General features: G+C 39.6%; 2 protein-coding genes across 3 annotated transcripts; both read right to left on the minus strand.

The window, feature by feature from the left end:
- Positions 1 to 24,571: 24,571 nt before the first annotated feature.
- On the minus strand, positions 24,572 to 56,188 carry IGSF5 (immunoglobulin superfamily member 5). 2 transcript variants are annotated; one of them, XM_089508101.1, is made up of 9 exons: positions 56,108 to 56,188; positions 53,663 to 53,742; positions 47,379 to 47,696; positions 42,968 to 43,276; positions 39,435 to 39,560; positions 37,859 to 37,886; positions 33,661 to 33,776; positions 31,572 to 31,639; positions 24,572 to 24,944 (listed from the first exon to the last, which is right to left on the minus strand). In XM_089508101.1, exons 2-9 carry the CDS (start codon positions 53,718 to 53,720, stop codon positions 24,849 to 24,851), a joined length of 1,119 nt encoding a protein of 372 aa, XP_089364227.1. In that variant the 5' UTR covers positions 53,721 to 53,742; positions 56,108 to 56,188; the 3' UTR covers positions 24,572 to 24,848. The 2 variants fall into 2 exon arrangements, with proteins under 2 accessions (XP_089364227.1, XP_089364228.1); XM_089508102.1 differs by lacking the exon at positions 42,968 to 43,276.
- Positions 56,189 to 69,646: 13,458 nt separating this feature from the next.
- On the minus strand, positions 69,647 to 70,907 carry LOC149319573 (beta-1,3-galactosyltransferase 5-like). The gene is made up of 2 exons (XM_089508103.1): positions 70,861 to 70,907; positions 69,647 to 70,723 (listed from the first exon to the last, which is right to left on the minus strand). Exon 2 carries the CDS (start codon positions 70,721 to 70,723, stop codon positions 69,776 to 69,778), a length of 948 nt encoding a protein of 315 aa, XP_089364229.1. The 5' UTR covers positions 70,861 to 70,907; the 3' UTR covers positions 69,647 to 69,775.
- Positions 70,908 to 72,089: the final 1,182 nt, after the last annotated feature.

Here is a 72,089-nt window from a genome sequence, read left to right on the forward strand (position 1 = left end):
TAATTGAAAAACTATGGAGTTGACAAGAGTATAAATTAAATTATTAGTGGAACTGGAGAAGCTTTCTAACTGAATTGATAATAAATTAATAAAAACTAAGTTGCATCTGAGTTAGGGAAAGTTATTTATTTCTACTACAACTTCCAGAATCTCTAGGCAGCATTGTCATTAATCATGGTGGCTGGGGGATTCTGGGAAATTCAGTGCACAAAAGGTATAAATTCCAAAACTCTGAGCAGAATATCATCTTGTTTGGTGAAAACATTTTTCTTGACCATTTCAGAATGAGAGCCCATCTGCTGAGTTCTTTATATGTATGGAATGGTTGATAGCCCTAATCATATTTACCACAACAGCAGTTAAAATATTTTTATCAGATTGCTAAATGTAGACTCTGTTATGTTTTTGGTGAAGCAATCATAATCACATAGCCTTGAGCAAATATAATGTCATTTTTCCTAATACACATTTTCATTAACAGAAAACATTTGTATTAGAGAATACGAGAACCTAAAAGAAAACCCATGAAGGTTTCAACCAGAGACTTGTCTAGTTTGTTGATCTGTTCCCACAATGGCTGACAAGATGTCTATGGCACATTCTGCTCATGTTCTCCAACAACTGGCATTGAGAAACATATGGTTTGGACAGTGACTGCATCTATACCACAGAATAAAGTTTGACACCATTTTAACTGCCATAGCTCAATACTATGGAATTCTGGAATTTTTAGTTTTGGTTTTTTAAAAATTTTATTGGTTAATAAAACACATTTCATATCAACATACATTACATTGCATCATTTTAACATCACATTAACATCATGCTAACAACATCTAAACATCACATTACAACAGATTATGACACATAATCACAGAGAACGCTGATGTGACAACAAACTACAAATCCCAGAATTTCATACGATGGAGCCATTATAGTTACAACACTGTCAAACTGCATTAATTCTGCAGTGTGGCAGCAGCCACTTTAACACTTTATCTTTGTGATTAGTAGCTATTGATAGTCTTAACAAAATTGACTAATGTCCTTGGAAAGGTGTAAAGACTGGTGGCCATCATGTTGCACGAAATCACATGTTCATAATTTTAAAAGATGAAAAAGAATTTCATAGCAAGTGATGAGGTTTTGTTCGAGAAAATCAATCTCTAAGGAAAGGAAGTAGGTAGGATAGAGAACAGAAAGGACATTTTTAAAACTCTGACTTAATTATACTGTGTATCTTGTAATTACAAGCTTTAATTTGTTCTTTGGTAGGGAAGGATTTCACAAACATTGTGTGGTAAGTAATTACACAGACACATTTATGTGTTAATTTGCTTGAGCAAAATGTGAATAATACAGAAATAAAAACCAAGTTTTGAGAATAAATGGGTGCTACAAACTGCACATTATAACCCCAATATAAATCTCATTTCTCCAGGCACTAAGAAGTTCTAGGGATGCAGAAATTACCTGAGAAATTTCTATTTTGGTGAAGGCAAGGAGGGAAGCACCCAGTTTCTTTTAGAAATAGGTAATAAAGGCTTATTGTATATTCAAATATTTGACCTAAATTCACTGATTCATTCCAGCCAGAAATATAAAATTTCCAGAAATTACTTGTAAATTTCCAATTTGAAGCATTGGAGGGGGAACTTTTTCCAATTTTTTTCCCCAAGAAAATCCTCAATCCAATAAAATGCAGCATTAGAACTGAGTGTTTAGTAAGATAAAATGCATGATATATAATTTGGATGCATCTGCACTGTAGAAATAATTCAGTTTGACGCCACTTGAACTGCCATGACTCCACCTTACAGAATTGTGGGATTTGTAGTTTTGTGAGACACCAGCACTCTTTGGCAGAGAAGGCTAAATACTTTATGAAACTATAAATCCCAGGATTCCATAGGACAATAATGTTTATTTCTAATAATATAAATAAACATTGTTAGAAATGTTATTATCCTATTGAATCCTGAGATTTCTAGTTTTACAAAGTCTTTAGCCTTCTCTGCTAGAGTGCTGCTATAAAAATAAATATCCTTTTCACCAAAGGGTGGAACATCAGATGTATATATTCAAGGATGAGATGATAAAAAATAATACTAAACAATAAAACATAACACATGTAGTAAAATAAAGCCCAACCATCCCACCAGTCACTACTCATCTCGTCATCCTTAGGCACACTCAGCAACATAATCCGGTGAATCAAAGAGGAAGATCTTCAACCCTTTACGAAAATAGGTGAAATTTTCCTCCAGCCAGAGGTAAAATAGAAGACAGTTCCACCAATGTCCCCGTGCTTCAAAATAGAAAGAGCATTCCACAACAAGCAGCCGCCCGCCTCACCAGGCAGGCTGCTTTGCCGCCGGGAGCTGCACAGCAAGGTTCCCAGGCTCACCCCAGCATGCCTTGCTGGGACGAGCTGCGCTGCTATTGGACGGCTGGTATGGGGAGGAGAAGTCCTCCACCTTAGTGGGCTGCTCTGGGAGGCAGGAGGACCTCTGTATGGTGTGCCCTGGTCCTCCAGGGCAGCCCATTCGCTGGGCTGCCTTGGGGGAGGGGCCACCACACCTGCTATGCATGCTGGGGCCTGGCCTATATAGGGCTATGTGCTCTGGCCCCAGTGCCATTTGCTGCTTGGCTCTCCCACCCTCCCTCCCTAGGGTTGGTAGTTTTAGTCACAACTTCAGGGGTGGCAGCATAGGTCATGGATCTGGTTGGTGTGGTTACCAGGGCTACGGAGCACTGGTATGGGAGTCATTAGGTACCCGGGGGCGATGAGGGCATACGTTGTGGCTGGTGACTAGGGGCTTAGAGAACATGTGAGCAGCTGGTGGCATGGCTGCGAGATGGCGTTCCTTAGCCCCTAGGTCATCCCATTGCCTGGCGGTTACCAGGCATGCGGCTTATCGAACAACCGGGGGGTTGTTCGATAGTACAGATCCTAACCTCATCCTTTGGGCCAACCCTACCAATTTCGTTGCTTGCTGAATAAAGTTGTGGCCTTTCCTCCAGCTTTGGCTCATGTGTTTACTTGCGGTGGCCTCCTAGGCATCAACCTACAGCAATGCATCTACAGTGCTGATGTGCTCTCAGTTTGACATGAATTTATGAAATTCAATGAATTAAAAGTACAGCTTATTCAGAATGGAATTACAAATTCAACTTACTTTTTTAACAAAAAAAAATTCTTACAAGGGAAGCTACAGAATTCTGAGCTGTAAGGAATGCCTGAACTATTTGGCTTCTCTTTAGATTTGCCACTTTGAGGAGCAGGTAGTAATATCCTGAAAAAACTAGAAGAGACCATGTTTTGTTTCCATTTGTTCTCTATAGTGTCAAGGAGACATAAGACACTCATTCCCATAAAAGGTACTGAGAAAAAGAGACCAAGATTTAGGAGATTATCAGACGGACACGGGACAAGGTCCAGATCACTCTCCCAACCTTATCCCATCCATGACAGTGATCATGCAAAAGCCTTTCATAAAGTAGTGCTGATCCATTATTCTGAAGTGGAATTGTATTGCCCGATCTCCCTTAATACAAAATGCCAAGACAATTCTGCTTCAATGAGGGAACAATGACAGGATCGGCATGATGTCATATGAAAAGTTTTCATTTGTGCTTCCCATACAGGACAATGTCTAGATAAACATGATGTCATGTGAAAGCCTTTCCCATGATCACATGGGAAGGACAGGAAAAGGACAGGACAGGGGCATCCTTTTCCAGTCTGATAATCTCCTTAAAATTTTCATATTCTGATACTGTATATAATCTTATATAAAAGCCTTTCTCTGATGTAGTTTTTAGAAATAATTGAGAGGAAGTAAATATTTGAACACCTAGGCTGAACATTTTCTGTGTCATTTTAAAAGAAAATATTTCATAAATCATTTTTCTTCATTTTTCCAGGGTAGACAAAGACTCCAAAAATAGGGGTGAAGCGTTTCCCCTAGATTTTGGGTTTATTTTTCTGGACCTTCATATCTCTAGTCTCAATGAGAATAGATTCCTGAATCAGTAGAAACTGCTTACATATATCTACCAGTTCCCATTGATTCAAATGTCTAAATATGGATGCTACAGCCATAGCTTAATAATTTAGGAATCAGTATTCATCACCCCACACTAAATTTCTAAGAGGAAAGGTCTTGGAAGACTGTTTACAGCATTTTTAATACCTAAGGGTAGGTCTCTACCTCTGTCTCCTCTTCTAAATGAGGCAAATGTACTGGAAGATTGATAGAAGTTGTGGTATTTGTTGCTGTCAGTCATATGGGTGTTTATTTTTCCTAATATTCAAATGACTTTTTTTCCTGTTCCAGTCTGTTTCCTGATCATTTCCAATGTGAGATGCAACTAACATGTAATGAAATGTATAGTGATGAGGGCTGCAATGTTTGTGTGCCAGCTGAGCTTCTGTTTCTATTAACTGCTATTATTGTTTCAAGATGAAAGTGAGGAAATAAAGGTAAAAGAATACTTCTTTAATTCTCGTCTCCTTCTCTTTTCCTCCTTTCTCTCTTTATTTATTTATTTGAAGAGTTAAAGAGTCATAGTGCATCAGTGCATTAGTGAAAATGGCACTTTTGCACTATAACACTATTACAGTACAATTCTCAGAAAAACAAATTAAAAATAGAAGAGGAGAAAATTTGTCATTCAAACCTTAGAAGCATATCTCAACTTTAGCAAACCATAACCCTCTTTAAAAAAAAACAACATTTGAAAGTGTCCCAGCAAAGATCCAATAATTTCAGCAACAAAACAATCGCAGAGAGAATGGAAAAGGATGCACTGAGACAAAATTATTCATTTATTTATATAGTGCTGTGACAATCTTGTCAAAGGGGAAACATTTACTTTTACTTTTATCTGTGTACATGGCATGTTACGTGAGCAATTTACAGTTATTAATTTGAAAATTCAGATAGGTAATCCAGTTCATCTGTTCTTTCTTAGAAGGCCCTTTCCCATTTCAACCATTGTTATCATGTGCAGCACTTAAATGAAACTAGTTACAAATTATGTGCTACTTGAAGTCAGTTCCTTTTCCAACAATGAAGGTAACATCACAATTGTAGGGCATTACAATTATACATAGCTAGGAATAAGGTTTCTCCTTTTCTGGTGTAACTATAATCTTTTAAGCTATTTCAATAGTTCTGAGGTAAGGCCTCACTAAATTAGGACAGAGAAATATAAGATTATATTCAAATGCTGGCCTTATCGTGATGCTTCTTGCTGTGTTATGAGTGCTGAAACAACAAGAAGAAAAGTATGTTTTGTACTGCTCAGCTTGTTGCAATCAGATGGTTTTTCTAAAAGTAACTAAAAACTTGCTGTCATGCTGTTTAGTAATTATGATGTCGTAAGTCTGGCTTATGGTATTGCAATTCACTTTTACAGCCTTTGCACATACAAAAATCAAAGGTATCTCCAATATCTGTGTTGCCAGTATGCGGGGAGATAGGCAGAGACACAAACAGCTCTCTTTCTGTAGCTGATGGATGCATTCTTTTTCATCCCTCCTCTCTCCAGCAATACAGAAATTGCCATGTTTGGGGGGCTGTAGTGCCAAAAGGGTAGGTTTTGGAGGGATAGTTTCAGGAGACATAGACATATTACAGAGCGCCCAAAAATGGCGCTCTGCTGGCGCCAATGGTTGCTGCGTCTGGGAACCGCAGTGGACAAACCGCGCAATTCCCAGACACAACAAAAAGAAGCCGCAAAAAGTGGTTTCTTTTTGGGCCCCGAAAGTGGCGCCGCAAGTGGCAATGGTGCACTCACGGTGTCACTTCCGCTGCACGACGTGCAGACACTAGGCGTACACGACGTCAAGATGGCAGCACCCGTGTAGAATGGCCGCCGCCATTTTGTACACGCTCCGCGCGTACTATGATTAGGGGCGTCCGGAAGGACGCCCCTTTCTAACCCTAGTACCCGCAGAGCACATACTTTCTGCCTGTGCGGAACGGGCCTCGGTTAGTCTCTCACCACAGGAGTTCGGCTAATTATTTTATATACTTTGAGAAACAGGGAATCACTATTTTTGTTAAAAAAAAACATCCAGTTGTAAAAATAATAAACTACATACTTTTTAAGGCATTTGAACCACATTATTAACTAATTCCCTATTAAAAATAACATTCCAAGCTCTTTCACATGTTTTTGGGAGTTGCTGTTTGAGGGGAGAGAAAACTGATCAAGCAAATTTAATGGTTCTTGGGATTCTTCCCACAGCTTTCCTAACCCTTTTTGGTTCTGTGCGCCTTGCAGAAAACTCACTTTCAAAAAGTTATTTCTCAGCACTCACAAACCCATGGCAGTTAACTTTTTAATTAAAAGGCAATGAGACATACTAATTATCAGTTAACTATTTTCAATCTCTGTGCCGACAGGGGAATTAACATGTTCAGGAAAATTCTCTGCCATTATTTCTTTAAATTTTGAAAGGCTGAAGTTAAAAGTACACCCTTTACCCAGCTATCTACAGCTGACATTGGGAAAAGTCACGACACAGAAAAGTGTCTTTTCATTCAGCATATTTCTCCCTTCCTCATCACTCTGGATTTATAAAGAAAACTTTCTATAAACAGATATAGAGATATCTTATCCACATTACCAGTGGCATACACAATTTGTTGTGGCCCTGAGGAAAATAGGAATCTTCTTTTGATAGTTAGGGTAGAAACTTTGGGTTGCTCCAGAAAGAATACAAGGCTAACATATAATGTGGATTGCTCATATAAAGTTTCTGCATCCCCACAACACTAGTTGGATTTATGTCTCTAAATAGTCCCTCCATCATTCTCTATGGATCAGAGAAAGGAACAATTGTATTTAACATAAAATATAACAAGAACCACTTCTAACTTGACTGAATCAAATACCCTCTTAACATTTCACAGATGAAAACACAGATAAAGTAGGAGAGGCTGCAACAATTTGCTTTCTCTTGAGCCAACTGGGGAGGGCAAGGTTTTCTGGTGTCTGAAGTATACAAATATGTTGAGAGGAGGTCATAGCCAAATTAATGCTTGGGGTGATGTTCAAACCAGAGGACTTGAATTCACCCGAATATCAGAACTGTAAAAGTTTGAGTGCTCGGAGACTCATGTCAGGATTTGGGTACAACAAGTTTACAGTTCCAAATCCCTTTCTAACATCAGATCAATTTGTGTAGAACTCTTTTGTATCTGATTGGTGGCATGTATGGAGAAAAACACAGAGATCTAACAACTCACCTGTGGCCCAGAATATTTCATAAGTGAGGAGAGATGCAGCCTTGGCAACCACTGGAAAGACAGAGTAAGTGAAGGAAAGAATGGGCATTCATATCAACCTCAGGTTCTCATTTTAAATTCTCCCCTCATGCCACAGTACTCTGACCACTCCAGCTGAGTATGAGAACCAAATGACAATACTGTCTTTGTCAGAGTCAGGGGCCACCTTTAGCCCAAATATGCATCTGGTCCTCCTATACCATATTTTTGTGTGGTTATGATAGTGCTGCTGATTTGTATGGAAAGAATACAAGGAAGCATACAGGAAGCTGTGAAGTTCTATTTATTTCAGGAAATATTTGCACAGATGTACGCATAGTTTTCTGCGCAGAAAAGTGATGTATATAATTGATTTAATCAGGATGCAATATTTTAACAAACTAACATATGTTTCCCCATATCCAAAGCTCAGTAGAAATTAATTTCAAAGGTTTTTCTTTGTCCCTTCATATTTAAAGTTTCAGAAGTTAAATATTTAATGATGTTATGTAACTGCAGGCAAGAGTCATCACCTTATAACTGAGAAGAGTATTGAGTAACATATAGTCAACCACAGAAGGCTAGGAGATTGCTTACTTCTCTGGCAGCAGGGAAGGCTTTAGAAGTAAGCAAGCTGGAAAGTGTTCAGGGGGAGGCATTTCTCTTTACAGGAGAAACATCAAAGAGATAGTGCTACCGCTGCCACCTGCTCCTCATATGCAGTGGTGCACTAGGGTTGGTGCCACCCAGTGTGGTAATACATAATGTCACACGCACCCATTGACCTCCTCCCATTTCACACCATAGAGAATCTTTAGTAGTGCTTTCTTGCACTAATGTTGCTCATGAATCTTAATTCCTGTATGTCACTGAATGTAATGCCAAAAGTTGTGACAGAAACAACTAGCAAAATTAAAATTATACCTTCCAATTACAATATCATTCACACAACCAAATGTATCTACACATACATAGCGAAGATGGGTTAAAATGTGATGTTCTTAAAGAAAATTTAAAAACAATTTTTAAAAATTAAATTAAAAAATCAAAACATTTAAAATTTTGAAATTTAAAATTTTAATTAAAAAAAATTCTAGGGCCTGCCTTTCTCCTCCCACCCCACTCCCACTTTCTCTTGAAGCAATTTAAAGGGAATCAGGTGAATGCCACAGTCCATTTCTGCCAGAAGGTAGTGTTTAAGAAGCAGTGGTGTTACCCTACCTTAAGGTGTCCCCTGGTGTAGTCCACACACCTTGCATTCTCCTAGTGATGCCAATGTTCATATGATACCTGGCATTCCAGCAAAGACTTCATTTTATTGCCTAAATCAGCTGCAACTTCAGTATTGTTTTTCTCCATCTTTGGTTTACCATTCCACTTAATAACAGTGATGTTGCCACATAGCCAATCATATTTAATGATATAATGATGTCATTGAGTGTGAATGAAGCTAATTTAGGCTGCATCCACTCTGCAGATATAATCCAGTTTGACACCACTTTAACTGTCATGACTGAATGCTACGTAATCCTGGAAACTGTAATTTGTTGTGGCAGCAGAGGTCTCTCACAGAGAAGGCTAAATGATCATCACACTCTATTTAAACCGACTTATCCCTGATGGGATAAAGTCAATTTAAAAGTGGGTGTTATCGCACTCAGTCACAGCTGGCTGAGTGCAACCTGTCTGCAGCCCGGACCTCAGCCACGCTTATCCAGCAGCTTTTCAAACACGGCAAGGTCTCATTTTTGAAAAGCTGCTCAATAAGCACAGCTGGGATCTGGGCTGCAGATGGGTTGCACTAACCCAGCTGCAGCTGGGTGCGATAACACCAATTTTTAATGTTAAATTTGACTTTATCTCTTTGGGGATAAGTTGGTTTAAACAGAGTGCAATAATCTCCAATATCTCATAAAAATACAATTCCCAGAATTCCATAGCATTGAGCCATGGCAACTAAAGTGGTGTCAAGCTGGATTTTTTTTTCAGTGTGGATGCAGCCCAAGAATTCAAGTGATGCTTCCATATGAATCGGAAAATTTTAGGACTTGTAGTCCAAAAAATACTTTTTATGTGTTCTGTTTATTAGTCCTCAATGATATTGACTATAGTCCACGGGAAGGCTCCTATTACTAGCAGTTAGAAGGTACAGTGCAACTCCATTGCAAAGCCTCTATAAACTTCAGTGAATGAGGACGGACAAAGACATGATATAAGTAAGGCCTCATCTGAAATGGTTCATCAGCACACTTCCAAATCAGATTATCTGTGATTATATCACCAGTAGCAGGTAAAAAGAAGGTGGTTTTGAAACAAAAAAAAGTCTCTGAAATGGGCTAGTCAGGGCTGAACATATCAAGCAGCAGGCATAAAAACAGTAAGACTTCAGCTGTCTCTGGAGAAAATTTTTCATCGGCTGCTAAAATGTTCCTTTTGTGTACCAGAAGAAGTCCAGTGGAAAATATTGGGCCTACCAGGCATGTGCATATGCAGAAATGTATCTCATTAATTGAGTTTTGTTATATGTAACTCAATACTCTTTAATTCCTGCTACATGATTTGTGCTTTTCCATTTCATGATGTATCTGACTGATAGATGGAGTGACCTAATTAAAATATAATCTGTGGTATTTATTATTTCACAGCTAGTTGGATTTTTTTTTAATTGTTGATATTTGAATAGAATTGTTTTATTAGTGCCTATGTTTTCCACTTTTATACTTGTAAAATTGCTCTGTACTTTGTTATAAAGAATATGCATTAAATAAATAAAGCACGCAGATAACGATTCTGCCTCTAGACATATTACTTTTTAAATTATCATTGTTAAAATAAGCATGATACTGAAAAGGGAACTTGTCCTTGTGTAACTTCACCAAAATGCCAATTGTAACCCTAGGGGAAAGGCCTTGATGTCGTGAAACTGGAAGAATGATAACCAATTTATGACTCCAAATGTTGATTATACCAATTGACCTTTCTGTCAGCTCTTTGAACCAGGGTAAAATTGCCTTCTCCTTGGTAGCTGGGGGTGGAGGGGGAGAGAAAACAAATGTACCAGCGCCTGCAAGTGGGAAATGTGCTATGGCAGTGGTCAAGGCAATAGAAACCAAATGAATTCAAGGAACATTGACCTTTGTGGGAAAGTTACCACTTTGTTGCAGAAATGTTAAAACCCCCCCTCCCCAATTGCTTCTGGGGGATTCATGGAGTTGTAGTCCAGCAAAAGTAATTTTCCCAGGATCTAGCCTTTATATAATATATCAAATAAAATTGTGATGTAGACTTCCAGAAGAACCAACATGACCAATGGTAGAGGAGTTGTAGTTCAAAAAGATTTTGACTGCTAAAGGTTCCCCACCCAAGTTCTAGTTCCTTTCATACAGTGGGCCCTTGTTATCCTGAGGTTTGGTTCCATGACACACATACACACACACACCCTGTGCATAACAAAAACTGTGGATGCTCAAGTTCCATTAAAAACACTGGCATAGTAAAATGCTGTCCCTTACATAAAATGGGAAATCAAGGTTTTCTATTTGGAATTTATACTTTTTTGCAATAGTTTCAAGCTGTGGATGCTTGAATCGGTGGATAAAAAAATCCGTGGATAAGGAGGGCCAACTGTAGAAATGAGAAGTGGGCAAAAGGTAACCTTCCATATTTCCCATGAGCCCTGTCCAACATAACCAGTTGTGAGAAATGCTTAGGATTACAGTCCAGTAACATTTAGAGGGCCACATTTGCTAATCTCTCATAAAAACAGTTGTACTATTAGTTTCTTTTTCTGCCAGAACTTTTAAGGCACATCCAAAGATTAAAGAAAAGCTACTGGAGGAGAGAATGTTACTAAAGATGGTAGGTGATCTGATACGCCCATCTTCTAGTTGTAGATGTTCTTAATTACACTGTAATAAAAAACTGTGCTATAAAACAAGAAATAAAAGTCTACTAGGATTATAAGTAATCTCATCATTTGTCAAACTACCCAACTCAAACAGATGGACACCATTTTAATGTAACATTTATAGGCATAGTTCACTGGAGTTTCTCATTGTTTCTTTTGTAGAATCCAATAACATCAGAAACAAAATGGGATTTTTTACTATCAACCATTCTTTCCTCTTTCAGTAAAGATATGTACTCTGGGTACATTCTTATGCTATATGAAATTTTATGAACTATACATTTGTTGACCCCATAATATTGCCAGCTTCATGTATGCCCTGTAAGGGTTCTTTGAAAAGTCTTAATTAATTATTTCTGATTCACTTAACTGCGGTGAGTAATTGAAGAGCATCTGCTACACAAGGCAAAAATCATGAGCAAGCTAATGAAGAGGTTGAGTGGCACAGATTTCATTACTTACATTTATGTTTCTATAATTGTCAAGCAATTGTGCATAGAAATTTTTTGAAACTAATGTACTTTCCATGGTCCACTACTCTTCAAAAGTTTTCTACAAAGAATACTTAATAGCACAGTTCTATGCAGGCCTGGTCGGAAGTAAGGCCCACTTAGTTCACTGAACTTACACCCAAGAAAAATATATACAGGATGAAAGCCTACATGGTAGTATTTGTTGTCATCTTTGTTGATGCAAATGTGAGCGTGCAGAGTAAACTTGGAAGCCTTGTGTTGAAGATAAACAACTGTTAGCTGCCAGAGCATGCCAGGAAAACAACTGCTAGAAGAAAGGGACACTGACTCCTGGCTTATCTCCGTAGAGGCACTTTGTTTATGTGTTGCCAAAGACACATGCGAGAACAATCACCAACACCATCCACCAACTACAAACCCAAAAAACTTTACAAACAGATATCTGACCTTATATCCACATTTGCCATGTGGCAATCTAGCTCAACTCCTTCCTGTACAATTTCCTGTGCCTCTTGGAATACTTTCCCCCTTACAAAGATGACACAGTATATTTAGATCTTGCTATGTGCTTCTGGCACACACTGTGACCTTGGACATCACCTGCTGGTTTGAGTCCCAGCTGCAGCCAATTCCAGGCTTCTGCAAAGTGAATAACCATTTCCAAAATGTTACATCTGAACATTTTCATACACTCTATACATTAACAGTCTTGGCTAACTTTCCACATAACTTCCTAGTAATTTCCATGAGTCCCTTTCATCCAGTATTGAAATGTGGACACTGGAAAGTCACTAGAGGGCTTCCAGTATGAAACCTGAACACTGTCTAAAGCTATCCATCTGGAGGCTTTAGACCGGGGCTTGGCAACCCACGGCCTGCGGGTCAGATCCGGCCCCAGCCCGGTCCTGCTGCCGCCGCTGTCACTGCCGCTTAGGGATGGCATATCGCTAATGCAGAGAGAGAGGCCTGGGGCTGCAAGGGCCATGGGGGAGCCCGCGGAGGCAGCAGGCCACTCCCGCGGGCTCCTTCTCGGCCCTTGCGGCCCCAGGCCTCCCTTCAGAGAGAGAGGCCTGGGGCCGCAAGGGCCGTGGGGGAGCCTGCGGAGGTGGCAGGCCGCTTCTGCAGGCTCTTCCACAGCCCATGCAGCCCCAGGCCTCCTTCTGGAGAGAGAGGCCTGGGGCCGCAAGGGCCGTGGAGGAGCCCAGGAGGCAGCCTGCCCAAGCCCTTCCCTTTGGCCTCCCTCCCCTTCGGCCGAAAGGGCCCCTTGGAGCCCTTTTGGCCGAAAGGAAGAGGCGAAGGGAAGGGCCTGGGATGGGTGCCCAAGCCCTTCCCTTCAGCCTCCCTCCCCTTTGGCCGAAAGGGCCCCTTGGAGCCCTTTTGGCCGAAAGGAAGAGCTGAAGGGAAGGGCCTGGGACGGGTGCCCAAGCCCTTCCCTTTGGCCAAAAGCTCCACACCCGGCATGCAGCTCCGCCCCCAGAGGGTGGAAGCTCCACCCCCGGCACATGGTCCCACCCCGGAGGGTGGAAGCTCCCCCCCTGGCTTCGGCCCCCCAGTTGTCTGAGGGACAGCAACCCGGCCCCCGGCTCAAAAAGGTTGCCTACCCCTGCTTTAGACAGTAGGAATGAATAACAGTGTGCTTTTTGTTTTTCTTCCCCATATAGTATGCAGAAGATAGTTTACTATCTTCATGTGATTCCCCCTCCAACCTAAACATGCATTCCAAAGTGCCTACAAAAACATAAGAACAGCTGTATTGGATCAGAACAAAGGCTTAGTCATTCCAGCATTCTGCTTACACAGTATTCAACCAAATTATCTCAGAAGTACACAGTCAAAACATGAATACAATAGCATTCTCCCACTTGTGTTCCTCAGCTCAATATATGGAGGCATACCATCTCATCTATAGCCATCATTATTAGTAAGCAAAGTCCCTATTTTGTCCAAGTTGGGAGCCACCAATTATATCCAGATAGTCAATTCCACAGGCTGACTATGTATTATGAAGGAAAACAACAGGCCAACAGAAACACACCAATTCTCTCCTTCACCACTTTCCATATCCATTCTCCTTCTCCTTCAATCTACTCTGAAATGTAGCCTTAATGAAAAAGACAATCTGCTTGACTCAGTTTTTTTACTGTATTTCTTTCCATGAAGCTCAATGGCTATCAAGATTTCAGTGATTTCTAAGATCTCAGACACACTTGTTAAGCCACAGAGGAGAATATGGTTGAGTTCTAGCATCACCTGATGCAGTGGCATCACTAGGGAGGTTTGAGGGGTTTGGACTGCACCATCCCACTTTTCCACGATGATCAAAGTGGCATGTATCCCATTAAAATGCTGAAGAGATGGTGTGAGTGGGGTAAGGCTCACTGGGAGGAGAAATGAAAGGTCTGGGGTTTTTTTTGGTTTTTGTTTTAATTTAATTAAAAATATTTAATTTAAATTTTTTAAAAAAATATTACTTTTAAATTTTATTTAAAAACATCACCATTTCCCAAATGGTCACTTCAGCCACATGAAACTATGCATATGTAAATGCATTGAGGCTGTGCATATGATATTGTAATTTAAAGGTATAATTTTAATCTTGCTAGTTGTTTTGTGTAACAACTATTACCATGATAGGGCAATTAAAATCACTTTATCCAGTTTGAGACCACTTTACCTACCCTGCCACAGTGCTAGGGAATCCTGCAAATTGTGGTTTATTGTGGCACCAAAATTATCTGACAGAGAAGGCTAAATGTCTCACAAAACTCCCAAGCGCTGAGCCAAGACAGTTAAAATAGTTTCAAACTGGATTGTTTCTGCAGTGTGTTTTGGACCCAGGATTCAAATCCCCATTCAGCCATGGAAATGCACTGGGTGAGCTTGAACAAGCCACTCTCTCAGCTTCAAAGAAAGGTGAAGGCAAACCCTCTCTGAACAAAACTTGCCTGGAAAAACCCTGCAAGAAGTTTGCCTTAGGGTCACCATAAATTGAAAACCTGTTTCTGCAGTCAAAATTGGATCCTGACATATCTTTTATAGTAATAAATAAGTATGCTTACACACCATGACTCATATTTTGGCCTTTAATCCCATTAACATCAGTGTCAAAGAGCCCAAAGTGAAAGCTTGAAAGAAAGGGATTAATCTCAATATGTAGCACTTTTATCACATGCAGCTTTTAAACTACCGTATAAATAGGATAATAGCACCTTTGACCATACCGATTGCACAATGCCATCTCTGTCTCTTGTCACTGCCTTGTCCTTGAAGCACCTGGTCATGGTAGTGGAGGGACATGTGATCAGGAGTACTTAAACTGGTATGTGTGCACTTCCCTTCATTAACACAATTGCAGTGAGAACACAGTTGTTGTGATAGACTCCATAGTATGCAACTAACCCTCTCTTTCCCTCCCAGAAGTAGATATACAGGATCAGGTATGAACTGTACAAATAGTGAGTGAGAGAGAGAGAGTTCAGATCCTATATGAACTAAATGAACTGTGCAAATAAGGAAAGCTTAATGATGCAAATAGGGAAAGCCTAACTCTTTCCTTCTTAGTTGTTTATTTTCTGATATTTCCCCAGCCCCATACACAAATTGAAAGAGAAGAGGAAAAAAATTCATTGGAGATTATCAGACAGTGGATGGGAGCAAAACCTATCCTTATCCCGTCCATGAAAGAGCTTGCAGCTAGAGAATCGATTCGAAGCTCTTTCCCTTATCAAGGAGGATGAAGAAGAGCAGCATGGACAGACTTCAGGGACAGAGCAGGGGAGCCTGAGAGTCCCACCCGAGGGAACAGTCGCTGCTAAGCCTCAGAGGAGGCGTGTGGTTGTAGTGGGGGACTCCTTGCTGAGGGGTACAGAAGCAGTGATTTGTAGGCCTGACAAGATGTCTCGAGAGGTGTGTTGTCTTCCAGGTGCAAAGATCTGTGATGTGACAGAGAGACTGACAAGACTGGTCAAGCCTACTGACAAATATCCCTTCCTTTTGGTCCACGTGGGAACTAATGATACTGCAAGACACAGCCTTCAGGACATCAAAAGGGATTACGAGGCGCTTGGTAGGAAGCTGAAAGGAATGGATGTACAGGTTGTCATCTCGTCTCTTCTGCCAGTTGAAGGGCATGGTCCAGGAAGGGAGAGGAAAATAGCGGATGTGAACAACTGGCTCCGCAGATGGTGCCGCCGAGAAGGATTTGGATTCTTCGATCATGGGCTGCGGTTCCATGAGGAGGGACTTCTTGCAACAGACGGGTTGCATCTCACGCCAGTTGGAAGAAATGTTTTTGCCAACAGCCTCAAGAACTTGATCAGGAGGGCTTTAAACTGAGTTCCGAGGGGAAGGGAGACAATATTAAGGAAGGCGAAAGGGATGGCGAAAATAGTCAAACCGACATAGAGGAAACAAGAAAAAAAGTGCAAGGACCCAACTTGCACAGGCAGCAAGTAAAAGGGACCCATGGTCTGCGATGTCTCTACACTAATGCACAGAGCATGGGAAATAAGCAAGATGAACTCGAACTCCTAGTACAACAAAGCAAATATGATATAATAGGCATCACTGAAACCTGGTGGGATGAGTCTCACGATTGTAATGTGGAAATAGAGGGGTATAACCTTTTTAAGAGAAATAGGCCAAACAGAAAAGGAGGGGGAATAGCACTATATGTCAGAGATGTTTACACCAGTGAAGAGATCCAGGACATCAATCCTGGAAGCCAGGTGGAGAGCATCTGGATAAGAATTAAAGGGCAGGGAAACAACAAGGATGTTATGGTGGGAGTCTACTACAGACCCCCAAGTCAGACTGAGGAATTGGATGATATCTTTCTAGAACAGATGACCACACAGTCAGAAAGCAGAGATGTAGTAGTGATGGGTGACTTCAACTATCCTGATATTTGCTGGAAGTCAAACTCAGCAAAATCCTCAAGGTCTAGCAAATTCCTCACTTGCCTGGAAGACAATTTCATGGTCCAAAAGGTGGAAGAGGCAACAAGGGGGTCAGCTATTTTAGATCTGATCCTAACCAACAGGGATGACTTGGTTAATGGAGTGCAAGTGGTGGGATCATTAGGTGGAAGTGACCATGTTCTCCTGGAGTTTGTAATACAGTGGAAAGGAGAAACCAGGCAAAGTCAAACTCACATTCTAGATTTTAGGAGAGCGGATTTCAGTAAACTTAGAGAAGTATTGAGGGCGATTCCATGGTCAGAAATACTAAAAGATAAAGGGGTTCAGGACGGATGGGAGTTTCTCAAAAGGGAGATACTGAAGGCACAATTTCAAACAGTTCCAGTGAAAAAGAAAAATGGGAGGTGTCTCAAGAAACCAGGATGGATGACTAAGGAACTTTCAACCGAGCTAAGTTTGAAACGGAAGATGTATAAGAAATGGAAAAGGGGGGAAATCACGAAAAAGGAATTCAAAGAAATAGCAGGCATGTGTAGGGGTAAAGTCAGAAAAGCTAAAGCACAGAATGAACTCAGACTTGCTAGAGAGGTTAAAGACAACAAAAAGGGCTTTTTTGGATATGTCCGCAGCAAAAGTAAGAAGAAGGAAATGGTAGGGCCACTGCGTCGAGAGGATGGCAAAATGTTAACAGGGGACAGAGAAAAGGCAGAATTACTCAACACCTTCTTTGCCTCAGTCTTCTCAGAAAAGGAAAAGGGTGCTCAACCTGAGGATAATGGAGCAGAGGACAGAATAGGGGAATTTCAGCACAGAATAAGTAAAGAGATAGTAGAGGAACACCTTATTAATCTAAATCAGGGGTAGGCAAGCTTTTTGAGCCGGGGGCCGGGTTGCTGTCCCTCAGGCAACTGGGGGGCCGAAGCCAAAAAATAAATAATTAAATAAATTTTCAAAAAATTAAATAAATAAACAAACCAGGACAAATGTAGGACAAAAATTTCAGATGGAGGACACTTTTTATAAAAAATGGAGTACACGCAAAAAAAATTGCTGATTTTTAATTTTTTTAAAATATAAATGCATGTTTTGGAGGCTTCTATAGACAACTGCCCCCTTGCCCCCGCTTGCTTCCCCTTGCCCACTGCTTCCCCCCGCGCCCGCCGCTTGTCCGGCTCCTCCTGATAGGCCAAAAGCCCCGTGCCCTTGCGTGAGAGGCCAAAGTCCCCAGCGGCAATCGGCGACAGGACCGGGCAGGGGCCGGTCCCAAGGCCTTGCCGGGCCGCATCCGGCCCGCGGGCCGCAGGTTGCCTACCCCTGATCTAAATGAATTTAAGTCTCCGGGACCAGATGAACTTCATCCAAGGGTATTAAAAGAACTGGCAAATGTAATATCGGAGCCATTGGCAATAATCTTTGAAAACTCCTGGAGAACAGGAGAAGTCCCAGCAGACTTGAGGAGGGCAAACGTTGTCCCCATCTTCAAAAAGGGGAAAAAAGAGGATCCCAACAATTATCGTCCAGTTAGTCTGACATCTATACCAGGAAAGATTCTGGAGCAGATAATTAAACAAAGGGTCTGTGAACATCTAGAAAGCAATTCCATAATCACAAAAACTCAACATGGGTTTCAGAGAAACAAGTCATGCCAGACAAATCTAATCTCTTTCTTTGATAAAATTACCAGCTTGGTAGATGAAGGGAATGCTGTGGATATAGTATATCTTGATTTCAGTAAGGCCTTTGACAAGGTTTCCCATGACATTCTTGCAAAGAAGCTTGTAAAATGTGGACTAGACAAGGTAACTGTTACATGGATTTGTAACTGGTTGACCGGCCGAACCCAAAGGGTGCTCAACAATGGCTCCTTTTCATCCTGGAGAGAAGTGACCAGTGGGGTCCCACAGGGCTCTGTCTTGGGCCCAGTGCTATTCAACATCTTTATCAATGACCTGGATGACAGAATTGGGAGCATACTTATCAAATTTGCAGATGACACCAAATTAGGAGGAATAGCTAATACCCCAGAGGACAGGATCAAGATCCAAAATGACCTGAATAGACTAGAAAGATGGACCAAAGCTAACAAAATGAAATTCAACACGGAGAAATGTAAGGTACTGCACTTAGGGCGGAAAAATAAAATGCACAGATATAGGATGGGGGACACCTGGCTGAATGAAACTACGTGTGAAAGGGATCTAGGAGTCCAAGTAGACCACAAGTTGAACATGAGTGAACAGTGTGATGCGGCAGCTAAAAAGGCCAATGCAATTTTAGGCTGCATCAATAAAAGTATAGTGTCTAGATCAAGAGAAGTAATAGTGCCACTGTATTCTGCTTTGGTCAGGCCCCACCTGAAATATTGTGTCCAGTTCTGGGCGCCACAATTCAAAAAGGACATTGAGAAACTGGAGCGTGTCCAAAGGAGAGCAACCAAAATGGTGAAGGGTCTGGAAACCATGCCCTATGAGGAACGACTTAGGGAGCTGGGGATGTTTAGCCTGGAGAAAAGAAGGTTAAGAGGTGATATGATAGCCCTGTTTAAATATTTGAAAGGATGTCATGTTGAAGAGGGAGCAAGCTTGTTTTCTGCTGCTCCAGAGAACAGGACCCGGAACAATGGATGCAAGCTACAGGAAAAGAGATTCCACCTGAACATTAGGAGGAACTTCCTGACAGTAAGGGCTGTTCAACAGTGGAATGCACTCCCTCGGAGGGTGATAGAGTCTCCTTCCTTGGAGGTCTTTAAACAGAGGCTGGATGGCCATCTGTCAGGGATGCTTTGATTTGAATTTCCTGCATGGCAGGGGGTTGGACTGGATGGCCTTACTGGTCTCTTCCAACTCTACGATTCTATGATTCTATGATTCTATGACAGAGATTGCACGAAAGACATTCATACATTCACAGTGATCCTGTCATTAAACTGTCAGTAAAGTGGAATTGCATTAATGCGTTCTTCCGCTAATTCAAAATGAAGGGCAAGGATGGTAGAATTCCACTTCACTGACAGGACAATGACAGGCTCAGTGCGATGTCATGTGAAAGTCTTTCACACGATCATGGTCAATTGCAGTTTAATAATGGGACACTGACAGGATAAGCATGATGTCATATGAAAATCTTCTCGTAATCATGCTATAAGAATGGGAAAAGGATGGGACAAGGTCATTCCGTCCCCCCTCTCATAATCTGCATTTTTTTTCAATGAAGGCTTTTCTCTCTTAACTCCCTTGCAGAGAGGGTTGGGGGAAGGTTTTGGAAACCAATTGTTTGGAAGGGAGAGAAATTTTAAATCTCTCTTCTTTGCATAGAGTCTTCCCAGTCTGGATTTACAAGGGAATAGGGTTGCCATAAATCAGGCCCTCCAAACCGGGACAAATGTAGGACAAAATTATGAAATGTAGGACTTTTTTTATGGAGCCTCCATTTAAAAAAAAGTGTCCTACATTTCATAATTAAATCGCTGGCAGCCCCGCGCGCTCCTTCCCAGCCTCTGCGGAGGCCTCGGTCTCCTCGGAGGCCAGGAAGGAGGGCGCGGGGCTGCTGGCGATTGCCAGGGCCTCCCCTCCTTCTCGGCCTCCGCAGAGGCCAGGAAAGAGGGTGCGGGGCCGCCAGCAATCGCCAGGGCCTCCCCTCCTTCCCGGTCTCCTCGGAGGCCGGGAAGGAGGGAGGAGGCCGCAGGGAGGCAGGGAGGGTGGCACGGCTGTGCGCAGGATGCGTCGCCTCCCCCTTCGCCTCCTCCACCCCAGGCCTCGCTGCCCTCCTCTTCCTCCGTGCGGCCATGCGAGGTGGAGGAGGAGGAGGAGGGCAGCGAGGCCCCGTGGGTTGCAGTGCAACCCCGCTGCAACCGGGGTTGTCCCGGTTTTTGGCGGCACCCATGACGGGAGCAGGCAGGTGCCACCAAAACTGGGAAAATCCCGGTTGCAGCTGGGTTATGGCAACCCTACAAGGGGAGGATGTGTACATACCTTATAGTAAGAAAGGGAGATCAAGTGAACATTATGTTTTTAACATAAGATGCCATTTGTTTACCTGCGTGGCTGTGCCATTCACTTCACTTTCTATTTCTGTACAGTCCAAAGATGGTTGATGTGTGTGGTTGGGTGTGAACTTGGGAAAGTTACTTTTTGTGACTACATTTCACAGAATCTTACAGTCAGAATGGCCAGTGGCCAAGCTGGCTGGAGGGTTCTGGGAACTCGTCCAGCAAAATAACATTTCAAAACTCTCAGCTTGTACCTCAGTTTAAGTTTGTGCAGTAGAAATATTGGTATGCTAACCATCTTTATCAGAGGTTTACCTGAAGGTTCCTTAAGGACAAGTGTTCTTAGATAATGCACTTGTTTAAATATCAATCTCTCATGTCCAAAATAGAGCTGGTAAGAATTATTTTGCTTATAAGAAATCACATAGAAAACAATGAAATATGTAACTGACTAACTGATTCTCTGAAGATGCCAGCCACAGATGCTGGTGAAACGTCAGGAAAAAACTCTTCTAGAACATGGCCACATAGCCCGAAAAACCCACAAAAAACTATGACTAACTGATTGGTTTAAGTTGCTGAAAACCTGATATTTGAAGCTTTCCCAAGAAGAGTTTTTAAATTAAGTTTCTTGTGCCTCTTAGAATTTTTGCAGCAATTCATCACAAGCTGTTGCTTGGAGTGGAGACTGTTGTTATTACTAATAAAAACCCGGCCCAGAGCCCAATAAAGTAAATGGAAAGAATCCCAGTTATTTCAAAAGACTTTGAATGCCAAATATTTTTCTTTGGATCAATTCCTTCAGTGTTGCTTAATGAAATTTGAACATCTTGTTACATTCTATAATAATATGTGTAAATTTATACTATTTTCATATTGGAGCATTTAAAAATGTATTTGCATTCAACAGAATCATCAGGCAATGTGAAGAAGAAGGAGCAAGCTACATCTTTTCTCTTTTTTTCCACTCCTGGGCCCCTAGCCAATAAAGAACTTTTAGCAATGGCACCAATTGAACCATTGATAATCCATCCCTGGTTCTGAAGAAAGTGCAGACTGGGACTGGGAAGAGGCTCAACAGATTTATGAACTAAGCTTCAGTTCTAAGAGCTTGGATCACAGAAACATTGCCTATTTTTTTTACTGTACCATCCACAAATTCAATGCTAATCCAAAATTCTGAATTGGCTCTAAAACATTTTAAGGACTTTGTGCTGAAATCACTTCATATCTGAAGCAAGGTACATAGTTCCTTGTTAGTGGGTTGGTTGTACTTCTGTATGCATTTTCTGCTCACAATCATTTGTTTTTTCTTAAATAATGAGATGTTCAATATGATATTCATTTGGATACTGGCATGAAAGCCTACAAAGTGAAAGTGAAAACACTTCATGCAGAAATAAGTGGAAACAAAGTCATATGAAAGAGAGATGAGAGTCTTGAGGTGGAAGAGAGATTGAAATTGATATGAAGAAACAGCAAACAGGTTTCAACTGGGGAAAAAATATTTGCATGGCCTTCTTTAAGGGCTATAAAAAAGGGAGAAGGTGTCCTGTTAAAAACTACTGATATTATTTAGTGTATGTCTGTCATCCCATCACCACCAGCTTTTAAAATCCCCCAGTTCCAGTCTCTCCCTCACATCAGGCCCCAAAATCTACCATTAAGGAAAACATGCAACACAAATACCATTAAAGACAGTATGGCCATACTGCTGCATACCTTGCATCTTTGCTGTTTGTGCAGGTATGCTCAGTTGGTCGTCTTCCACAACACTCGTGTCAGTTAGTAACAGGGAAAGTGTACAGCCCTTAGCTGCATCTGGAAGCTAACAGGAAGTTTTACACATTGTTCTTCAGACAACTGTACGTAATACACACACAAAAACATACATACACACCATCGTGTTACAAATTCCCTAGGTTCCTAAGGAGAAGTGAAATCAATAAACACAACACTCTGCTTAAACTGATATGGTACTCAATACAAAATGTATTATTCTCCCTTATGGCTTTCACACCAATATAATTAATTTTCTGCCTTGGCAACTCACTTGCTCTACAGCAAGCAATAAGATTAACTATTTAACTTGGTAGAATTACTTCAGCAATATTCACAATATCCTGTAAACCTTTATACAGGGAATCCTGTGCAACTAATATAGAAATAAATATATATATTTACAAAATGTCTTGCTACTAGAATTTTGCTTAAGCTAGAAACTTTGTTGCTAGCAACCCGGAAGAGAGGGGGTTGCACAATCACTTTGTATATATTTGAAATTAATATATAGCTTGTGGTGCTGTCCTATGAAATGAGCAATTAAATATTTACTGTCAATATTATGATTAGCAATTACTGGCAGTGCTGAAATGGTATGTCAGTTAAGATTAGTAGCCCACACAAATCCAAGATTTTTCTTTCTGTTGTCACATAAAAGCTGCTGTGGAAAGTCAGAACTATTTTTAAATTGATATGAGTCAATGAATTCAGGTAATTTATTCAATGTGAAATCCAAAAGGAATTTGAAGAACGTTTATACTGGATCTAAATCCTGTGTGGTTATGGAATATTTGTTTTGGGGTAAACTTACACCACCGTTTATTTTATGCTAAGTTTCATAGCAATTCTCTTTTTGAGCAAGGAAAAATGGTATGACAGAGAGATGCATGCACTATTCATTAATCCCCAGTCTTATTGAACCCGATCAGTATACACTCAGTATAAGCTCACCCTAACTATGCATTGTACATTGTGAAACTTTAAGATCCTATCTGGTTTGGCGGACCAGCCATTATTGTTTTTACAATGGTCTAGGACAGGGATTCCCAAACTTTTTGACTCATGGAGCCCTTATTTCTATTGCGGAGGCCCTAAGAGGCCTACCCTATGTCTTACAAGTTAATGGTGTTTATATATAAGCATATGTTCTTATTCTTTAACTTCATTCAATTTTTATTTCTTTCATTTTCCTGGAGCGGCTGCAGAACACCTGGGAAGTGCACACGGAGCCCTAAGGGCTCCTCGAAGGACAGGCTGAGAACCCCTGGTCTAGGGACTCATGTGATATCTGTGCCCACTGGCTACAACTGTATGTTTCTTCCTTGGAAACACACAAGGGACTGGCAGCTAATGGCTCAAGGACTTGAATCAATCCTGGAATGATCGGCTTGAGTAGCACTGGCTTAGACTGTTTTCTACTCATGTAAATCTGGGGAAATACACGCAGGCCAAAATTATATATATGTATGTTATTTTGTATTATGATGACAATACAGAGTCCACGGTGAGGTAGACCATCACTGATGTATTATACAAAGACTTTGAAGTCAATGTGCAATAGAGAAAAATTGTTTGTCAAAATCCATTCTTTTGCAATGAACATAAACTCCCCTTCTAAAACTGGAATTTATTGATTTTAATGAGTCTGCCTTTGAACTTTTTTTAAATGGAGCTGTTGAGCAAGAGGAGCATACATAAATGAAACAATCAAAATAGAATCAAACAGACATCCTTCAGAGCAATTGTTTGTGATATCATTGTATAGCTGAATTGCTGAAACATTATCTGCTAGATCTGAGGTATTAATAGTAAGCATTTGAGATGACAAGTGCTATAGATTTGTACAATGCCGGCTAAAAATGAGAAAGATATTTTTAAAAATCCTCATGCATTCACGTTAGCTTTAGTAAAAATCATGATTTCATTATGTCTTAATAGCTGTTCACCACTCCAGTTATTTTTCTGCTGTGATTATCTCTGGATGTGCCTGATTTGATCTACTTACAGTGTCAGTACTATCCACTCTATGCAAACCAGAAAAATGATATAATAAATATTATTTACTCCTTATATTGCTTATATTATAAGCAAATATATAATATACTGTATATAGAATAAAATTTGGCCTTACATTACAGTATAAATGAATCAAGTGAAATGAATGGTTTTGGGATGAATATGAAAAATGAAATTAAATCTTCTATTGCACCAACTAACAACTTGAATGTATAATGTATAATGCATAAACATTTATATTTCACAGAATTCTTCATCATGCAAAATAAATGTCTTAAAAGGGAGAAAGTGCAAGCCTTTTTGTTTTAAATAACAGTTTTTTAAAAAAGAAAAGAAAAGAAAGCAGCCTTTCTGAATTCTTAAAGTTCCTCAACAAGTTGCTGGTTCTCAGATACACTGCTGAAAAATGAATCTATTGTGCTGAATTTTCAGGTTGATGATTGTCTGGAGGTTGTGATACCCAGCTACGGTGACAGTAGTTTCTTATACAAGTGTCACATTCCTGGTTTTCCTTGGATGAACTGGGTAAGCAGTAGTTCTTGATGGAAGTGCTTCATCGTGCTGTCTATCATAATGGACCTATAAATGATATAGATAACAGTTACATATAGTGTTTCTAAATTATATTCCTCATAAGTGGCTCTGTTAAAAATGCAGTCTTGGTCCAGCTAAAGTGGATCATAAGTCAAAAACACACTGCAGAAACAATCCAGTTTGAGACTACTTTACCTGCCCTGGCTCAGTGCTAGGGAATCCTGGGAATTGTAGTTTATTGTGGCACCAGAGCGTCCTGACAGAGAACTTTAAATGTCTCACAAAATTACCATTCCCAGAATTCCCTAGCACTGGGCCAGGGCAGTTAAAGTGGTCTCAAACTGGATTATTTCTGCATTATGTTTTGGACCATAATGAACCCTTCAGTTTTAAACACAATAACTATGCAGTAAGCCTCACAAAACACAGAGAGATTTATTCTTGAGGGGCTGAGCAGATGAGCCTGGATAACACAGGCCATGCACGGGTCGGTTCCCAGGGCAGTGCTGGGACAGCCAGGTGTTTACATCCCTGCCTGTTGCCACAACATAAACCCACCACCACTGTGCACCCCTTATCTTCCTCTACCATTGCCTCTACTAAGACGACCCCATTGCAGCATCTGACATGGAAATAGATTGCCTGGCTACACCCCCATTCCCTTTCCACATCAGAGATCCTGACAGTGGAGGATGGTAAGGGGGTGCAGGGCAGTCTGGTCTGCCAGGTGTTGCTGCTGAATTTCCTAGAAACTCTGAGACAAACAGTGGGTCTTTTTGACCCATGCTAAGGGCCCTTTGAGAGAGGATTGGACCAGGATTGCCAGATCAGCGTCCAGTCTGGGGATATTGGCCTGTATCATCTGAACCAGGTGATGCAAGGCTTGAGTGAACATGGGCCTTTGGGCCTGTGCCTACAGCCCCCGAGTAAACTCAGAAGTGTGTTGTATATCTGCCTTCTGCAGAGGCAAAGCTGACCAATTTAGGCAAGACAAACTTTAGCTGGGTCAGGGTTCAGTGACCAGTGTGTTTCCTTCACAAGTAAAACTAAAAGTACTGATATTTTTATCATCATTTAAGGATTTTTTTTACTACATAAGATGAATGCTACATTTTCATAGCGTAGCCTTTTTAGAGGAATTAATCAATTATTTCATGATTTAATCAGCAGCAGCCCAACTCAGTTCTGCAATCATATGCAGAAACTTAGGACTCATGCCAACTTTATTGTTGCTGAAAAACCATTAATAATATATTTCAGTTTTGTTTCAATGTAAATTAAAACTAGTACTTTGAAAAATAACCATATATTACAGTGAAAAATTCAACAATAACTTCTTGCCTTTCTAGTTTGAACCTCTTTCTGCATTGCTGTGCTTGCTCTGTGTAAACTATATTCATCAGCTTGCATGAATATGGCCCGCTGAGCTGTGGTACAACACTTTTACTTATTATGTATACTTAAATCGCAACTTAGTACAAGTCTGTATATAATTTTAAACACATAAGAATAGTTTAGTGCATCTATTATAGGCATTTCTGGTCTCCAAAGAGACCAAGGGCGAGCAAAGTGTTGCCCCCAGCCTGCACACAGCCTTACAGTGCTGATTTCATGACCCTGGGGACACAAAAATGACTTCTATGGGTATGGAACTTTTTTAAAACCATTTTTGCCTCCCTGCGTCATTTTGAGTCCAGGAATTGACTTTTGGAAGTCACATGCTGGGCCTAGAAGGTGTTTAGGGCACGTGGATAGAAGGGGGAATTCTGGTTTATTTGGAGAATTTGGGTGGGGAGGGAATTCTGATTCTCTCTCTCTCTCTCTCTCTCTCTCAGCATGGGAGTGTGGTGGGGGTGTCTTTCTATGGTCTAATGTGGCTCCCCACTCCCCATTGCCCACCTCTGTTGTAGACTCTTAGTAACTTGAAAATATACAGTGGGCCCTTGGTATCTCCTGGGGTTTGGTTCCAGGAACCCCCTGGGGATATCAAAATCCATGGATGATCAAGTCTCATTATATACAATGTCATAGTGAAATGGTGTTCCATATATAAAATGGAAAATCAAGGATTGGCTTTTGGAATTTATTTATTTATTTATTTATTTATTTATTTATTTATTTATTTATAGCTGTGGATAGTTGAAACCATGGATGCAGATTCCATGATTGCAGGATCCATGGATACAGAGGCCCAACTGTAAGATCTAAATTATTTAATAAACCATAAAGGGCTAATGCATAAAGCAATGTGTCCAATACTGTATTGTTACACTGCTGCCAACACCGCAGTAAACAGTCTCTTGAAACCACTGCCTCGCTTTTGGTAGCCTAAATAAAGATGGTGTTTGGAATCACAGACAAAATCATGAACACTCAAACATTTATTTTCATTTCCAACTGCAGAAGCTGTTAATCAAACTAGGTATGTGCATCCATTCTTCTTAAAGCTAGCATTGATACCTATAACTGAGTTTTTGACACTGATCTTCCCACAATGAGACAAGAATTGCATCTATTGTGAATATTCTATCATTCCTCTTATGACATTATTGAGATGTATGACGCCTCCACATCTGTTCTTAGTTACAGATTCCTGAATTTTCAATTTGCCCAGCGGTATCCTTTCAGACAGGAATTCATCAGCATTACAAAGCAAACCAGAGATCTTGTCAACTGGTATACAGTAAGCTAGGAAAACAGCAAGGGAAGAGAGCTGGTATCACATGCTTGTTGGTTGTGTTTCTTATCTTTGTTCATAGCCAAACCTGCTGCTGATCAGCGATATAGGTTTAAAAATCTAAGGAGCTAGATTTATAACTTCTTGAAGTGAATGAAAGTTTTTCACAGCACCAAGCATTTAATCTGGTTTTGCTTGCAGTAAGAAAAATCTGTTTCTTTACATGGAACTGGGCTGCCATGGAGGGTGGCAATCATGTGCTCTTGCAGGTGACATGCAGCTGTTTTTTCATTCCCTGGGTCAGTCTTCTCCTTCCTTCCCCAAAAATACAGATGACAAAGAAAAATAGTCTTCTCTTTCTATAGAAAGTTCAGTTATTCCCCCATCCCACCCCGCACATGTGATGTAAAAATTGAAGTGTTCCCCTACTATTAAGGTAAAAACAAGGAAACTGTTTTGGTTCTAAATCACTGTTGTTTACTGTACTTCCAAATCATTGATAGCATGTGGTCCCTTTGAGTTACTCATCAAGCTACCTCCACAAGTCCTGCCAATGCTCCTTCTTATTTCATTTATATTCCACCTTTTCCCCAATATTATGACCCAATATTGGAATCCTTCCCCTGAAATGATCTCAACAGACAGGAGGCTCAGTTATTGTTATTTGAATTGTTTCCTTTTTATGATATTTTGTGGCACCTGCTGGCATTGGGTGAAATGAGGAAAATCATCCTACAACATTGATGGAAGAGTCAGGAGTTGCAATCAGATTAAACATAAGTCAAGAATGAAAAACAAAAGTTTTTACAACTCCTTCTCCCTGTGGATGAATTATAACATTGCCAGAATAGCACTCCTTGATACTGTACACTAGTCTCCTGTAAAAGCACCTAAACTTATAGACTTTGGGTGCTGCCACTCTGCTAAATTAATGTAGTTTGATACTGCTTTAACTGTCATGGCTCCATCATATTGATTCTTGGGGTTTGTAGTTTGTTGTAGCACCAGGGCGCTCTGACAGAAAAGGCTAAATATCTCACAAAACTAAAAATCCCAGAAATCCATAACCTTGAGCCATAGCAGTTAACATGGTATCAAACTGCTTTAATTCTGAAGTGTGGCTACACCCTAGGTCAGTAGTACTGAAACCTTTTACCCTCAGGACCTTCCTTTACATCGATATGCAGATGTCATGTGCCTCCACTCAATGCAGTATATGAATAATAATATTTGTTTACATAGTCTGTGTATTTAAATTTGCATATTCATGCATATTCATATGTTAACATTTTATAAGGAAATAACATTGTTCAAATTAGAAAAGTTTCATTTAAGTAAGTTCAATATTTAATTCAACGCGTGTGTACATTTTACACATAAAAAGTTTGGGAAGAAGAGGAGGAGGAGGAGGGATCAAAGCCTCCAAGTCTTGTGTCTCTCCCTGAGGGTCCTGCCTCACCGTTTCAGAATCACTACTCTAGGTCATTATGAAGCAGGTCTGTCTCACTCTCTATGATGCCTTATTTTTATAGAAACTGCCTAGCAAGTGATAGCCCACAGTTAAGGTGACTTTGATCTGTTCTTTCAACAACAATTGTTCTCAGCTCTAAATCAAACAGATTAAAAAGCATACATTCTGAGAACAAAGATGAAAAAGAAAACTGACCTCTGTGTTACAGAGTAACATCAAAAGATAGATATTCTCAGAGATCAAATAAAAGTAGAATATATGGGGTTCACATTTCAAGGATATGGTGGCTCAAATGATTTGTCCCTAGGCTTGCTGTGATTCATGATGAGAAAATACTCACACATTATGGATCGTTGCTGCAAGAATTGAGAAATTAAGCCAAAGGAGCTCCATAAGAGGGTGCAAAGTTTTATCTCAGGAACAAGGGAAGGATTGCTAGTGCCATAATGTATGCAATGATATCTGTGTCACATTTTGGTAATGACTGGTGAGCCATATGTTTTGTTTTGCACATTGGCACTGCACATGGCAAAAGCTTGAAGGAAATAGGGACATTAAGAAAAAAAACTGCAAGCCTAAGATACACAGCAAAACCCAAGTAATTTAGCAAAAATGTATAAAAATGGAAATGGAATATGCTGGAAATGTGGTAGATGTGAAGGTACTATTATCATATTTGTTGGACATGTGTAAAAACAAACAAGTTTTGGATAGAGGTTCCTAAGATATTACAGACAATTTTTGAAATTAAAATTAAGGTAAAACCTGAATTCTTTCTTCTCAATATAGTGGATGGTAAAGAGGAAAGAAAGCATCTAAAATGTATATTATACTTAATAACAACTTCAAGAATGACTATTGCACAAAAATGGAAAGATTCTGAACTCCCAACAACTGATGAATGGCTTATGAAAATATTAGATATGTTACAGTTAGATAGATTAACAATGTTAATTAGAGGAAAGCCAACTGAGAAATGGGGGAAAGATTGGGAAGCAGTCTTTAAATATTGTAAGAAGAAATGGTCTATTTAAATGTATATGGACAAGCAAATAAAGAACAAATAGATGATGTGGATAAATGGGTAAAGAATACAAATGTAAGCAAAATTAATATATGTTTGTTTAATATATAAGTAGATTGAAATAACAGAATTCATATGAAAAGGGGGAAGGGGAAAAAGAGGTAATTTACTTTTTAAGGAGTGAATTGATTTAATGATTTATTTAATGAAATAGAAGACACAATAGAAAGTGTAGCTGATAAACTAGGTACTGTAGTTGTTATCTGCATTTATTTGTAATATGGGGAGGGGGATAATTTGTAACAAATTTAAAATGAAACCACCTAGGCTTGTTTACAGAAGTCAATGTGTTATTATGTTTAAAGTGGTAACTTTTAAAAATAATAAAGATTGAGAGAGACAAATGCAGAAGTGCAAGAGAAGGGAAAGACCCTTGTCAATAAGGCCAACATTGTGTAGGCCAACATTGTGTTCCATTTATTGCTTATATTGAGCATTACATGGCAAAAACTGAAACTATCACTTGCATTTTTAAAACTGTGGAAAGCCACTAAAGTTGTTTAGCCACAGTTCTCTTCCCTCATCTACTTTTCCATTTCAGTGCTGAAAATTATATGCAGAAAAATCCAGAAAATGCATGAAATTTTTAACAAAACAGACAAGATGTCATTTCTTTCTACTGTCATAAACCTTTGTATCCAAATACTGTATACAAATTAGATGTTTTAAAAATGGTTTCCACTGTAGTAGTATTCAAAGAAGTAACTATTTAAAACTGTTGTAGCAAAAACAAAGAAAAAACATAAATAAATCCAGGAGTTTATCACACAGGAGGGAAGCTCCCAAATCCCGTGCATAAACAGGGTTTAAATCCAGGAGAATCCCACAACGGGATTGTTTTCAGATGACGTCACTCAAATTAAGCATTACCGCAACATTAACCCATGCGAAAAGCTGTAAAATCAGACCACTTTTTAACTTCAGGAAAATCCCGAAGTTAAAAAGCAACGTGTTTTTGCCACTTTTTATATGGATTAATGTCGCTTAATTCACATGACATATCTAAAAACGATCCCACTCTTGTGGGATTTCCCCAGGATTTAAACCCCGTTTATGCATGAGATTTCGGCATGGCACTTTTCCTCCCATGTGATAAACTCCCCAGTAACACCTTTGAGGCTAAATGTGAAAAAGTTATAACCTTTTGTAGACTCAGACCACTTCATTACATACAATTTGTGAAGCAGATGATGAAGTGGACTGTGTTCTCAAAAGCTCATACTAGGTTTTTTCCCCTTTCAATTAGTCTCAAAAATGCTACAAAATCTACTGTTTTGCTGTGCTCAGGCTATGAAAAGAACACTCAATTTCAAGATTAAAACTAAAATGTAGGTTTTTAAAAAAGATTTTCCAGTTCTTTGGAAAAGCATGATTTACTGTAGATCCATTACATGTTTAAGGAACACGTTACCATTCCAAAAAAAAACTTGTCCTAATTACCTCTGACACAGGGCTCACATTTGCATCTTGATTAGGGCCATAAAAACGAGGTCTAACAGTGGCATTTCCTACAAGAAAGAACACAATATACACAAGATTGTTGTAAATTATTGTTTGAAATGGCAGGAACTGTAAATCATTTCAGAATACAAAACAGCAGGTATTTGTAGAAGTCCTTTTTGTATAAAAAGAAGAGATAACTCTTCACAAAACAGAACAATCTCCTTAACTAAGGAAACATATCCAGGGCTAGCTGTGTTGCCCATGTAGAAACATACAATAATATCCAGATAAAAACAATACACATGCAAATCATTCCTGCATTCCCAGGCTCACACAGTGTGTGTGTGTAAATATATATATCCATTTTTTCCAGGCAAGCATTCTCTGAAGATGCCATCCACAGATGCTGATGAAACGTCAGGAACAAACTCTCTAGAACATGGCCACATAGCCCGAAAACCCCACAAAAAACCCCAAATAAAATTGTTTATTATTATTATTATTATTATTATTGGAACTACATTTGGTGTTTTACCCAAACAGCATCTAAAATAATACCAAATACAACAGCACAGAGACTTCTTGAGAAATTCAATGTTCTCTGCCAAAGAGAGGGGTGGGTAGCACTGGACAGAGACAAGGTGGATCTCAATGGAGGTTTCTTTCTGCATTGCTAATGGACTTTAAATTCTATTTCCTGGGGTTTGCAACCCTCTGTCACCCAGAACCCAGTGTGAGACTATTATGGCTACAGAGTGCTGTTTTGTTTTTCTCATAATCCCAATGGTCTCACTGGCACACTTGGAGAAGACACAAGAGAGAGTCTTCTCAAAGGTTGCACCTAGGCTGTGGAACTCCCTCCAATAGTAGGCTAGGCTTGGCCTCCTCTTTACTCTTTTTAAATGAACAGGCAAAGACCTATTCATTTATATTAGTTGTTGACCATTAATTGATTGCCCAGAAGAGTTTTTTAATGGGTGTACTGCAGTTTTTTCTTCATTTGTCATGTTTAAATACATTAAACCTGCTTTTAATTTGGTGCTGTTCCCCATATGATAGTTTATTTCATTATTTTAAATTGTTCTTTATGATTATGCTAGATCTTTAGTTGTATTCAATTTTAATCATCTGCACTGAACATTAAAAATTAAGCTACTTTGGTTTCTGCACTGGAAGAAAAATGGGATATTTACCTATCTACCTAATTAACTAATGTATTCTACATATTACAATATGAAGCAAGATTGCTATGGCAATCACATTTTGCTTAATGATAAATCCAACAGCACTAACAATGTACAAATCCTTCTGAACAGAGCCAGATGAGGGATAAGGCTTTCGACATGCATATACCACTCTAAAATATATCAGGAGTGCATCATTCTAAAACACCTTACTGGAAGTGACCAGAAGAATACCCAAGAATAAGGCAGATATGAAGAATTTTGTATTTTGTATGATAAATGCATGTCTAAAGTTATACACAGATAAAGATTCTGGAGAAAAGAGATGAGAAATTTCAGACATTTTGTTGTTTGTTCTCATATACTGGCAAGTTAAGTCTCATCTCTTCACTCACTTGATTCTGACTTTTTCAAATAGAATCACTTGATTCTATCTTTTCAAACCATGTATCACACTGTTCCGAGGAAAACTAGAATTTTCCACGCTGTTTTCTAACTATCAAAAGGTGGTTTAAAATCAGCATATGAAGTAACTACAGCATATACAGTGGTCATAATCCTGTTGGCAATATGCACAGACATAAACTATTATTCCTGCATTTTAGGGTCATTGCAGAAGAGGGTATCCAGTACCGCATTCAGCCAATGACCCAACCTCTACCACACACACACACACAGAGAGAGAGAGAGAGGGGGGGGGAGGGAGAGGGAGAGAGAGAGAGAGAGAGAGAGAGAGAGAGAGAGACAGTTTAACTATCAAGCTGCTGGAACATGCTCCCAAAGCCATTTGCAGGGCAGTAGGAATGGCAGCCAGAAAGCACATAAAAGACATTGTTCTCTTTGGAACTTTTTACTCTAACAAATCAATGCAGGATATCAGCCAATCTTTCCATACAACATACCTCTCATTTGCACAGTATCATACATTGTTTCCTCTGGATTGTAGCCATAATTTTCATTTCCATCATGTGACATTGTCTCTAAATTTCTATTAGTGGTTTTATTTTCTGAAATATTCCTAGAAAATAAAAATGGTTTATATTTAAAATCCACCTGTGCAAGGAAATAATTGTTGTGTGCTTTCAAGTCATTTCCAACTTATAATGACCCTATGGCAAATCTATCAAACCTTCTTCTAATTCTTTGTTTAGTTTTCTAAAGAATAATTCTATGGTTGTGCAGTTGCAGTCTCAATAAGAAAAGTATAGTTTTAATGGCGAATACTGCCCAATAGGTCTGGCTTTGCTAGATAAAGTGGTAGCAAGATGCCTTTCCTAGAAGATAAGAAAATAAATTTTAACAAAGGCTAAGGAAATTTTCTGAGACTCCTTCTAGATGGAAATACATCTTTCTTCCTCCACCTTATCTCCCCTGTACCCAGAAAAAGTTATTAAGGCATATGCCTATGAAAAAGCTGCCCAATTTTGGTAGGAAGACAAGGCTCAGTTCAGTTGCTGCATCCCTTTAGAAATATGATGATTCAATGAATTCTGAGGTATGTGTTGGAGATAACACTGCTGACTTCTGCCTTATGGTCTCAAGTTGTACATTTGTTAAAAGAAAAAAAAGAAAAAATGGGAATACTACAAAATGCCAATGTGTCTTCAACATCTTCATACAATAGAAACGAACATCCAAATGCCAAAAAGCTGTCAAAATCACACTGCTAAGAGCATAGTAGTAAACCTAAAACTATTATAATTTTGTCAGGCCTCTGAACTGAAGTGGATGAACTGAGATGTTTCTTCTTGTTTTCAAAATTATCACTTTAAAAAAAACACACTCCCATTGGTTTTAAATTCATTGTATGTATTTTTAAATTATAAGCTAATTCATCAACTTTTGTTGAACTTCATTCACAGGGAAATTAAGGAATGGCAGTCTGAAGAAATAAACCCCGTTTAAATAAAAAAAAAATAACTTGATCAATCTTAACTATATACCTGAAGAAAAGTTATAATAACAATGAACACTTTGGCACAAAATATCACATCTGAAATACCAATGAAAAATAGATCATGACCCCAAACTGGATCCCTCTGTCTAGAGCTCAATGTTCAGAATGTCACTGCCTCAGTAAGGTTAAACAAAATGTAACAGTAACATAAGCATTTGCAAGAATTAGCTATAAATCTGGGTTAAATTTCTTTGATAGCAGCAGTTATTTTTCAATCCGTGCTCTTTAAAGGTGAAGGCAAACAAAAATAAAATTTTGTATGCTGTCCACAATGGCATCATTTTAATTATCTCTGTATTGATTTAAAATCTTCTAATTAATACTATTGAACATCTCATATATTTTTAAAACTTTACAACCTCATGCCTTCAAAAAGGAAGACAATTGGTTTGCACCACGGTAAGTGGTTAAAAAGTCATTTTGGGCCCATTCCCACTATTGTTTAACTTGGATCATGTGAAATCACAGTCCGTTTTAAACCACCCTGGTTCCCACTTGGGAATCGATTTGGAATCAATTCCTAAGGGGGGCATGGTTTTCCCCCATTTAACCTGTGCCAAAAAGGAGCTGGGTTTTCCCGCTCTTTTTTGGGCTGAATCGATTTATGTGACAATAAATCAATTCAGCCCAGTGGAAACCCAGGACGGATTTGAATCTGCCCTGGCAGCCCCTCTCTGACCCAACTGTGCCCCCCTCCCACCCATACCTCCTTCCTTCCCTCCTTCTTTCCCTCCCTCCTTCCTTCCTCTCCTCCTCCTCCTCTTCTTCCTCATTCCCTTCTTCTTTCCTCCTCTCTTCCTTCCCTCCTTCCTCTCCTCCTCCTCTCCTCCTTCCCTCCTGCCTGGGGCCCCTGGCAATGGCACCAGCAGAGGCTATCAGGGTTCCCTCTGCCACCTGGCAATGGAGAAGGCTGCGAGCCAGGACCCATTGGACGTGCCTCCATCTGGCATACCTTAGTCTGTCCTCCAACGACATCCAGGATGGAGGTACGTCCAAAGACCCCTGACCAGCAACCTTCTCCGTCAGTGCTGCTGCCGCCACCACCACTATCCTCCAGGCTTCCGGGGCCTCCCAGAATCCCAAAATGGCCAAGCTCAGGGAGGCCCCAGAAGCCTGGAGGACAGCAGCAGTGGCAGCAATGGCAGCGACTGCCGGCCCGGGGTCTTTGGACATGCCTCCATCCTGGACATCACTGGAGGATGGACTAAGGCATGCCGGACAGAGGCATGTCCAATGAGCCCTGGCTGGCAGCCTTTTCCTCTGCCGCAAGAAGAACAGATGAAGGCAAGGGAGCAGAAGCAGGAGGTGGAGGGAGCCCTGACAGCCCCCGCCACTGCTGCCACCGCCAGGACCCCTAGGCAGGAGGAAAGGAGGGAGAGAAGGATGCAGACGTGGCAGGAGAGGCTGGGGAAGCCTCTCCTGCCATGTTAATAGGAAGCCTGTCAAAACAGACACATAGTGCAAACATAGTGGGAACCACTGTGTTTGCTGAACCGGTTTCAGGATTCAGTTCAGGAACCGAATCTACAGGTAAGTGGAAATGGGCCTTTTGCTAAGTAGAGACCAATTTACTGCCAAGCATCATCTTTCAAAAGGTTGTTTTTGAATTATTGTTAAAAAAGCAGACAACGGAATCTCATTTTCCTGCCTGTAGGTATCAATTAACTTGTGTATTCCAGTTCTGTTTTTGTTTCCACCAAAATTCTATACATCAAGATCTTTGTTACATTTACTGTAATCATTGCTAATACTCAAAGAAGTGAGCTACTCTGGTTTATAGTGACCTCCTGTGGAATATCTTGCAAATACTGGATGTGAAGGCTCCTATAAGAAAAGCCTGCTACAAAACCAGACCTCTACTGAAGTCGCACTCTAAAATTTCAGTTTGGAATTGGATTTATATATTAATTACACTCTGGCCTGGGTACACAAAATGCTGGACCATGATTTCACATTATCTGTATGAAGTCCTTTGAACCCTGCCTCAGGTCATTCTGTTTATTTCCCTTTTCCTTTATGTGAATTGTTACTATGGCGAATAAACTATGATTCAGTCTCACTTATACATGGATTCCTGGCTTGTTTTGCATATATAAACAAGGAACCATGGTTTGAAAATAAACTCTAAGCAATTGCTTAAAAAGGCAAGTTGTAGTGATGGGTTTATGTATCTGGCCTTCTTAACACAAGAGAGCTTATTTTAAACCAAAAATTCCTGGTTCCTGCACATAACAGCAAGCCAGAAACCAGGGAAAGCAAAACTAAATCATAGGTTCTTCTTCCTCCTGACTGCGTGGAAGGCAGAGATTGAAAGGAAAGCACTTGAGATCAAGGCCTCATTGAAGTCTGCTGAAGCTTGGGCACATAATGCTAAATCATAGCTTGGCACTTGGTGTGAACTGGCCCTATAAGTATGCAAGAAACTCAAGTGGAAGGCATTATTAAGTTTCTGTATGAGAGATGGGTTTCAAGCCCTTACTGTTCTCTCTAGAATGTGAAGCTTCCATTTATATAAGACTGAAAAAAGTGCTCAACATTCCAGTGTACAACCCAATCCTACCTCTAGATGCTACAACTCTGGCAAAAATATTTGCTTCCACTGCATCCGCTACTGTATCATCCTTTGTGCTTAAAATGCAGCAGAACTGTCCAGGTTTGTACTATTTCCTAGTCACTTATTATTTTCTAATTCACTCCCTCCCTCTTAACTGTTTTGCCATCTAAAGTATACTCTGACTGGAAGAGTCCAGGTCTCCTTCCTTGCCTCTTGTGCCTGTGAACAAATCAATTTCATACCCACTTCTTAGAAAACTTCCTTTTTGGAGTACAACATCCACAATCCCCCAACCAGAATTGGGGCATTGAGAATTCTCAGCCAGAGAGCACCCTAGGATTCCACGCGATGTTGCTATGACAGTTAAACTGGAATATAGCACTATGTTTCTGTAGTGTGAATGGGTCTCAGGAGTATGAAAGCATGACAGTTATTAATTCTAAACATTAACCATAAATACAGTGATACAAACTTACTTCTTTAGTTTTGAGCTTTTGAAAATGAAAGACATACTTTTGAGAAAAAAATATGTATTTCACCATCAAAAAATACATATAAATTTGTACCCTGTAAGTGATAATCAGCTTACCTGTTCATCTCCTTTAGGTAATTTGGCTCTGGAAAAAAAGAAAGGATGTACTTTAGAATTTTAGCAACTCAGTAGAAAATAATACTCTAATGTTTCATAATGTCCACCTTGCTTTAATATTGAAAGTCACCTCAGTGCTCAGAGGGAGATTCTGCATACCCAAGCATCCTGATGGTCAGTCCAAACCAAAGGAGATTGGCCCTGCAGGTGCTGTTGGATTATAGATTCCAGCATTCTTCAGTGTTTCCAATTTGCCTAGACCTCATGAGAGTTGTAATCTAATAACATTGGGAGAGAAACACTTTGGGAATCTCTTATTCATACATACCTTGAGTAGAATGAATGGACTGAGTGGAATGTGTCTCTTGAAATAAAACTAATAAACCAATTCTTCCAGCCACTATGGGATTTCCTCAGAGGTACATGCCTCAGCATAAGATTTACAAATTACTCCTATGTTGACATTCCAGTGACTAATCACAAAACAAGGCACATTAAATGAAAACTATATAGGTGGGGATAATCATATGCTACGATACAAATACATCTTTCACCACTTGAGGGAGCACCTTTTCTGTATACACGGTCTAGTTTGTCTAGTCTGACCCTCAATTTTTCCAACAGTAAAAAGCACTCTTCTGGTGGAGATCTGTTATCCTCACTGAAATGAGAGGGGGAAAGTCTCATAGCTATGAAGGACTTCTGTTACTTAAGTCATGCTTAAAACACTACACTACATACATTTTGTAGAACTGAAAGGTATTTCCTCTCAGGTGCCTTCCTCTGGAACTCTGGACTACAATCATATGCCCTTAATGTACATGGAGACCAGGGTGTAGAAGGCACACATTTGAACATCACATCTTATAGTACAAGCCAGAATTGGAGAGGTTATTTCATGGATTGTAATATTGGAGTGAAAACCATTGTGGTGTAGTGGTTTGAGTGTTGGACTATAACTCTGTAGACCAGGGTTCAATTCCCAGCTGAGTCATGAAGCCCACTGGGTGACCTTCAGCATGTCACACACTCTCCACCTCAGGGGAAGGCAATGGCAAACCTCATCTGAAATCTTGCCCAGAAAAACCCATGTTAGGTTCATCTTAGGCTCACCATAAGTCAGAAACAACTTGAAGGCACACAACAACAACCAACAATGCTAGCTGGAGTATCTAGCTGTTCACATCTCCTCTCACAAGAGCCCATTGTCCATGGTATTCTTAACAGAAGGAAGAGGAACACAAGAAATGGGGAGTCTAGGGAAGAACAATCTACTGCAAACCCTGAAGTGCAGGATAGCTGCCTGAAGAGAACAGCCTGACCAAACTGTGGTACACAATGTCAATTAATTTTAAACAGATAAGGTGAAATGTTTTATAACTCCAAATAGCAATTGTCACTTCTTATTATTGCTCATATTTTACCTTGTATGAAATGTAATAGGTAATTTTCACTATTACAAGTAGGAACCTGCAATTGACACAACAGTAACCTTTTTTTTTTTTTGGTTCAAGTCTTTTACTATCTATAATTTTAAGATTTAAGAGGGATGACCAACTACAGAAGGACCGCATACCTCTTCTTCTTTTGCAGCATATAATAAGCAGAATAATGAAGATCACAAGGAGTAAACCAACAACTGACAACACAACTGCTAAAATTATAGTTCGGACTCGCCCATCTTGCTTATTACCAGGTTCATCTAGATAAAAATTAATACATGTTAAACAGTGCATCAAATTAACATTTTTTGTGAACAATATGCATTGCATCCTATGATTTCTAATGAGTTACCCATAGTAATTTTATGGACACAATATGGAACCAATAAGGTTCTCCAAGATTATTTACAAATTTCTCTTATTTCCTATTTATTTATTTATTTATTTATTTACCAAAAAATTTATCTTAATTTCTCTTAGTTTCATATCCTGGTTCATAGTTGAGTGATTATAAATCCACAGTTCATGGTTTGGAAATAGTGGTAAACTGGTATGCAAGAGAACAGAAGAAGGACAGGAGCACACAGGTACTACATTATATCCTAGTGTAGACTTCATTAGGACCTATTAGTCTGGTAGTGTACGTCTACTGAGAAGTAATTCATACTGGATATCTCATGGCTTACTCCTAGAATTGCAGCCTGGGGTTTATTAACATAATATACAGTTCATACTGTATAAAACTAACTGCAGCACCACCATGGTGTAGTGGTTTCAATGTTGGACTAGGACTCTGGAGAACAGAGTTCAAATCCCTGCTTGGCCAGAGAAACCCAATGGGTGACTTCAGGCAAGTCAAATCCCCTTTGAGCAAATCTTGCCAAGAAAACCCCAAGAGAAGTTCGCCTTAGGGTCACCATCAGTTGAAGGCACACAACAATTAGAACTGTAGCTGCAGCAGCAAATAAAATTGCAAATTCTAATTTAATTCAGCCAATGTGTTTGAACCTTTGAGTTCTCTTTAATAGTTTTTGTTGAATGTATCTTCAAACAGTTTTATAGCTGTAGAACACTTCAGAGGAGAACAGGAGTTTCATTTTAACAGATTCTCAGCACATTGGCATTACAGGGCAAAATGCACTAGAGCTGTTAGAACATCAAAGCCTTAATTTTTTTCAAAGATTTCCCCACCACCACTTTGGGAAGGGGGAGATATTCGCTATGCGGCAGTCAATTAAATTTGCATTGACATTTAAAAACATTACGGTATCCAGCCTCAATCATCCCACTGTTGGGCCTATCCAAGGTATTTCATTTTCACTGAACAAAAGAAACTTCTACGCGTGTTGGATTAGGGGGTTACAGGCTGTGCTTTTAATTCTTAAGATACAATGTATCAGAAACATTTTTGAGCACTTCTCATGAACTGAGTTTGGGGCAGGAAAAAAATTGGCAGATTGTGGAGAGATGCTGCCTCAGGTTCTAGTAAACAGAAACAATGAGATTTCATTGGAAAAGGAAGGGCCTGTTGTTGTTATTGTTGTTGTTATGTTTATTTATACCCTGCCTTCCTCCAAGTACAGAGACTCATGGCGGCTTACAAATCTAAAACATTCCATGTTAAAACACTATAAATATGCAAAATACAAGTTTAAAAACAATTAAACAATACAAACAATACAAACATTACATCATTAAAATTTAAAACTCTTTAAAACAAAAAACAAAACAGCATCCCTGTCATGCGAAAGCCTGACAGCATAGAAATGTCTTTATTGGCTGCGTGAAGGACAGCAGGGATGGACACTCATAGCAAATTTCAAAGGCCTGTTCTAGAATTAGAGTTATAAAAAATGACTGAGTTCCTGCATCAGGAGACGGAGCTACAATGATGGAACTGCGTCACTGTAACTGACCTGGGTGTTTGCTCTCTCTTACAAAGTTGTGGGACTTTGGGGGTGAGTAAGCTGGTCAGGCAGGGAGTTAGCCATGGTATTGGGCTGCCCTTGGGGTTTGGGGTTTGACTCAAGGGAAGGGGTGGTCACCTGGTTTCAGCTGGATCCACATCGGCCTGCTCCCCCTTCTTGTTCTCTTCCAGGTTTCATTCATTTAAATAGGTTCTAGCTCAAATAAAGTGATTCTTGTTTAACCCAAAGTATTGTGTTTGGTCTTGTTATTTTATGGTTGGTCATCAATGCAATTTGACACAGCTTTAACTGCCATGGCTCAAAGCTGTGGAATTCTGGGGAATATTTGTGAGATACTTAGCCTTCTCTGTCAGCTCTGGTGCCACAACAAACTACAAATCCCAGGATTCCATAGCATGAATGAAAGGGCATCTTTTGTTTGTGAAAGTATTTCAAATACAGTGAAGGATCCTACAGGTAAAAAGGGAGAGGAGCTAATGTCCCCCAGTTCCACTTTTCAAATAGTTTGCTTGCTCCTCCTCCCCCTAGAATCTTCCTTCAGTCCTAAGAAGTGAAGACTCTAGATCCATCTCATGGTGTACATATGTGTGCGTTCAGAATGGATAACCTTTCTCCATTTCTACTGGCATAGCTCCATTTCAGCTAAATCATTTAAAAGACTTTGTATGATCCACGCGTATCTGCTGCTATCCATCCATCTTGCCAAGACAAAATGAATTATGTTCCTTGGTAATCAGTAAGTACACGGTAATTATGCTTTGGGACATCTGCTTTTCTTCCATTCTGAGTAGTGTCACATCACTATGGCAACTGAAGAAGAATATTTCTTGATAGTGACAGGTAGACAAGTGGACTTATTAATATACTCCCAAGCCTGCATTGTCCATACAGTACAGGGGCAGAGAGAACATGAGCCTTTGGCCCATGCGCACAGGCACCCTGTCCTCCTTTAAGGGAGTGTGTGTATGTGTGTGTGATAGAGAGAAAGAGATGAGTCCCTACTCAATCCAATGTTAAAACCCTCTCTCCCCACCAAACACCCCATTTAACTTCCTTCCCTTTCCAATCCACGTTAAAGCCTTCTCTTATCAAACACACCCCATTTAATTTCCTTCCCTTCTCAAACCAAGCACCAGGGATGTGGTGGTAAATGATCAGGAAAGGTACAGAGAAGGAAAAGGAGGGAAGGAAGTGGTGTCTTTCCCTTTACATCCTTTGTTACATGCCTCTAAGTTTTACCCTCAATTTACCCCCAGGTCATGATTTTGACCCCCCTCGATTTATACATGAGGTCAACTTCTACACGAGTGTATACTGTAAAACAATAAATACATAGGTATGCATAAATATAAATATAAATAAAATATTATTTTAGTTAAAACAATAAGTGCTATGTTTTTAACTATTGTTATATATCTAAATGAATTTACACTTTTAAAAATTTAATGGCATTTTAATGGGATAACTTAACTGTATTTTAACTTTTTATTATCACATTGTTGTTGTTTCTTTAGCATTTTGTAAATGCTACCTGTGATCCCACACCAGGAGAAAGTGCAATGTTAAACAAACAAATAAATAAATGCTCTAAGGCCTTTTTTAAAAAAAAGGTAAAGGTGCATGTGTCCACAGCTGTGTGTTGCCATATTAGCCAGGAGAGCATCTTTTAATCTAGAGTGTTGCAATGTCAGTTTATTTGAAAATGAAATAAATAGAACTCTGATAAGATATTCACTTACTTTGAGCAGGTTGATACACAGTGACAGTCACAGTAGCATTCTGAGGTCTAGAGAGTGTGGTTATGGCAGCTAAGCAAGTCACATTGACACTGGCCATGGGTGTCAGTGTTAAGATGCTCTCTTCATTGTATAAGCCATTTGATCCTGGACTTTGGTTGGTAATGTACATTGAATTATTTAATGAAATATTGTTTTCCATCCAGAAAATGTATGGGGCAGGAATCCATCCAAGAGCTTCACAAACGACTTTAATTGTTTGATTCTCTCTTATTGTGAAGTTGCTATCTTTGATACTCAAGGATCCATTAACTGTTTAGAGGGGAAAATATGGTTTCCTTCCATCAAAAATATGATTTTCTTCTCTTTTAAAAAAAACAATGTACAGTTTTCTTAATATTTTTAATTTTTTACAATTCTCAATTGATCATGTTTTATTTTATTTGGTTGCACTATGATTAGAATCAGATGATACTTGCTGATGTTCTGTAACCATGCTGTTACATCTTTGGGGACTACAAAACTATGGCATATAATCTATTTTTGCTTTGTTAGCAGTTTTAAATAATATGATTGAATTTATTAAGAATTTTAGCTATAACACTGTAGCATGTTCTCTGATGTGGCAAACATGTGAAAATGGCTGGGAGAATTCATATTTCTCTGTGCAGTTTCTAAACTATAGTGATTGGCTGTTTTGTCAAATGGAGAATCTATTTTACAGAGGAGATATATTGTGGTAATTCCCAGGAGTGGTCACATAAATGTTACGGAAAGAGTGTAATGATTATCTCGTCATCTGCTAAAGTGGGCTGGAGTTCACAAAAGCTTGTATCAAATAAAGTATTTGTCTTTAAGATGCCACAGTAAATTGTTGGTTCTCCTTCAACAGTTCAACACAGCTACCTGCCCCCCACACCCCCCAAATGGTAATGGCACACAGCAGACATGTCAATGAGGAAGATACATCATCATGGTGAAGATGCCTCTGTAGCCACACAGTTGTAAATCTACCACCGGCAGAAATCTCCAAATGGGGGCACTCTATAGGCAGGGCAGAAAATGATTTGAATCTGTTGGATAAAAACTGTTCTGTTTCTGGATAGAGACCTGGTCCTATGCTAGACTTTTAGATGAGAAATGCAGATGAGAAAATTTCCTCTATCTCTATAAGAAGGAAAATGTCTAAAAACCTGTTCCTCTGGTACCATCACCCTATGTTCTACCTTCACTGACAAGAGTTAGCAAAGGTGCACATGAAGTGGTTGATCCACCTAGTTGTTCTCCCCAAAGCCTCTTGGAGGGAGTAAGCTGAACAAGGGCAGCTAATGGATCTTATTGCAGCTCTTTCCACAAGGGGTCTGAGATTAGTAGTAGATGAGTCTCCCAGTGTCAAACTTTTCAGAGAGTTCCAATTCAATTGGACATGGAGCCACCCCACAGCAGATGATCCCCTGGTTACCCTCAGAGTTGGATGGTACTAGAAGCAGATCGGTGGAAATTAAGATGCTCAACTCTTGAAACACACAGGAGTATGGCCCAGAGGGAGAAGCATACATCACATTTAGGGTTACAAAAGGGGGGCAGAATATAACATGTTGTGTGGGTCTAGGGACAGAGCTGTACTTAAAAGAACTTACTCTGCCTATGCATGTATGAATCAACATTAGTCTAAAATGTATGTCATCCATCCCTTGGAAAATAGAGTGTGAATGTATTACACAACATGTTTTCAACCACAGATCCTCCCTCAGCATTATTATTGGCTAACAGCTTGCTGTGTATTCAATCAATGCCAGCCTATCTTCAATCAACAGTAAACTAGGCAACACAAGATTTCTGAGGCTTACTGGTTAATAAGGAGACTAAGCACTGAGGGCCAAAACAAATTATCTGATAACTTTAAATTAGCACTGGCAGTTTGCTGTGGCATTAGTGGGATTACATAAAATATGGTGAAAAAACCTGAATGCTTTGATAGGCAAACAAAAGTAGTAGCAGTTTGGTCATTTTACAGAAGTTAGTCTCTTACAACCAAACAATTAGTCTTGAGACAACTTAATGACTGGCCTTTAAGTAAGTCCAGTTGGTAGACCTAGCATGACTACACCCACTGAATCAATGAGAATTTGGCAAGTTTGCACTTATGTACATGCCATTTATTCAACAGCTCTATTCTAGTTACGCATAGTAATTGTATTTAGGCCTCTGGTTGTAACTTGATACAAATCCAACTAGGAATAAGTTCCACTGTAGTTTACTTAGGGATACGTGGTACAAAATATATTGTGTCAGAAGGTGTGTTGTGGACTAGAGCCTACTTCATCAAATGTATGAAGTGTAGCATTTTCAGTTAGCAACTACACTAAGTGTGCATCTTTGTGATCAGGTTACTGATTGTGCCTGATATTTTTTAGTTGTGTGCTTTTGCTAAATTTGATTGCATTACTATTGTTTTATTTTTTTTAAAAAATATTAATTATGCTTTGCTTAGAGACCACATGTTCAGAGGTGACTAACAAGGTTAAAGAATAAGAAATAGAACAAGAAATTGAGAAATCATCTAACAAAGTTTTTTTATTTATTTATCAGAATGTTACCATAAGGTATTTGTTATTGAGAAATAATAAGAAATTTAATTAAGTTGAACATAAATTAAAAAATGGAACAGAATCAAAATTCTGATAAATTTTCATTAACAACATTATACTGGAGTTGGTCTTTTTTTAAAAAAAAAAAAAAAGGTATTTTTATTCAAAATTTTAAAACACATTAAGAATGTATGTTAAATCACAAAAGTTATAAGAAAAAGAAAATAATAAAAAGAAGGGAAAGAAAAAAAAGAAAAAAGGTGACTTCCCAGCTTCCTCACAGCAGTTATATATACATATAATTATTCATGACTTACTCTCTAATAATACAACAAATTCCTTTATCTTGATAGCCTATTCCTTCTGATCATCAAAATCATAAGTTGGCAAATCATTTTCTTTTATTCATACAAAGTCTTAAAGACTAGAACACATCTTTCAAGCCTTAGCTGAAGTAAAGTTACTTTTTGTGGCCAGTCTCAGTATTCAGCATAAATGCTCTGAATGCTTCTGAATGTTGTTACTGTGATGTCTATTTATGTCCCTTTAATCTATTAAATAGACATCACACAGATGACTGAGGCAGTGACAAACAAGTCTGGTACCTGCATCTGGATCTGCTTGTTGGATCTTCTTTCTTCTTATTGAACAAAACGTGTTACAGCCAGAGGACACCATCTAGGTGTGTACATTAGTTTTACTCTAAAATATCTTATCCTTTTCTACAGCATGGCAACTCTTGTCCCCAGTACATCCATTTAACTTTAGGGCATCAGAAGTAGACTCCATTGTATTTCTGTAGTCATGGTGATGCTGTGATTTTCAGTTAAATGTACTTAAAATCTAAAAGGCACATACTCAAATATATTTTTAATGAGGATTCACAAAATACCTTTTTCACTAACACAGGGTTGGACATATGTCAGGGATCCAGGAGCTATTTTATCACCTTGATGCCTTGGTGGGCCACAGTAGCACATTCAACAACACCTGGAAGTGGCATTTTATGTTATTGGAAGTCCCTTCTGGACAAGAAGAAACTCTCCCCCACCTGCATTTTTTCTTTTTTTTTTTCTGTTTTGGGGTGGGGGATCCTGGGTTCATTTTGGGGGTGAGAGATGTGGAAAGGTTGGCAGAGGGTTCTCATAGAATCATAGAGTTGGAAGAGACCGCAAGGGCCATCCAGTCCAACCCTGACAAGCATGTTCTGTGGGACAAGAGTTAAAAGGAGCCACAAAGAAGGGCATTATTCTTAACCCCAATCTATCATATCAGGAATGTAGAAGCAATAGTAAAGCACAGAATACTGAGAAGTAGAAAGAAATGTTAGTAATATGTTTCACAACTGAAGCACATGGCCATCTAAAGCAAAGAGGGACCAAAAGACCCTTAATATCCTAGCTGCACCACTATGGACAAGCTGTCTGTAAAGCATGGATGGTGAAATACCACTGTCTTGAATAAGTTAACATGTGTCTCGATCAAGAGAGCTTGAGGGAGGTGACAGATCCACTGCTTCCTCTTGTTTTCTTTTGTTTGTTTTCTTCTATTTTCCATTCAGTTCCCTATGCACGTGCATTATATATGTCAGCTGAAGATGATATTGTGTCTCTACCAAAGTGATCTCCAGTCCACCAAAGCTTATGACCACAAAAAAATAAATTTGGCTTTTAAAGTTTTACAGGATTCTTGAGAGTTTTGAAATGATTATGCATTGAATAAGAAACAATAGACAGAGTGACTGTGAATCAATCTTGCAGTCAGCCCAAAGAACTGAAAGCACACATGCACAAAAGTGAATGGTCATGAAAATGTATACACACCTTGTACAAAAAGATATGCATACATATTGTCTTCCTCATTCTGAATGCTGCATTTTATTTGTCCAGTATCATTCCGTTGGACATCGGTGATCATCAACTCTGACGTAAATAGGTTACCATTTGTATAATTTTGCTGACTGTATCGTGGTGAGGCATAAAATTTTCCATCACTCACTAGAGTCAACCGAGGATTGCCATCAAAAAGCCATATCAAGACTCCCCAACCTTCTGACACTGTACAGTTAAACCGGGCCATGGAGCCAACTAGAACTGTCAAGTTTCTAGGGCCTTCTATAATGGAAGAGCCAAAGCCTGGATCTGAAAAGGAGAACAAACAAGAATTTAAACTAAACCAGCACCAATGTCAATAAAGGCATTATTAGATTATCCTGCAGGCACATTGTGATAACAGTTATAAAAGTGTCAATTGGCTTGAATCACCCTTCTTGAAAATGTTTCTGATATCTGAAATACATTTCAATGTTCTCATCAACAAACAGACAAACAAAAAGAACAAATTTATCATGGGTCCAAAACACACTGCAGAAATAATCCAGTTTGAGACTGCTTTAACTGCCGTTGCTCAGTACTAGGGAATTCTGGGAACTTTAGTTTTGTGAAACGTTTAGCCTTCTCTGTCAGAGAGCTCTGGTACCACAATAAACTACAAGAAGGAGTCTGGAAACAATACAATCTACTGGAGGAAATCTACTACTAATGATCTACATATGATCTACTAAGCACCAAACCTTTTAAAATTTGGATTTGAAACTCCATGGGAGAAAAGTAATGCCATGGAAATAACTTGAAATGGGAAAACAGGGAATCCAGTTGTTAGCCCCAACTAAAATAGACTTACTGAATTAATGGGAATTTGATAAGTCAATAATTTTATAAATTTTATTGCTTCAATGGACCTGCTCTAGTTGGAGTTCATAATAGGATTTGGGCCTAAATTTCACACACACCCAACCATCATTTCTGCTGTTATTTTTATCGTTCTACGATTTAAATCAGAAAAAAAAGACTAATTTAAATCTTTGATGTAAAAAAAGTTCTCTTTTTCAAATATTTCTTTAAAAAAATAGAAATATAACTACTAATCAATATTAATTTATAGTTAAGTTGTTCAATATTAATTTACAGTTAAAGGTGAATCCACATACAGAGATTTGCATTACATAGTTGTGAATGCTTCAGCAACTTTTCTTTAATTGCCCTGTTCCTGTTAAATTATTCACAGAAACGATCTCAGAAAAGTTTCTGGATCCAACCTCTAATCATCCACACACTCTTTCTATTTGTACAAATTATCTCAGTGTGGAAGTGGCTGGGGCAAAAATTATGTTATATGGTGACTCTGTGAGTGTGCCTACCTGTCTCTTCCCCAAATCATCAGGCTTTCCACTCTGAACAATCCCTTACCAGTTTGATGAAAAGGTTTGCATTTTTTTTTTTTTTGGGGGGGGGGAGGTCTTCCATTTCACTTCTAAATAATTATTTCTTAACAGAAAGGTGGGATATATATGCTCCAAATAAAAATGAAATAAATAAAAAAGACAATGTCTTATATTTTGTAGCTTTTATAAAGTACAATGCAATTTAGATCTGTTCAGAAGTCAGCCCACTGACTTCAGTGGGACTTAATCCCAAGTAAATGCATACAGAATTGCAATTTCATTCTTACTGTCTCCTGGTGGGAGTGTCTACATAAAGGTATGTCTCACTAAGAAGGACCTTGTGAAGGACCATGTGCATGTTGATTTCAGTATCAAACATACAAAGCCTATTCATCACAACAGCAGATCTCGCTCAGAAACAGAAACGGGGGTAGGAGTCCAATCCATAGAGCAGTGATATCAACTTGTCCCCATACTTGGGGGGGGGGGGGGAAATGGTGGAAAGATCTAGAGAGCAGTGAGGGAAAGGAGGATGGCAGTAGGGCACTGATGGAAAAGGGGACAGCAGAGGGCAGGGGGGGTTAGTCAAGGTATTGTCATGCAAGAAAGACAATAGGAACCAGCTGCCTGTAGGACCATGGTGGGGATGAAGCTTGCATGAAACCTCTCTTTTCAGGGCTCCTTAAAACCACCACTCAGCTTTGTTGATCACTTTGTGTGGTAGTGTCTCTCACTCTTCACCTGCCTGCATGAGGTCACTCCTGCAGTGCCATTTTGGTGCAGACTGATTGCCTAGAGTGAAGGGTTAGAGCACATGGTGGCAGGGAAGAAGCAGAAGCAAAAATGAGCTTTCATATTGGGGACCCTGCTTAAGCTTTGTGAGCTTTACCAGGATTTGACAGGTTGGAGCTGGGCTGCTGCTCTTGCTTTCTTTTGTTGGACAGGCCAAGAGATTAAGCAGCAGGAGAAATAATGTTTGGGGGGTTGACTTGAAGTTGTGTGGGGAAGGCACATGTCTGGGGAAGGAGAAAGAGGATGATCCGTGGTCAGTTCTTTGAAAGAGTCCTTCGCCTCTCTTATCTCTTTCAGACTGAGAGTCCTTCCTCATTGGAGAGATAAGTGGGATTGAGAGTCCTTCCTTGCCAGGGATAAACTTCTCCCTTTGCACCCAGTCAACTTGGGAACAGTAACAGAGCAACCAGTTGAGCAGCAACTGAGTAGCCTCTTACCTGTGCTGGCCTTTGTCACATTATGCAGTAGAATCAGCTTCCACAAAAATGCATTTCATACTACAGGTGGCCCTCCTTATACATAGATTTTTTTATACACGGATTCAAGCATGCATGGTTTGAAAATGTTCAAAAAATGTATAAATTTCAAATATCAAACCTTAATTTTCCATTTTTTATAAGGGACACCATTTTGCTATGTCATTATATTAATGGGAATTGAGCATACACTGATTTTTTTTATCCACGGGGGGATCTTGGAACCAAACCCCAGCGTATAACAAGGGTCCACTGTATATCAATTAATCTTCCGCATGCCACAGAACTCTGTTTGTGTTTTCTCTTGCTGTTTTGTTTTTTGCTGTAACACTAACATAGCAACCCGTTTATAAATAAAGAGGTTAGTTTTTTTTAATGTATATAGAAAAGCCACCCTTAATTCCATGTACTGTATATATTCATGTATAAGGCTAGAAATTCTGTACTTTAACCCTTACTTTTTAAAAAAGGAACCATCCCCTGGTGAAATGTAAGCATATAATCTGTCCTTGAAGCACTGACCCTGCTCTCCTCTCTCCTCCATCCAGCCTTTAGTACACAAACAGTTACGCCTGATAGAATGTTGTTCTTTGGCATTGCTTTCCTTTGCTCCATTCTTTGCATCCTTTATTACATGTCTCTCAGTTTTACCCTCAACTTATCTACGGATCATATCAAAATCCATCATTTTGGTCCCAAAATCTGCCCCACATGAGGTCGACTTATAGTTGAGTACCTACGGTATCTAGTTGTAAACATTGAATCACTTTATAGCAATAGCATGTACATTTTTATACCAATTATCAGTGCACTTAAGCATCCCTAAGCAATTTACTATGTGTAAGCTAATTGCCCCTGAGAAACTGTGTGCTTATTTTAGCGACCTATAGAAGGATGCAAGTCTGAGTCAAACCTGAAGCCCTGCAGGGTGGAACTCACAACCTTGTGGCTGTGAGAGGCTGTAGTACCACAATTTAACCACTGTGCCACCAGGGCTCCTTTAGAGGCTTTAGTTAGAGACTAACTTTAGCACTAACAAGTCATATCTTACTTCCTAACCTAGTTATTATTTAACTGTGTTTCTGATTTCCTCCTCACAGTCACACACTAGAGAAGGAGAGATAAGAGAGGAGAATGCAAAGTCAAGGTTGCTTCGGCTTGTGTATATAACACTAAAGAATTGTTTAGCATTACATTTAAACTGGGACATTTTCAATTTGACAATAACTACTCAATGATATGTGAGCAGAAGGTAAATCGGGATGTATTGGTAGATCTATTATATGTATTATATGATTTGGTAGATGTATTGGTGAACCACCCTTAGGAATTGTTGTGGTTACTCAGAAAGGGCTGTCTCTGTGTTGCCTTTTGGAAACAATTTTGTTTGTGTTATTGGACTACAATTGCCGAAATTCCCATGGAGTGGTCATGGGATTCCAGGAGCTAAAGCTTTAAATACCTTTTCTCTTTAATGCCATGCATACTGAAAGCTGTGTGAAGCTATATGGTTCATCATAATCCCTTGGGATCTTTCTCTCTCTCTCTTTGCATTTTCCAAATCCATTCTATAAAAATTTATTTTATTTTATTTTATTTCATATATATGCCACCTTTCTTCTGGAAAGAGAGCCAAGGCAGCTCAAGATTTTGGCACATGGAAATGTAAGATTAAACTTTTTAAAGTTTTGTACCCAGGAAAGCTGACTAATTGGCAATGACTCTAATCATAATTTATCATGCTGGCAAAACAGGTGAAAGGAATTATAACTCCTGTATCACAATTCTCTTGCTATTTTTTTTTAAAAGAAACAGGATGCAAAGCCGAATTACATGATAAACATCACTTGTAGTTTGGTTTTTACTCATTTGGTGTTCTGAATTCATAATTAAAGTCGTTTACTACCTCCACAATAAAATTCATTCTCTATCATTATGATTGCCTTTAAAACTCCACCAGAAGATAATAGACCCTGAGTGATCATTTACCACTTTCCCTCCCTGCAACCTCCCACAAAGAAGTAGAACTCTATTGTAGTTTTCCTCACCCAAAAACGAAAAACAGAAAATGGAAAATGGAAGGAAAACAATAACTTGCTAGTGTTCCGAATGCTGAGAGAAATGTTTGTTCTGAATCTTAGGGTTGCCATTTTAAAAACTGGAGGAGATTCCTACCCTTTAATGGATGTGCAGAAGAAGGTATTTCAGCAGCTGTTACTTGTCAGATGACCAAGTAACAAGCAACACCTGCTCAAACCCCTTTTCATTGTTGTCACTGTGTGCCTTCAGGCCATTCCTGACTTAATGGCATCCCTAAGACTAACCTTAAAAAACATTAAAGGCATGCAAGCCCCCTGCAGTTTTCTTGTAATCTTGGATCTGATATCTGTGTTCAAGAGAGATACTACCTTGTGCTATATACTACTGCCTTCCTATTATAAGTGGATCTAGCAGATGAGCTGACATTTTCAAGGGAGACACTGCTTTGCCTTTTATTTCACATTTGTTCTGGAATACAGATAAAACTGTGTCCTGCTAAAGCCCTGATTACTATTTCCCATCACATTTTTATTCCACTGAACCCAAAGGGTTTTTCTTAGAAATGTTTGATGTTGTCTTGAACATGCACACTAACGTTATCTGATGCTAGTGTGGACGACTGAGGATAGGGGTCAACATTTCTCCCCAGGAGACCTTGAAGGGCTCCACTCCCCCAAAATAAATCAATATTTACCCCCAAAATATCCTCACACTCCTTCTAGGGCAATATTTTCCTTTTCATTAGGTGCAGACAAAAGCAAACTGCTGCAGCCTTCTCTAGCTTATCTGCTCTCCCTCTTTAATAACTTTTGCCATATTGACCACAGTCTGATATTATGAAATGTTGGAGGGTATGATGGTGTGACATACATGCTGCCCTTGCATGGTAGTCCAGAGTTCTATGCACTGTGTTGGATTTGGAATGGAGTCCGAATAGTTTTTGACAATCTTGCAGTATTGCCAGTTGCTCTTATCTATTCTCCTGATATGCAGTAGAAACAGCACCATGGGAGTGGGACTTCAATTTTATATTTATTTATTTATTTATTTATTTATTTATTTATTTATTTATGGCTGCAATGCCATTTGTTACAAGCCAAAAAGTAACATTATGTATATTTATTGTATGTGTATATAACTTTAATATAGGCTTCTAGTTCTTATTCCTATGGGAGGCCAGAGTGGGTTGTTTCCCCCACTGTAGACTTTGAAGCTGAGCAGTTTGCCAAGAGTGTGTCAGTGGTTAGTGTTGTCTTTTCATAAACTGTAGCAATAAAAAACCTTGTTGTGAAGGTGTTTAAGTCTTTAGTGCTGCCTTGTATGTTTTGTGTGTTGCCCCCTGCAAATAAAATTGGCCATCCATGATTACATTGAGTTATATTTTGTATTATCTTTCTTCCTTTGAACATTGAGCATTGCTTTCAGCACTGCAGAAGGAAGAGATTGAGTTATGTATCACATTTCACTCTGCTATTTCAAACATCTATGGAGTTATTACAAATACCCTGAAAAAAATCAAACTGATGAGTTATACAAAAGGCCTCACTCTATTCAATCAATAATAAATGGGTCCTACCTGACAGAACAGCTAGAAGGCCCAAAGTCAGCCTAATCCATTTGTGACTTCTATCCATTGAGCAAGCTTTTTCTTTGAATCTGGAAAAAAGGACACACAGACATTACTGTAAAATATACTGTATATTGTATATTGTTGTTGTGTGCCTTCACGTCATTTTCAATGTATGGTGACCCTAAGGCAAACCAATCACAGATTTTCTGGGTCTGAAAGTGTGTGACTTGCCCAAAGTCACCCAGTGGGTTTCCATGGCCAAGCTGGGACTCAAACCCTGGTCTTTAGCATCATAGTCTACTGCTCAAACCACTACATCACACTGGCTCAGTATATATTGTATACTGTACTTTTAATCAGCATTTACATATTTTTTTCAGTGAAAAAAAATCAGTGCCTAAAGAGACTGCACAAACATAACATGGTAGACTTTATTAGGAATAAATTTCAGAAGCATCATACAAACCAGTATATTACAGGAATTAGATGATAGATGCTCTTGAATATTATAAAGAGATCACAGGATTCCAGAATATGGTGAGAGAATGAGCAAAAGTTACATGATTGGCTTACTATTCACTTAAAATATGAACAGGAACCACCCTCAAAATAAATATTGTTCTGTATTATGCCACGGACTGCACACAATTATTGTGCATGTCCAAGAAAGTAAAGTGACAGTAAGCCAGCCACGTAACTTTTTATATTCTTTCATACAATAAAGAAAAATATTACAATTTTGTACTTATCCAATGCTTAGAGCTTTCCAACCAATCTACTAAGAGATGGTAATTAAGGGAAGTCATAGAAGAAATGTTTGGAAGTGCTCAGCACAGGTCAGATCACAGTTCATAGCCAGCTGCCTTTACAAAATTATTTACATCAGAGAAAACTGCGGTGAGAATTATTATTATTATTATTATTATTATTATTATTATACTTTGTTTATATAGCGCTGTAGATTTACACAGCGCTGTACATACAAACAATAAAATTGATAAAACTTAAACCTGCCAATGGCATACATTCTACAAAATACATATAAAACAATAGATAATAATACAAATAGAATTAGATAAAAATAAGCAGATAGCAAATTAAAAAACTGTGTGACGCTCCAGAGCTTATTGGACTGCAACTCCAATCAACCCCAACCAGCATAGCCAATAATGAGAGATACTGAGAGCTGAAATCCAATAGCAACTGGAGGGCTGCATGATTCCTGCTCCTCCAATAAAATGTATAAAAAGGCAGACATATCACCAGTGGAAGAGACTGGTATAATATTATGTATGAAAGCAATTCCCACCAGTATTGTGTTTAGAGAAAGATTACTTCCAAGAAATATGTTTTAAGATTTATGGCTGAAAATTGTAAATGGGAGGCCTAAATTTCTGACAAGATGTTCATTTGTGAAGAGTGAAGCAAAGCCCTGGGAGCAAGTAAGCAAACATCCTAAGGCAGCTTTTCATTTAAGCATAAGCCTGCCTGCCACAGACAAGAAGAAATTGCCTGCAGCAGAGCAGCACTAGGGTTGGTGTCACCTGGTGCAGTTACTCATAGTGTCACTACTCCCAAAGACGTCCTTTCAAACCACGCCATACAGAACTCTTAGTAATGTTACTCAACCTATCTTACTCATAGGTCATAATTCCTGTATATCACTAAATGTAATGGCAGTCGTTGTGGCATAAACATCTAGCAACATTAAAATTATACCTTTCCAATATCATACTCACAGCCTAAATTTACACGTACAGAGTTTTTACATGTACATAGTTTCATGTGGTTAAAGTGAAAATTTAGTAAGATGTGATGCTTTTTAAGAAAATTTTAAAAGAATAAAAAATTAATTTCATTTTTTTTAAAGAAAACATGAGGTCTCTTCTTTTTCTTCCCACTATGTCTTGCCCCACTCACACCATTTCAGTGATTTATAGGATCAGGGGAATGCCACAGCCCATTTTTGCCACTCCCCAAACATCTGACATTTGGAGATTAGTGGTGTCACGCACCCCTTAAGGTATCACCTGGTGTGATCTGCACTCCCCCACACACTCCCTACCGACACCCCTGCAGCAGAATATAGCAGCAGAGGAAGGATGAAACATTCTGTTAGCTTGCATTTGTGCCCAGCATAGAAACAAATGGGCTGATTTTTTTAAACAAAAAATCCTGCATTTCTACCCCAAACACAGAAATATTGTTCTTCCTTCTATCAGACCTACTAAGCTGTTCAGATGACATACAAAAGAAGAGGCCTAGAAACTAATTCACTTCCTGCTTTCTGTTTACATTACAAATTCCTCATTTGCTAATCTGTAATGTTTTAATTTCATAAGTGTGACATCGTTTTGCTAATATCATTCTGATTATGGATTCCCCTTGCTCAGAAAACCCTGTCATCCCTCCATACTAAATTTACTAATTCTAGAAGTAGAGTTACCTTACCTTTTTAAACCAAAGAAAATTGTTTAAAAACCTTGAGGCAAATCCCGGTGGACTCTGTTCTGTTTCTGCCATGCAAATAACTCCTCGTGTTGGCATATAACCACGTATTCTGCATAATTCTCCATGGGTTTTCCTTTATAAATCAGCAGGAAAGTACTAAAAGATTTTGTACAACTATTGGTGAGCTCTGTGAGTCTATTTGCTATAATATTTTATCTCATAATAAGATACGGCTTGTATTTGGAACCAGTGTACATTCTCTTGATTTGTAATAATTAACAAGAGCTGCCAAAGCAGGAAGTAAAACGCAGGTACAAAACTAACGTCAGACAAGCACCCAGCTAAATTAAAGAAACAATGATACTTATTTTTAGAAAGCAATGGTCAGCACACATTAGCAGAAAAAATTAACTTGAAACAAAGTGAACTTCTTGATAGTGTTTTCATGGTTGCTCTAACATACAGACACTAAACGGGGCAGTTTTTCATTTTAATATATCTGTGTGTAGAAATAGTGGTTCACATAAGAAAGTTTAGATTATAGGTTTAATGTTCTCTTTAGATGAGGGAAGCATTCTCTAAATCTTTCTTTAGAGCAGAGGAGGGAATTATGCAGTCCCCCAGACACTGTTGAACTGCAGCTCTGAGCCATCCTTGCCAACACAGCCAATGTGGTGAAGAATGCCAGGAATTGCAGTTCAACAACATTTTGAGGATTGCACAATTCTCATTCCAGCTTAAAAGGCCATCACTGTTGAAGTTATTGAAGTAGACAACTAAAACTTTCTTCTCTCTATCCGTGCCCTACCATTCCATGCTTTATAACTGCTACTACTGTTAGCACACCCTGAATACCTCACACTGTCACCATATTTCATATTTCAGATCTGGAGCCAGCATGTTCTTGAGAGGTCACAATGGCTTTTAGGACTAGGTCAGGTTCCAAAGAGACAAGGAGTGAGACTCAATACATGTTGACGATTCAGGGAATAATAAAATCAAAGTTAAATGGATGTACTAAGGGCTCTTTTCTTCCCCCAAGTCATCTGAATTTCTTCTTGCAACTTGAGACAATGGATCTCCTTGCACCAAAGAAGTCAGCCAACTGTTTCTGCTGACTCCCTGTCAGGTTCCAGCCAAATTCCATGTCCACCCATCCTGGGAATATCCTGATTGAATAACTGTTTTTGTCACCCTAAAGCAATCAGTCTGGAATTCCATTGTAAATTCCTCAGAAAGAAGCATCAAGCCAAGGTCTGCTCTCCTGTCAATTGAGGCATAGCAGACCAACATTTCTACCAGAAGCGGCACTGCCAGTGGCATCAATAGGGGAATGTGGAGGGTCTGGACTTCACCAGGTGACACTCCTGAAGAGGGGTGACACCGCAGAATGGGGTGACACCTGCTGAGTGCCCTTACCTCCCTGATGCATGCCACATTGCACAGCAGGGAGGGAGATGGCCTGGCACCCTCCCAGTCCCTGTTCTGCACAGCTTTACTTCAGAGTAAAGCCACACACAAGTAAAGCCATGTGGGGCAGTGAATTGGAAGCAGGTCCTTTCAGCTCTGCCCCAGTGGTGTGGGATGCCACTAAGTATCGCTACCAGTAATCTCCAGTGCAAGAAGAAATTGTGACAGGGAGCCTTTTTTGGGTGGTCTGGAGATCACCAGGACTGACCATGTAAGGGTGGTAAAGCAATATTGGTATAACATAGACTTTTTATGTCAGATTGTGTGTCCGTGTCTGTAGAATATAATAAAATAAAGCTTGATCTGCAAAAAGAGTAGGATTGTACTCTGATTCTTCTGTGGTTCTGTGTGCCTACTACAACAGACCAGGTAAAACAGAAGCTGTCAGCAGAATCCTTTACTGAGCATGCATGAACAGAGGGAAAACAGAGGCTCTCTAGCCTCACACCATGTACTATGCTACCACTACCCATGTTATGTTTATCATTAATAGATATTTTAATACTCTATTTTAAATGTATTATGTTAAAATCTTTTTTAAGGGGGGATGTTATGATGTAATATTGTATGTGGATGTTTTAACTTCTTGTTAGTTGCTTTGATTGTTTTACTACAGAAAAGCAGGATACAAATAAAAATTTTATTTTATTTTATTTTATTAAATATTCTTGTTTACTTATGCAGGGCTTCTTTGACCTGGTTGTTTCATTTCATATGAGAATATTGGCTTAAAACAGATGGCGCATTCAGATGATGCATGCCCCTGGATCAGGTCGAAGCCATACCGTGGCTGTGAAAGGTGGCCCAAAATTGGCCTTCTGCTCCACCCCATTGTTAGCTTTGAAGAAAACATGTTCCTGAAACATATTGAACTGCTCTTCTTTTTTGTGATCTTGGAACCTATCCCTATTCTACTTCTTTAACTGAGGTATATCTGTACTTGGTCTTTCAATTTGTCCCAGATCTGAGAATCTTGCATTTCCACAGTCCAATGTAAAAAAAAAAGTGCAGCAGAGGAAGAATTGCAGCAGACCAAGATAATTTTTCTTTAGTGTGAATAGAGTTAGAATAACCTTTCTCCCATGTCTGCTGGTAATCTTTAGCCACATCTCAGACCCGTTTGTGGTTTCCATCCTTTTTAAAGTTGCATTGTTCTTGGCAGTTGTGGAACATGGAACATTTCATAGCTTTAATCATTCATGTTTTCAGTTTTCCAATAGTGTTTTGCCACGCAAGTGAGATACAAGGTAATTCCCAATAATGTTCATGTACATATGTAAACCATATACAACTACAGCTTTCAGTAACTCATTCCAAGCCAAATCTCATCTTGCTTCCTGTTTGCTGCACTGCTAGATCACACGCCACAGTAGCAATATAGTAGTATATTGACACAGTTGTATAGACACACTGATATGTACACAAGAAGCCATCATTGCTTTTGCTATATTTACAACAGTTGAGTTATTAGTGTGCAGTTGCAGGAAAAGGGTGTAGCTTTCTGTATTGTATGCGATGTTACAGCATGAGCATACCAATGTAAAAGGAGAAAAAACCCAATTAATCTTGGGAGGGAGAGAAGCCTTCTTAGCATAAAGTAAGAGAAAGGTTAACAAGGAACTTCAAAAAGCCAACAGCTAAAAGGAGCCAGACTTATAGATGCCCCATCTGTTATTTGCACAGCATAGTGCAATCTCTGAAATGAACCCTCTGGTGGATTAAAACCCTACTGATTTGATTTCCAGCTTTCCTTTCTCTACTGTGTCAGTACTGTGCGCAGGTCAAACCACCATGCCCATAGCAATACTCCTTAGCCTTCTTCAAGAGAAGAAACAAAAACAAAACAAGCTTCATTTATATACCGCTTCATACCACCTAAGCAGTGTCTAAGCGGTTTACAACTGTAAGCTAATTTGCCCCCAACAATCTGGGTACTCATTTTAGCGACCTTGGAAGGATGCAAACCTGAGTCAAGCTTGAGCCCTTTTGCTGGTCTTGAACTCGCAACCTTATGGTTTTGAGTGAGCGACTGCAGTACAGGCATTTAACCACTGCCCCACCAATGCTGCCATCAGTGAAAATGAGGTCAAAAAGGTTTGTTAATCTTTAAGCTATCACAATATTCATTTGTCATTTTTACTGGAAAAGAGTAAAATGGGGGCAGTACAGACCACCCCTTTCAGGGCAGTCTGTAGGCACCTGTTTTTGGTCCACAGCATTGTCATAGCAACCAAACCACCCAGCAGTGCTGTGGACCAAAAAAAGGAGCTGCCTAGTGGCTCCTTTTTCGGATGTCGTAAGGGCTGCATCGCAGCCCTTACAACGTCTCTTCCTTTGCATGATGTGTGGGCCCTGGGACATGCACGTGCTCCCCATGTGGGCAGGGCAGTGCTGTAATGGCGCTGCCCACATGTAGTAGGGCTCGGGACCATGCGGTTGGTGCACAGTCCCGAGCCCTACTATCGCCACCAGGACGTTGATTCCTGGCAGTGTGTACCAGGTCATGAATAAACCCCTGAAAACCCTGTTTTCCTTTTTGTATGGATACACACACACACACTAAATATTCAAAGCAAGTATCAATCCAGTGTGGTGACAGACCTGTTTCCCCTTTCACACAACCCTCCCATATTAAATGAAGTAGGGAATGGAATAGTATCCTGATAAATAGAAATATATAATTAATATTTACTTTAAAGACCCATTTAGTTTAGGGGTTCACATGTCTGAGGAGATTATCACATAAGGCTAAAAAAGTCAAATTTTAACAAAAGCAAAGTGTTTTTGTCTGGTATTTATTGCACAATCTTGTGTCTGCCCTGCTGCCTTGCATTCCATTCAGGATTGTACATCTTTCATTGATGTGCAAAATTCATTAATGTCACTGCAATTCCATTTCTGCCTTGGTGTGGTAGGTCCTTTCTGCTTCAGTTCCACTTCTCAGGCAATCATGTGGTGTGAATGGCCATGATTCTTCACCTCCTCCCTTTTCCCCCTCACAGCAATTTTTCCTGCCGGTACCTTCCTGAAGCTGCTGTTGGTTGCACAGTCACACAGCATCCACCTTTGGGAAAGTGTTGGCAGCCAAAATTAGTTGTCCCCCTGCTTCCTCTCTTCACCCACCCTGCCACCTCCTGATCTGTCTTCTGTCTGCTCCTCTGCTACCCAATCTCTCTTACCCTGCCTTCTACCTGAGCTCTCTTCCCCATAATGTAAGGTTCCCATATTACTGAAATGGCCATATTAAATCCAGATTTTAGGCATTGTAGCCAGTATCTGCTACAACTATTAGTTGGCCTGGATTCTAAATTTTCATTTTATTTTATTTTAAGTCTCTACCCAATCTGGTAACTTAGATGTTGTGTCGTTTCAAGACATTTCTGACTTACAGTGATCTTAAAACTAATCTCTCTTTTGCAACTCCTCGCACCCAATCTGTCTTCCCCTCCCAATCCACCGGTCCCTCTTTCCCTCACCCCCCACCCCCTGCCACCTGATTTTTATTTTTTTGGCACCTACAACACCCAAACTCTCTCCCCTCACCCCACCACCCAATCTTTCTTTTTTCAAACCTCCTTCTACCTGATCTCTCTTCCAGCTGCCCCATCATCTGATCACTCTTCCCCACCAACCCACTGTCAGATCTCTTTTTCTCCTACTCCTCTGTCTCCTGATCTCCCCCACCCCGTTACTCCATCTCTCTTCTTCCCACCCACCACCCACCAAAACTGATCTTCATGCCCTAAGTAGGGCACTAATGGGGAGGAGGTAAAAGTGGGACAGTATGGATACTGGTGCACCGTACAGTGCAGCACCTTACCAGTGATGTAATAAAGATTGCTTTGATATAAGTATGTTTCCATTTGCTTCAAAACCAGGATTGCTATGTTGTTGAAGCCTCATGTGATAATCTCCTGAATAAATGGTTCAAAAGACCATACCATATACCAAAGACAAGGAAATGTAGAATTTGCTCTTTTCAAAGAATTTCCTTTATTATTTGAAACTACTAACAAGAACTCTAAAACCTACAATAAACATCTAACCTTTCCTATCTATCTATCTATCTATCTATCTATCTATCTATCTATCTATCTATCCATGGATATCTACCTGCTATCTGGCTTTCTGTCATCTGCTTTCTATCTGGGAGCATCCACCTCAGCTTTCAAGCCGCTTTGGAAAAATACAATACAGCTTACATTTTTTTGGAAATCTTGTAATGATTGCCATGTCTTCATACTATGTTATGGTATACTTATAGTACCTTTTCTTAAAAAAAAGAAAGCTCTTTCCACTAACCAATTGCTCCAACACAAAACTGCAACTTTACCTTAGAATTTTCTAACATGTTGATAACAAAAACAAGCTCTTTCCTTTAAGCCTAGAGGGTTGTCCTTTTTTTTCAGTCTGTCTCTGCTTCCAGGGAACTAGTATGGTGTAGTAGTTAGCGCATTGGTCTACAATGCTGGAGACAAGGGTTTGAATCTTTGCTTGTCTATGGAAACCCAGTGGGTGACCTTGGCCAAATCACACTCTCCCAGCCTCAGAGGGAGGCATAGGAAACTCCACTCTGAAGAAATCTCTCCAAGAAACCCCCATGATAGCTTCCCCTTAAGTTCACCATAAGTCAGAAACTTTTTGAAGGGACATAATGATATCTCTGTTTCCAGATAGGCTAGAGGCTTACTTTAAAAGATAAGTGAAAATGAAAACCTAGAATCCAGGCCAGCTAATGGACATAGCAGATACTGAGTACAATGCCTAGAATCTGGATTTAATATGGCCAATCCAGTCATATGGGAACCTTATACTATAACACTGGGATAATGTCCCTCCCCTTTAAAATCTCTAGTGGATTCATCATTCTGCAGGGAAGAAAAGGTACTAAAGATGCAAAATTATAACTCACACATGAGGATGAATGAAAAGGAAAAGCAAGGGGAGAAGCAGAAGAGATCTACACCCCATTTAAGACTAACTGATTCATATATAAGAATGAGTTTTTGTGGGTATCAGTCCACTTCCTCAGTCATTACATCTGAAAAAGTGAATTGATAGCCACAAACTGCTCATGCTCATTACAAAATATAAATCAGTCTTAAAGAGATGCTAGGTTCTTCTCCCCCCCCCCCCCCCGCAGGCTTTTTCTTTTTTCTTTTGCTGCAACAGACTAGCAGGGCAATTTGTTTGAGGACGAACCGTTCATTTTCAAAAGGAAGCTGCTCCTAACATTGCCCCCCTCTGACCTCTTCCCTTTTTTTTACTGCTTTACTCTAAGAAATTCCAGGGAAAAGGAGAAGAGGAAGCAGAAGGGGAAAGATTGGCATGTCTTGAAGCAGATTGTGAGGGCTGCCTGATGGCTATCCTCTTGCAGCCAATCCCTTCTTCTCTTTCTTGGCACCTCTGTGAGAGGGGGGGGGGGGGGAATGAAGAACCACCTTGGCATCTTTTTATTTTTCTCCACCAAGGGCAGAGTGCCCTCTCTGCCCCTCACTAGGATGCCACTGAGCACCAGTTAATTTAACAGTTGGGTCAGGATGCTCTGGAAGTGCTTAATCTGCTTTTCCTAGAGATTCCTGAGAACAGAATAACTATGAACTGTAGCTTCTAAAATTTCCTAAAATATCCTCACTTTTCTTTCAGCATGGCTCTACCTTATTTTGGTTTTATGGTCACCTTCTGATCTTTCCATGTAAGTCTCTTAGGACTATTTTGTCATATTTTAGCTGTTTAATGTTGGCACCCCACATTAGAGACTTAAAAACAGCATCTCTATTCTTCATGAACTGTAAAAATCCAAACATTTCTAGTATAGAATTAGACTTAATTTGAGACCCCTTGATGTAGTTGCATAATTCTTTTCCACAAAACCGGGACAAAAAAAAATATGACACTGAATTGGGCAGATTTTTTTACAATGTCCCCCCCCCCCCCAAAAAAAAAAAAGACATTTTGTCATTTAACATTGTCAGTAGTTTAAGATTTCTTGTACTAAATGTTCTTTTCAGAAGTCTTTTCTTGGTCAAGGTACTCTGATTCCCCCCCACACACACACACACTGCACCACGGTTTTTCGAATTCAGCACAACCTACATCAGCCATGTTATACTGAATGTCAAGAATGGCCCTAGTGGAAGATAGTTAATATGTTTCTCCATTAGTCCCACCTTGTAAAAAATCCTAAATTTTCCAAAATATTGTCTTTCAAAAAGTAGAACCCAACAATTTCCTTTTACCAAACTGAGTCAAATGAACTTCCTTTTCCAGAGCCATGGTGATTTGCCTTACTGGAACTATAAAAAGGATGTTTTGAAAAGTACATTATTCACAAACATCCTCTGTCCATTACTCTCCCCTTGGACATCTACATAGTTTCTTCACTTTATCTTTACTTTTCAAGATGAACTCTCCCCACCCATACTTTGCATAAACACTGTATAACCATACTTTGCATAAACATGGGAAAGTCCCATGAATAAAAAGCAGTGCTAGAATTCCTCTTTATTTGCAAAGTAATGATGTGATTGTGGGACGTTTGATAAACTTTGCACAATTGCACGATAGCAATGGGAGCATCCTGCTATGTTCCTGTCACTTTTGCCCATGTGAAAATCTCCTACATCTTGACCTGCCAAAAGAGGAGTAGAGAATACCAGGATGGGCACCCATTATTTCAGCATCTATGGAAAGAGAGAGATGAACTCTCCCCACCCATACTTTGCATAAACACTGTATAACCATACTTTGCATAAACATGGGAAAGTCCCATGAATAAAAAGCAGTGCTAGAATTCCTCTTTATTTGCAAAGTAATGATGTGATTGTGGGACGTTTGATAAACTTTGCACAATTGCACGATAGCAATGGGAGCATCCTGCTATGTTCCTGTCACTTTTGCCCATGTGAAAATCTCCTACATCTTGACCTGCCAAAAGAGGAGTAGAGAATACCAGGATGGGCACACATTATTTCAGCATCTATGGAAAGAGAGAGAGAAAAAAACTGACAGAACAACACCAGATCCTTTGCTCACTTCCTAAGGAGTGATCACCAGTGAATTCAATTGGACTTAGGCCCTATACAGACTGGTGCTCTGTGCCAGCCTGGGGCCAAAATTAGGGCTTGATAGGGCTGGGCATCCACACGTGCCCAGCCCTACTTGCTTTTTTTTAATTTAATCTTTATTTATTTATAAATAAACATATGTAACACACTTAAAACAGTACAAAAACATACAAACAAGACATACTCCTTACATTTAAAACTCTACCTCTAACAATAATTAAAAAAACATTTAAAACGAATCTTCCTTGCTTTTAAAGTTATACTGATATATTGTAAGTTTTTCTCCCTGTAAATTATAAAAATGAAAAAGATATTTTTTCAGATAATTTTAATCAAAGCAAAAATATTTGTAATTTGGTATTTTCCATTCCTGTACATTTATACATTTTGTAGCCTTTTATCAATCCAGACCACTGTTCCAGTTTTGTCCCCATTTGTTTTCTTAGTAACAAATCAAAGGATTCCAGTCCTTTTTGAATTTTTCTATCGATTTCTTTTGCAATATTTGTGTTAATTTATCTATTTGCATAAAGCCAATCAATTTGTACAACCAATCTTTTAAATCTGGAGCTTTTTTTCTTTACACAATGGTGCGTTACAGACTGCCCTAAAGCAGGCAGTCTGCCGCCGCCGTCATTAGCTGCGCTGAGAAGCCCCAGTGGCCAAACCGCAAGGCTTCCCGGTGCAGCTAAAAAGAAGCACCGAAATGGAGCTTCTTCTTTGGGCTCGGAAGTGGCGCCATGAGACGCAAGTCGCGCACTCACGGCGTCACTTCCTCTGCGTGATGTCCGGAAGCTGTGCGTCCAAGATGTCAAAATGCCGGCCCCTGTGTAGACGGGGGCTGCCATTTAGTACGTGCCTCGCCCATCCTAGGAACAGGAGCCATGAAGAAGGTAAGACCCTTCCTAACCCTAGCACGCCCCTTTCTAACCCTAGTATGCGCAGAGTGCGTACTAAATGGCCGTTTGTAACACGCCTTAGATGCATACAACAAGCTAGCAGTTGTTGACATGTAAAACATTAATCTTCCATGTTCTCTCTCTGTTTCTTCTTCCTAGTTAATGCTTAACTTAATATCTTTTAGGGTCTTTGCTCAATTTTATCTTTAAAATCTCTTCTATTGTTTCATGAATTGTATTCCAATAATTCTTTGCAAATTTGCATTCCCACCATAGATGGTAGAATGTGCCCATTTCTTTTTCATATTTCCAACATGAATTATTCAAATTTTTGTTCATCTTAGCTAGTTTATACAGTTTTAAGTACCATCTGTACTGCATTTTGTAAAAAAATTCTCTTATAATAATATAATTTATTTGTATCCCGCCCAATTGTAGGGAATCCGGGTGGCTAACAGCAGTGGGGAAATACAATATAAAAATTACAATAAGATACAAATAAAGATACAATAGCAATCAAGCAAATTTAATGTTCCAAATTTATATTCTGACCGATATTTTGGACCCATTTTACCATTTGGGGTTTGATCAAATCTTCTTCCATATCTATTATTATTATTATTATTATTATTATTATTATTAACCTTTATTTATGAAGCGCTGTAAATTTACACGGCGCTGTACATGCAATCTTTTTAGTTAGACGGTTCCCTGCCCTCGGGCTTACAATCTAAAAAGACATGACACAGAAGGAGAAGGGAGTGGAGGGGGAAAAGGTAAGAGGTCCAGCAGTTCCTCTCTACCTCCAAGGCCTGGACCAAGGCAGATGGACTGGAGGGAGGGCTTGGCTTCATAATGGATGGTTAATCATTTTCCAGGGAAAATACATACTCTCAAGTAGGATAATGCATATACAGTACATAGCAATACAGGAAATGGTTTGATAAACAGGCACCAAAAGAACATCAAATAGTAAGCGACAATTATGCAATGCCTGGGAAGGCTTCTCTGAACAGGATGGTTTTCAACTCCGTTTTGAAGCTGGTTAAAGACTTGCTTGTGGGGGAAGAAGGTTCCAGGAGTGGGGGGCAGCAAGTGAAAAGGGGCGAATCCAGGATGGGGCAGAGGAAATCCTGGGCTGAGACAGCAGACCTTGACTACCAGAATGGAGGGTCCTGATGGGAAGGTGAGGAGAAAGAAGGTCTGATAAGTAAGGAGGGGCCAGTCCATGGAGGGCTTTAAAAATCGACAGCAGGAGCTTATACTGAATGCGGAAAGGGAGGGGGAGCCAGTGAAGGGATGCCAACACAGGAGAGATATGGTCAGAGCGGTGGGTGGAAGTGATAATGCGTGCAGCTGAATGCTGAACAGAGGTTAAAGAACGGAGCTGAGAAAGAGGATGCCCAGCCAGGAGGAAGTTACAGTAATCAAGTCGTGAGATCACTAGGGCATGGACCAGGATCTTGGCAGGAGAGGCAGAGAGATATGGTCAGATTTTGGCAATATTGTACAAAAAGAATCTACAAGGCTTGGCTGTGGTCTGGATCTGAGGGATACACGACAGAGAAGAGTCAAAGATAAATAATGCTTTATAATATTTGCTTATTTTATTATTATCATCTGATTTAACAATTTTCTCAAAATCTGAATCTGCTTTTCCAATATCTTTTAATTTTTTGTCCATTACAAATGTTTCTCTAAGCTGTCGATAAGTAAACCAGGTACAATTATATCCCATTGTCAACATCTGCTCTTGTGAGTTCAGTTTTTTAATTTTTTTAGGATATTTTTATTAAAATTTTCACATTTTAAAATACATCATATTACATCTAATGCATTTTGTAATTATTAGAGTTCAGTTTTAATTCATCTTGATTTTGTTCTAATATGTCCTCATATGTCACTCATTTATCTTGACACAGTTACTCTGTTAATAAAAAAGCTTCATTAATGGAGGCTCTTTTTGGAGGGTGGTTTTTTTGTTTGTTTGTTTGTTTTGCACCACCTTGGTTTTACTTTTAACCAAATTCATAGAAGAGTATGTTGAATAAAATGATTGTTAAAATCTCTATTAACTTTAAGTTTCTCATACAATAGATAACCATGCCACCCACATCTTATTCCACAGCCTTCTAATTGTAACATTCTTATTCCAGAGCCTTCTAATTGTAACAGCCCTATTTTCAGTGCCTGTGCACTATACGGGGCACGTGACAATGACGCACGGGCATCCGAGTGCCCAAACGGCAGCACCAGAAGGAGCTCCGAAACAGAGCTCCTTCTTGGGGAGCACCTCGTTCCTGCAGCCACCTGGCAGCAGCTTCCTGGGGTGTCCTGGGGCATGAAGCCCCAAGTTCACCCCTTTTCAGGACCGGGGAGGAGCGGCATTTTGCCGCTTCTCCCTGGTCCTGAAAAGCGCCAGATTGGGGCCTCTGAGCTGTCGCTGTGGCTGCCCTGGCCCCAATACGTGGCACAAAGGAGCAGCTGCAGGCCACCCCAAATGGGCGGTCTGTATCCCACCATAGACTTTTATATTTAGGTTGAGACTCCTGCAGTTATCTAGTTGCCCTGAATACTGTATGTATTAAACTAATGTTTACTATGAATGTGTTCTTGTTGTATTGTATGTGATTAAGCAATATTTCATTGCCTAGCCCTGTAGGTTTTGATTGAACTGTGTTGAGACTTTTGTTATCCTGTGTCCTGTACAAATTTTTCACAATTTCATTTATTTTCATATTTATTTATTTGATGGATTGCTTGTATTTTTCTCCTTTACCCCTCTTTCTTTACATTTTTAGGTGGGGTTTTTTTTAGATCCATTTGTCTGTTACATTTTTCAACCCCAATACAGTGCTACCTCGGGTTACGAAATTAATTCGTTCCGCAGCTCCGTTTGTAACCCGATACATTTCGCAACCCGAAAAGGCTCTCTGTTAGCGCTGGAAAGCCGCTAGCCGCGCTTCGCATTTGAATTTCGCGCCGAAACGCGCCGAAATGAATTTCGTAACCCGAAAAATAGTTCGTAACCCGGAACAGTTTTTTCCAATCTAACTTTTTCGTACCCCGGAAATTTCGTAACGCGATCAATTCGTATCCCGGGGTACCACTGTATGTTGTTGATGTCTGATTGTTCATGTATTTTCCCTCCTCCATCTCCCATGCCCATCATCATGCTGGTTGCAAGATAAAAACAGGGTGAATAGGACCTTCTTAGACTATTTGTTCCCCCGACCAAAATGCTCCAAGCATTAAACCATATTCTCCAACAATCCCAGGATAAAAACTGGGATTCATGTGGCCAAGCAATATCAGAGTATGGTCAAGATGTTAACAGTCATTAGTGAGGAAGAACAGAAAGCTAGGAGGTTGCAAGTGTTTATTCAAGTTAGATCCTTTCAATATGACTTACCTTTAAAAATATAAGTGTATGAATTCTTTACATACACACCACAGCCACACTTACAGTCCACAGTGGCCTAATCTATACTGGGGAAATAATGCAATGTTACACCTCTTTAACTACCATGGCTCAATGCTATGGAGTTCTGAGATTTATATCTATCAGAGAGCTCTGGTGCCACAAAAAACTACAAATCCCAGTATTCCATAGCATTGAGCCATGGCAGTTAAGACAGTGTCAAACTGCATTATTTTTGCAGTGCAGATAAGGCCAGTGACAAAGATTATGAATAAGAAGTCAGTTAATGGAAGTTTGTTTGTTTGTTTGTTTGTTTTGTTTGTAGAAAGGGCACCACCATTACAACATACTAGGGTTGCAGGCATCTGGAAAGGATGCCCCGAGACAACCCTAGTACATGTGCAGGCCGGCGCTTTGCGCCAGTCTGTACAGCACCAAACTTTATTTTTAAAAGGCCCTGTGTAGATTCAAGAAAAAAATCATTTGCAGTTCTTGTATTTACAGTGTGTTCTTGGTATCTACTGGAGTTTGGTTCCAGGACCCCCCAAGGATATCAAAATCCATGGATGCTTAAGTACCATTAAATAGAGTGGCATAGAAAAATGGCGTCCCTTATATAAAATGGCAAAATAAAAGTTTGCTTTTTGGAATTTATATTCTTTTTGGAATATTTTAGAAGCTGTGGATGGTTGACTCCATGGATAAAGAATCTGTGAATACAAAGGGTTGCAATACTACAGTTTCACTGCCTGGATAATATTTTGGCACTGGCAACATTACATTTTAAGACTGTGCATCAAATGTTCTTAGATCACTGAACTTCTGGACATTCTCCATCCATGGTCTTCTCCATACTGTCCCAATACATCAGGTTCTGTGTGGGAGTGATGAAATGACTTGTGATGATTTTCTTATAACGGCAAGGAGAAAATGGAACATGGCCTCCAAAAAAGGTTGACTCTGAAGGAAGTTTTTCTGGTTGAATTTTGAGTTCAGCAAGGCACATACCTACAAAGACATCCTCCACTTTAAGGAAGGGGACCCTGTCTGAAACTACATATACTAGTCTTGCAACATCAGTAGAGAGAACATAACCAGTTCCTGAAGCAAATGTAGGGTAAATGATCCCTGGATATTCCTCTTTACTCACATACCATTTACTGTTTGGATTCCTTACTGGAAAGCTGTGCTTCATTAACAGACCTGTAAACAATCCAGTGGTATTGTTTCTTTTCAAAAGAAGTTCAGTCAGGTAATAAGGATTAACAAACATGTCAGAATCAGTTTTCATCACAAAGGTAGACTGTGGACAGAATTTGTGGATCCATTCAAGGCCCATCAAAGTCTTTAAAGTTAAATTATGGTATGTGTCCATAAAATCCTTCTGAATGATGTCTTTATATAGTACATGTTCAGTAGTGATACCAATCTGGTCATAGGGTCGTGAATTATTTCCCAAGAGAAAATATGTGACAACACGTTTATCAGCTATTACCCTTTCCTTGCCCCATGTATTACGGATAGCCATCCGTGCTTCAGTTTCACCAAGTCGAGATGTCACCAGTATAACCAGGAATGGTGCATTCTTACTGCAGTCTAAATCAGGCACTTTCAAAAAGCTCTCATTGTTTCTGTTGAAAACTGACATGCCTTTTGGATATAGTAGGCAGATAATGCTAGAAGCGAAATGAACTAATAACATGAAAAAAGCAAGGGCCAGTGCAAAAATACAGGTGAAGATTTTTTTCTTGCAGCTCATCTGAAAGAGAAAGGGAAAAAAAGTATTATCTGGGAAGTTGTAACATTTCAATGATGTATAATGAACTAAGGAGCGAAACAGGCTACCCCAAAGGGGCGACATCAACTGAAAATGGGTTGAGACCATGGCAATCTTACCTGCCCTGCTATGGATGGAAGCTGGCTTTACAGCGCTCCAGTGGGGTGTGGTATGTAAACGTTGCGCTTCCGGAGCACCTGGAAGCTGACCCACATCTGGATACAGCCATGCTACTTAAAGTAAAATATAGCCTGATTACTGTATTTTGTGGGAAGGACCTCAGAGATTTAAAGTATTAATGGATATTTCAGAGGAAGGAACTGGCAAAACCACCTTTCTGAGTATACCATGCCTAAGAAAACCCTATCAAAGGGGTGGAACAAACGGGCATGAAGGAGCGGCTTGAAACTGCCCTGCCCAAGTCATCTTGGGGCCCTGGCAAGCACTGGATATCAGGCCCAAATAGAGTGGAAGAGATCCACTCCTATTTGGGCTGGGTTTAAAGTGCCCAACACAGCTCCAGGGTGGCTTCCGTGTGTGTGGTGTCTAAATGCCACACCCCCAAGATGTGGCCCTGCCCTTGTCCCCAAGACTGTGGGCCATCAACATCTTGCTAGGATTCCTAGTTTATAAACCACAAACTAGAGCTATGCCAGAACTCCAGCTCACCTTTATTGAACTAAACAAAGTTATCTTCACCATGCATATAACAAACTTTGTGTCTTAGGGAACACTTCCCTAGACATATCCTCCTCCTTGTCACTGGCAAACTTCTCTAAATCCAGCCGAGTTCATACTGTCTTCTCAGCGCCTTCCATGACGGCCTTCTCTAATACAGTCAGACCTTCTTATACACGGATTTTTTATACATGGATTCAAGCATACACGGTTTGAAAATGTTCCAAAAAAGTATAAATTTACCTTGATGTTCCATTTTTTATTAGGAACACCATTTTGCTATGTCATTATACTTAATGGGACTTGAGCATACACAGATTTTGTTATACACGGTGGATCTTGGAACCAAACCCCAGCGTATAACAAGGATCCACTGTACTGGCCAGGGCTTCCCAGGTTCCCAACATTGACCTTGTAAGTCCACCACAGCCCTTCCAATTGGCCTATACTCCTCCTTTCTTTGTCACTACTCTGAGGATCTGCCTTTGAAGAATGGGCAAGTCATGAACAGACAGCTTCAGACTGGGTTCTGGGCTTACTGAACCACTCCCGGACCAGCTCCTGGTTCAGCATCTTGTCTGTTTGCTCCAATTGACTGGATGGCTTCAAGATGTCTTGGGGGCATGTAGTGTCTAAACATCACACCCCCAAGCCACTGGGAAGCAGGCTT

Source organism: Sceloporus occidentalis, unplaced genomic scaffold (assembly GCF_023333645.1).
Source record: "Sceloporus occidentalis isolate IW3139 unplaced genomic scaffold, rSceOcc1.0.p SCAF_2, whole genome shotgun sequence".
NCBI classification, from domain to species: domain Eukaryota; kingdom Metazoa; phylum Chordata; class Lepidosauria; order Squamata; family Phrynosomatidae; genus Sceloporus; species Sceloporus occidentalis.

What these genes read in the sequence shown, in the direction of transcription:
- IGSF5 (XM_089508101.1), bottom strand. Translation starts at nt 53,720, where the DNA reads ATGGATAGAAGTCACAAATGGATTAGGCTGACTTTGGGCCTTCTAGCT. An exon ending in TACCTAAAGGAGATGAACAG is followed by an intron (nt 33,777 to 37,858) that starts GTAAGCTGATTA and finishes TTTATTTTCTAG; the next exon opens with GAATATTTCAGAAAATAAAA. An exon ending in ATGTGAGCCCTGTGTCAGAG is followed by an intron (nt 24,945 to 31,571) that starts GTAATTAGGACA and finishes TATCATTTATAG; the next exon opens with GTCCATTATGATAGACAGCA.
- LOC149319573 (XM_089508103.1), bottom strand. Translation starts at nt 70,723, where the DNA reads ATGAGCTGCAAGAAAAAAATCTTCACCTGTATTTTTGCACTGGCCCTT.